Source organism: Spea bombifrons, chromosome 5 (genome assembly GCF_027358695.1).
Source record: "Spea bombifrons isolate aSpeBom1 chromosome 5, aSpeBom1.2.pri, whole genome shotgun sequence".
Taxonomy (NCBI): Eukaryota; Metazoa; Chordata; class Amphibia; order Anura; family Pelobatidae; genus Spea; species Spea bombifrons.
Window position 1 is genome coordinate 19016427 of NC_071091.1, and position 72089 is coordinate 19088515.

The 72089-nt window shown below is 37.0% G+C and overlaps 2 protein-coding genes across 2 annotated transcripts in view; one reads left to right on the top strand and one right to left on the bottom strand.

Annotated features, from left to right (window-relative positions):
* TMEM106B (transmembrane protein 106B) overlaps positions 1-3795 on the top strand; it is an 8651-nt gene extending 4856 nt beyond the window's left edge. The window contains exons 3-8 of the mRNA XM_053468184.1: positions 199-262; positions 479-638; positions 1217-1357; positions 1451-1500; positions 2160-2213; positions 3126-3795. Coding sequence (XP_053324159.1) covers positions 199-262; positions 479-638; positions 1217-1357; positions 1451-1500; positions 2160-2213; positions 3126-3258 — 602 coding nt within the window. The 3' untranslated portion in view covers positions 3259-3795. The remainder of the gene's footprint in view (positions 1-198; positions 263-478; positions 639-1216; positions 1358-1450; positions 1501-2159; positions 2214-3125) is intronic.
* A 7553-nt stretch (positions 3796-11348) lies between these two features.
* VWDE (von Willebrand factor D and EGF domains) lies at positions 11349-42723 on the bottom strand. The gene is made up of 28 exons (XM_053468182.1): positions 42661-42723; positions 42112-42174; positions 40753-41003; positions 39024-39113; positions 38490-38634; positions 37739-37953; positions 36130-36203; positions 35713-35986; positions 33570-33778; positions 31017-31951; positions 30779-30915; positions 28328-28483; positions 27688-27792; positions 26189-26303; positions 24924-25174; positions 23318-23537; positions 22445-22579; positions 21496-21651; positions 19499-20032; positions 18309-18404; positions 17000-17095; positions 16408-16503; positions 15616-15711; positions 14897-14992; positions 14656-14751; positions 14285-14380; positions 14063-14166; positions 11349-12643 (listed from the first exon to the last, which is right to left on the bottom strand). The coding sequence occupies exons 1-28, from the start codon at positions 42677-42679 to the stop codon at positions 12629-12631; spliced, it is 4875 nt and encodes a 1624-aa protein (XP_053324157.1). The 5' UTR covers positions 42680-42723; the 3' UTR covers positions 11349-12628.
* Between the last annotated feature and the right edge of the window lie 29366 nt (positions 42724-72089).

Below are 72089 nucleotides of genomic sequence, written 5' to 3' on the forward strand. Positions count from 1 at the left end.
ATAACCCGGGTAAACTCATATAACAGTGGAGCTTAAATATGACAATGGTAGTTTTTTTCTTTTAGTACCTTAGTCACTGTTGCTATGCAGAGGTAACAAAGAAAATATAAAAAAAACAAGACAAGATACATTGAGGGATTACGTTTATTTGTCAATTTTTTTTTTTGGCTAAAGTTACATCCCTCCCCAATTTTGTAGGTCGAGAAAACCAGCTGGTAGCATTGATTCCATACAGTGATCAGAGACTGCGCCCCAGACGGACGTAAGTAAATAACATTTTTGGAGCACAATTGTGCTTTTAAATGGCGATCAACTGTGTAGATCTGACTTTTTTTGTAACTAAATATTTATATATCTATATTAATTTAATTTTAATTTTTTTTTTTTTTTTTTTTACATTTTTGACGTTGCTTGGTTTCTGAAAAATGTATTGAAACTGAATATTTTCTGTTTGTGTTTTTTTTTTCTCTTCTCCTAGAAAACTCTATGTCATGGTTTCTGTCGTACTCTGTTTACTCCTCTCTGGCCTGGCTTTATTTTTTCTTTTTCCACGTTCTGTTGATATACAGTACATTGGAGTCAAGTCTGTTTATGTTGGCTACGATGAAAGTGGCTCTTCGGTATATTTGAACATCACTGTAAGTTTTGTCTACAAATCAACTATAATAAAATATATAAGTTCTTAGTTGAGTTGAGTTGGTTTATAGCTATTTAAATGTATGTATGTTTGTCTTGCTTCAATTGACTTTTTGCATGAGTCTTCCAGGAGTGATGGCTTTTATAAGTTAGAAAAATCTAAATAATTAAATTCAGCCAAGAATAGATACTATCTTTCATTTCATTGATCCACTGGGGTACATGAGAAGTAAAAGAATACATTTATCAGTCAAACATTTCTTGGTTTCCGGGTTTTTGACTTGCTTTTCATGTAGCAATAGCTGTTAATTGGATAAGCATGTTCCATATCTGCCCTCATTCTCAGGTAGCCACACTTTTGCACCTCAAGCTAACCAGAATAACCCAGGAATGTATTAGCTGGGTATTAAGTTAAAACAGGAATGAAAGAAAAAAGTTTCTACTTTTTTTTATTTTTTTATTTTTTGTATGAAAATACTCCATTTTTAAAACAACCTGTTAATGTCTTGGTCTTTTGTGAGCTGGATTTCTCAAATCCCTGCTGGCTGACGTCTTGATGTTTTTTTCTTTTTCCCCCCAGAGTACTCTTAATATAACAAACAACAATTTTTATTCTATTGAAGTGGATAATGTTACAGGACAAGTTCAGTACTTCAAAACGGTTATTGGAAAAGCAAAACTAAACAATGTTACCAGGATTGGACCTCTTGACATGAAACAGGTAAATAAAAGGCAGACCATTTTAAAGCAGATTTTTTTTTTCTTTTCTGTTGCTGTAACCCCTAAACATGTTTTTGTGTTCTTCTGTTGGCAGATTGACTATATGGTGCCTGCCAAAATAGGAAAAGATTTTGACTATATGTAGTAAGTAATGTATTGCAACATTCTCTGCTAATGCCATCAAACATTCCCTTACATAATTATTTATGGAACTGAGAAGGCCATCATATCTTCCCGATTATACTGACAATAATTTGAAATAGATCTTCTACTTTCCATATAGCATTCAGACAGCCTTGACTTTCATATCCAAGATTTAGCCTGTACTGACAACACTACCTCAAACATTTCTGATGGTAATTGTGCTGCAATCATCATAACCAATGTTGCTGCGGATTGCTCTGTTTTTGCACAAGGAATTCTTTTTATAGATTATCCTTGCAGTGCTGACTGAATCCAAGACTTATTCTATCGACTTTATGGCCCCCTATTTCAAGAGCTTCAATAATTAGATTTCTCAAAATTCACTTTCAGACTTTCTTCATAAGCCCAGTACCACAATATTGTGCACTTAAATAAGATTGGAGAGGCCTGTCTGGACACAAGTTTTCACTGTAGCACTGAACCTTGTGTGTTGAAATGCCTGATTTAGGCTTTCCATTACATCATTTTTTAAGTTGCACAAAACATGCAGTAGAACGATAAAAATATATACATTTATGCGTATGTCAGGTGATTTATTATGTGCTAAACAACATAAAAATTTCCAGAATGCTCACTTATTTTTCTCATTTTCTTAACAGCACCTACTGTACCCTTCCAAGTATAAAAGTTCATAACATTGTGGTAAACATGCAGTAAGTATTCTTGTTCAATATGCAAGTCTCCAGTCAGTATGCTATAGGTTGTGTAACTTCTGTATGACAATATTACCATCGTCTTGTCTAATATTACTCTTTTAGTGTATTTCTCCCTGACGCCTCCAATGCACTAGTGATATAGCTGTATCTCGTGTAACACATTATGTTTATACCGATAACAGGGATATACTGTTTTTGTAGTATGTAAGCACGGCAAACAAATTTATTTGGATTATTGAGCCATAAGTAAGAATGTGAGTAAATCCTAACTTGTTATGTGTGTTAAGCCAAAGAAAGGAAAAAAAATCATCATACCAAAATCAATGTTTGCATTAGGGTTTAAGAGGGTTAGACTGAAACATAATAATTATGTATAACCATACCCTATGCCCTGTGTTTAGTGCCAAATATAGGACTTTGTTTTAACACTGTTCGAGAAAGGCAAATATCCTGGCCAACCAGGGGCGTAACTAGAAACCTCAGGGCCCCGGTGCGAGAATCTGTTAAGGCATCCCCCCCCCCAACGCATCTATCCCTTTCTCACGATCTCCCCTCTCCCTCTCTACCTCCCCTTCTCACGATCTACCCTCTCCCTCCCTACCCCTCTTTGTAGGTCACTTACCGTCAACTCCTGTGTTGGGAACGTGAGGCATTTTTTTTTTAATTAAAACTATCCATAATGGGGAAATTAGTATTTACATTGTAAATGTTGTGTACAATACTGGCACATATAAATACTAAAAATACACATATGCACATTAACCATTAAACTGAATCGTTTTGGAGGTATAGCTATTAATTGGGAATGTTTATTTGTTCTACAACAGCTTTTAGAGGCACAGTGTGTAGAGGTTGATATGTGAATGAACATGCTTTCAGAATCTAATCTACAATTTATCTTTTTTTCAGAGTTACGGTGACTATTTCCTACCTAGGACACCCAGAGCAGTTATCCCAAGAAGTTTACCAGTATGTAGACTGCGGAGGAAACGTAACTCACAATCTTGTCCAATCAGGTCTTACTATTTTCAAACAGCCGTGAAATATCAAATGTTGAGGGAAAAAAACTGTTGGTTTTTGGCATGTTTAGGCCAAAATTTCAATGTGGCGTTTGCATTGAGGCTTGCTTTGTATACGGCTTAGGAGGCTGCCGCTGTAACCAGAGGTATTGATAGAGGTAGACTGCGTTATAATTCTGTATAAAAGATATTTAAGCTTTGAGTGCACAAACACAAGTGTGTGGGGCTTGTTACTTTAGTAATTACAGTATATGTAAATACACCTGTAAATAGGAAATGTTTCCATGTATGTTTAGGAATGCAGTTGATCTGTTCTCCGTAGGTTAGATAACTAATGATTAATATAACATGTTTTAAGTAGGATTTTGTTTGATTTTAATAAGTTGCTATTGTGTTCTTTGACTGTTTTATGTTAATCTTTTTAGGTATGTTTTTGCTCCCTTTACTAATAATTGTGCAATGCATAATTTTACAATTTAGCAAAATTGTCTTTTGTTTATTGCTAAAAAATTGTTAGAGAATACGTCACATTTACCGCTGTAAATAAACTGTAAAAGTAATTTAATTTGGCTTTAAATACTATTAGGCCTGGATTTCTGTGGGAAAATCCATACGTACCAAACGGTGAATTTTAAAGAAATTTGGAGGGTTTTTTTTCTTTGCACCCCATACCATCTATAGCGAGTTGAAAAGGTGTTAAGAAAATACAAATATACCAAAAGTGTGAATTTTTAAAAAAATATCATTATTTTGTTATTTATATTATATTTTGCACTTTCAATCACCGTATGTACAGGAAACATACCCTACAACACCCCCCTCCCCCCCCCTTCTACAGTAGGAGTATTTAATGCTACTGATCACTCTTACTGAAGCCACTAAAATGATGCTACTAGCTGGGGTTTTGTTTCCTTTCTAAAAAAAATATCAAGAAGTACAAAATATCTGTTTACTACCCTTTTTTAAATTAGTCATTGGTTATTGAGAGTTTGTCATAGATACCTATTTATTCTAGGTCTGTTCACTTTGAGTGACCATGTTCTCCACTTTGTATGTCTATCTCCCAGTAAGTTTGAGTCGCTTTCCCAGTACAGGCATTGCCCATAACGTCTCTTAATTGAATCCTCTCTGTCTGCTGGGAACCTCCCCAATTCAACTCCCAGTATGGGTACAGTAGTGTGAAGAAGTGCATCCTTTGTTACTAAACATTAGGAGTAATTTGTCTTCCTATAAGCAGACTTTTACAGCTCTTCTTTTACATCTGATGGAACCCAGATTTTTAGCCAGTCATTTATATACAGGCTAAGCAAACATGCTTTATGTGGAGTACTTACTGTAGATGTGATACTGCTAGACCGTGATCGGTGGAAACAGTGCATTCATTGTATGAATGATCAGGAGTCAGTAGTAGAAGGTATCGAATAAGTATGTTTTACACAAAATGTACAGGCAGATGTAAAACAGTAATGGTTTAATTTATAGTTTTCTTTGAGTGAAAAACCTTATGTATTTAACACATTATACAGTTCAAGTTTAAAACATTTTCAACCCCCGGTATCAAATGTTCTCATTTATACGGTGAAATGCATGGAAAAGGGCATTATGAACAGGACATAATTAAGTGTTATTGGGCATATTTAAATAAAAACAATGGAAAAGATTGCTTATTAGCACAAGCTGCTTCATTTGTTATATTCTATGTACGATATATCTACCGTTTTTTCCTTTTTCTATTGTTTAGTTTTATGATAGCTACCAGTTTAGTATTCTAGATCTTTTTGGTAGTGTAATTCTGGGACATTCTGGATTTTCTAACCCTCCCTGACATTTTGAGATTAATGAAAGATGAAGCACCCCCCTGCCACCCTTAAAATGCTGCCAAGACATGCACAATTAAGCACTTTTCAAATCTGGTCTCCTAGAGGAGCCTGGAGAAAGAATCCATAGACAGTCATTACATAAGACACACAAGGAATCGCTGAAGAATCACGAGACTCCTTCACTGCCACCTATGTATCTTAATTGCCAAATATATATCACTTAGATTAATTTTATAGCAAATCAAACGTGAAGAGCCCTTTGTTAAACATTCCTGTGTGAGATCCCCACAGACACTGCTGTGCAGAAAGCCCCCTTGTTACCGTGACAGAGCCCGGGACTGTCTCTACCGGGTAGAACTTGCCCATAATTGCTTCTGTATGAAACAAGCCCTCTCATACCTGGGTAGATAAGTGAGAGGGTGATAGGGCAGATAGGTCATTATCACCCTGCTTATCAGTCCCATATACTTACCCATCACTTTTCTTACCCTCTTTAGCACCATTAGGGTAATCTCACACCCCATCAACCATTTACATAATCTTCATAGTAATCTCCATCTCAAACCCCACCAAACCCATTAATATAGATTGATAGTATTCTGTAAAGAAACTTGAAACCATTTAGATTGAAATATGGTTTTTTTTTTCGATGCCTGTGCAATGAGAACTTGTGAGTTGGTTTATATTTTTGTTCTTGCATTAAAATATTGCACGATTACCATTAATCACTTCTGATTAACATTTTAGCTTTTTAAACTGATTTGCCTGTATTTTAAGGCAAGCTTGTGATGAAAGATCAGTAGACTAGCTCAAAATGAGCTAATTTATATTTAGTATTTTAGCTACAAATTGCCATACTCTGATGAAATTCAGGAAATTATTTGTGACAACTTATTTTTGCATAAAAGAAAACCACTTGGTTTGTACCCGAGTAACATAGCTGCTATTAATAACCTGTGCACTCTATAGGGTGTTTAGATAATGATTCCGATCTGTGTATATATGCTAAAATGTTTGATTTTTAGAAGAAATGTCATCCATCTAGGTTCAACTTTGATATGCAGCAAAGTGATGTTCCATCTATATTGTTCACAAACCATCATTGAGGATGTGTGCAATTAGGTACTATTTGATGGTTTATGCATTTCAAAATTGTTATGTACTTTGTGACATCTTGTTGAATCTAACACCAAAAGGCTTCTGTATTTGTGCAGTTACATGAAATTAACACCATTAAAGGTTTTTTTAAATCGATACCCTGGTTTTATTTTACATCTCGCTTGTATCGTGAAAAATGTTCATCGGTTGTGTATAGACTAATCATTTTGTATTTTTAAGTAGAAGTGGATGAGCAGGGCTTGAGCCAGACCAGTTTCACTTCCCATCAGTGGGCACAGGTAACCACACACCTCTGGAAGGAAGACCCCACTGCTGAAAGCGCCCTCCTTCCCAGACTCGCTTACCAGTCCTGAAATAATTCAGCCTAATACATCCCTCATTTTTTTTTGTTTTGTTAGGGATAGTACCTCTGTGACCTTAATCATCTGTAGCTCTTTTCTAGGGGAATACATATTTGGTGGGTATGAGTATTCTGCAGTTTTAAAGACCATAATAAATGTTAAACAGGAAATGCAATTTTAAACACTTTAAAAAAGATCTTAGTTATATAAATAGTTAATAGGTTAAAAGAAAAATCAGCCATTTGTACACCCCCCACAAAAAAAAACCTGTGTCCCCCTTTGGCCATTTTTTTTTTCTCACAATACTTGCCTATAAACAGTACTTTTTGATCATGCCCTTTGTAAGGGTTTCAAGTGAAAATTCACAAGCTGCACCTGATTGAATAACTATAAGCCCGTGTTGGGCTATGCAATGTAACAAATATATTCAACAAACTACTTATGTCTGCGGCAAAAAAAGCCTAGTTTTGTTTTTCTGAAATTTGTGTTTGGCGGATAAGGCCACAGGGTACTCCAAAATAAACAGTCAAATGCATTGCAGGGAATTATGCCATTTGTAAAACTCTTTTCCTAGAATATAATTAATATGAAGCAGCATGTCAAGGATCAACAATTCACGTTAGATAGTACATGATGTAATGCATTGTACATGATGACATTGGGAAGGTTGCTTTATAGTGTTTTTTAAGTCTTGCCATATAATTTAAAAATAGAATTGTTATCTCAAAGCACATTTTCTCTTGTAAACCTAGCTGGTATTTTAATACATTTAAACATTGATTTCAAGTTGTGTTTGCACCAATACCAAATCCTGGTTGTTATTAGCTTATGATTAAGTCGGGAAGTTAGTGGCAGTTAAAAGCAGTTGTGGGTAGTTTATGGCAATGATGATGGTTAAAGTGCAGTGCATTTTTTAAAATGTTTGTCAAGGTGTTGGGCTGAGAACTTATAATAGATGACTATACTGACTGACAGAAGTATGAGTTACATGTGGAAAGCAAGTGTTGTGAGATAGGGAAGTAATTTTAGATAAAAAGTTTGGTGAGGTCATAGATACTTAACTTACAAAGTCTGGTCCTGCCACATAAAAAGATATGAAGAGCGAAGCACTTTCTTCCACCTCAGGCCCATTGATTCCATTCTGGGTTTCCAAATCCAGCTCTCCTTTTTGTTCCGGGTTCCATGTTGTTTTGTCTTCCTCTTTGCCAAGCCTAAGCACTGTTTTGGGAATTTTCATGATCGCTGCACTTTTTTAAGACGTTTACTACTGGTTAGTTTCCTGTCTGCAGCCAATCTATGGCAGGAAAGTGATCCTAATGAAATCAATGGTGTACATTCGCACCCTCGTCGCAGCAAAATGCTTGAGCTGGATAGTGGCAAGCATATCACATGACTAAGGACGTGTTTGGTCGAACACATCTGCAGGCAAATAGCTGACAGGTGGGGCAAGTGTCAAATGCATATGGAGAGATTCTGCACTCTAGAGTGGGTTATGTTGCAAGAAGATTTCATTCATGTGGGCCTTTCAGTTCTCTTTCTGTTGAATACTCTCTTTATACTAGAAAGTCAGATGGTATCTTTTGTTATTCATCCAGATCGCAAGTAAAATTGAATTTTGATGCTGTTGAAAGCAAAATATCCTGTAAAGCTACAACACACACAGCTGCAGGAAATGAAACCTTCATGGTCTACTCTAATACGGGATATAAAATAATCAACATGTTTCTGCCTCTGATTATTTACTCATTGTGTGTCTGTATGCTGTTTGCTTAAAATATTGTGTATTAGATTTTGAAGCCAGAGTAATTGACAGAACCTGTGAAAGATACAGTTTTAATATAAATAAAATGGTATACTTCTCTGAAAGACATGCAATATCACTTGCATTATTATTATTATTTATTTCTAGAGCCCGATCAGATTCCATATCGCTATTAGTATGATTGGAGAAAACCAAGTTAACATTAGCATAAAAAATACACAATATTTGCAATAACATGAACAAACATAACACATACTAATAGAGAAAGCGAGGAGTAGTTTGCTTCTGCAAAGTTACAAACCTGTACAAACGTTACATGCAGGTCAAGTGCTCTAATGTTTCTTCCAGAGTACAGGCGTATTAGAATGATAGAATGCATTAGTCTCTGAACAGGAGAGACAGCTGGATTTGGCGAGTAACTGGATGTGATGGTAAGAAAGGACTACTAGAGACAATTTCATGGATATAACACAGACTCCTGCAGCTGGTGCAGGTGAGAGGGCCCAAAGCTTCTTGATTTGTCAATTGACCTTTTGATGCTATTTCCCATCTGTTGTAAATGTCATCGTGGTGAGTGCTAACAATTGTGTTTAGAATGTTCAGTAACATCTTCCAACTTTTATGAGAGGTCAGGAGCGATTGGAGCAGATGGTAAAGTAGAGGTTGAATAGATGCATTAGCGTAGTTGTTAGTACTCTGGAAAATGGGGTCAAGGGCGCCTTTTAATGCAGTGCAGAAGCTGACGACGAGAGGGCCGCTAGGGCCGCTGCTGTAGGTCTGCACGAAAGCTTAATACGTTGCTGTTTATATACTTACGTGACTTTGGAGGGTAAGAGCCAGCCCGAGTTAAATGAAACCCATCTCTCAATGCATTACAGCACATATATTCATAACTACACAAATTACCAGCCCCATTAACAGTTTTCAAATGTATTGAAATTACAAAACCACAGTTATTTAAAACAGATATTACTTTCACAGTAGGTAAAAAAACAGCGCAAATAAACTTGCTCTCCTAAAAAGCTAAAAATGTAAGAGGGAGGCTGAGGGAAGGGGACATGTGTGAGCTGCAGGAATTCTCAGAGGGGTAAATGTGTGTATGTATATATGTGTAAGTGTGCATTGTTAGAGTGGCTGTGTGTGTATATGTAAGTGTATGGTTTAGAGTGTGTATGCATGTATGTTTAAGTGTATGGTGTTAGTGTTTTTGCATGTGTATGTTTATATGTATTAGTGCATGGTGTTAAAGTGGCTATGTAAATATGTTTGTGTTCACATGTTGGATGTGCTGTGTGTGTGTATGTATATGTACGTGTATGGTGTTAGAGTGGCTGTTAGTTTTTTATGTATGTGTAAGAGTGTGTATATGCATGTATGTGTAAAGTGTTTTTGGGTATGTGTGTATATATGAATGTTTATGGTGTTAAGGTGGCTGTGTGTACGTATTTGTTAGTGTAAAGCTGTCCTGACTGTCATCATACCTCCCACATCTTATTTTAAAATACCGAACCACAATCATTTTCCCCCAGTTTATTCATACCTTCATTGTCATATTCCTCCCCACCATCATTTCCATCCCCTACCATTTTCACCCCATGTTGCACCACAATCATGCGCCAATAACTTCTCATCATCTCTATACGCATGCTTTGTTTTTGACTTCACAAGCAATATGTCCCACAGTGCCACCTTTGCGCCCAAAATAGCTTGTCAATGCCATCTTTGATCCCCGTTTGTGCCATCTTTGCCCCCAGATTGCCAGTTCGGTTAGTACCCCAAACATCATTGTCCCCAAACAGCCTGCCCTTGCCATCTTTGCCCTCCACTTACACATCTAAGCTAACACACAAACACTTACACATTCATGTTAACATACACACAATTATACATACAAAAACATTACTTTTTAAATGCTCAATTATTTGTTAATCAGAAAACAATCAGGTGCTCCCGTGAGTCTTGAGGACTGGTAGTTAGAAACAAGAAAATATTACTCCTTCACTAACGTCAATAGATAGTTGCTTAGGTGGCTGGCAGGTAATTCGCAGAAGGAACTATACACAGTTCAGTGTGTTTTATTTAAAAAAAAAAATACAGTCACTGCGTATTTAACAAAGAATTCTAATGAAAAAGTAGACCTCATAAAATGAAGTATAACATTTTCAAATGAAGTAAATTTCACATGGTAAGCACTTCAGGTATTCCGTGGAAACAATTACAATGAGAACTGTAAATATAACTCATGTAGCCAGAGTTATAATAGGCTTTTCCTATAAAACCCTATGCATAACAATAATATCAGGAATATTTGAAATATTTAATTATCCATAAGCATTAAAAAGAACATTTTGATATTCAGAAGAAGGAATTTCAGTAACTGGGGTTGAATTAACAAAGAGCAGATTACAGTAATCTCTGGAAGTCCACACCACGTTAAAGATCTGGTACAGGATTACATTTTGATCAAGTAGCAACCAGGGTCAAGGCATGAATATTAAAACTCCCTAAATATCCCGCTGTGATTCCAGGGCCACAAGGCTCGTTTCTGTAAAGATCCCAAGTGTTACACTTTACCCATCTGGATTGCAGAGTGAATTAAGGAGGAGGTATTCCAGAAGCTAGTCTGGACCAGTAAATCATTTCTTGAATAAGGAAAGTGGGAGCTAAGATTTTTTTTCTTTTATGATGTTTGTTGTTTTTTTTTGCGTTGTAAATAGATACACACATCGCCTTTCCTGCACCTTATTACACTAGATGGCAAGATCTAGACTATAAGTAGAACTGAGCGAAATATTTAAAATCCCATCCAGGGGATTTATAGTGAAAAGTTGCTTTTTTTTTCCATCCGCTTCCCATGGAAGCAATGATGAGTGAAATGCGAGTATAAACTTCACTCTTCCTTTTCCTTAAAAGTAACAAGACGGGAACACAATCCAAAAGTCCTATTAACAGGAACTAAATAGTAAATAAATACACAACATTTTAATTCATGATGACATTATATATCTGGTCCACTCATTCTGACCTAACTATACTTTTTTAATGGCAAAAGGTAAAATAAAAGGTTGAAATAAATGAAACACTATTATTAGTAATAGCAGATGGATAAAGTGGATAGCCAATGTATACCAAGCCACTACAATCTTCATGAAGTATAAGGAGGAAGTTAAATAAAGAACAACTGGGATACAAAGTTATAAAAGCGTAATAACCTCCCTGGCAACAAATGCTACGATGGCCCCACGTTGATCCAGAATTACCAGTCCACAGAATGGAAGGTATGGAGATATTATTCAGACATAAGAAGAGAGAAGATGCTGCAATAATCATTAACTGTAATAATATTATAATTATCTAAATATACAGTATTTGCTAAAATATACTGATCTCAGAATGGATATTCTTAGAATTGAAACTTATTATGTGACAATGAAAGCAGTGAAAACAATAATAACGTCTACATTTAAAGTATTTAATGAAGAAATGTCATGTTTACCGATAAGGCTCAGCCCCTCACATATTCTTGCCTCTGAAACATATTTACTTTCATATTTTCTTTAAAAAACTCTTTAGCTTCCTATAACATTTTATTTAAATAAAACATTTTTTTTCTTTTAATATACAAAATTAGCATACCAAAGGATAGTTAAACAATGTTAATTCATATATATTTAAATTGGTATGTTTATTAAGGAAAAATACAGCTATGTATACAAAAATTGCTATGTAAACCATTTTCTAAAAAAAAAAAAAAAATGTGTAAATGTGCAGAATTTGTTCTGTTAGAGAGATGGCAATCACCAAATATGTATATTCATAACAGATCATTTCATCCAATCACAATGACTTTGCAGCTCATTATACTTTACAAGATAAGTAGAATGCATATTTAAATTATACACATATTGACATAGACCGGTAATTGACATTCATATTTTCTAGATGGAAGTTAAAAAGCTCTACATTTTTTAGATAAGTGCAGGCCAGATAAATAATAAATAATGGTATTTGAAAATAGTTGGTGGAAATCAAATGTGCTAAAATAGTACAGACGATCAGTTGCTTATGTAGCAAACAGTACACAGTATAACTTTCATATCAAAACTACACAATCACAACAAGGAAAGAAGGGTAAATTAACAGCTTCCTATGTCATATAAAAAATCTCATGTTTAACAAAAAATGAGCAAAACATTGCTCCAGTGTTATATTTGCACATAATGCTTACTTTAAAAAAAAATCTGGCTTCCTAAATTTGTATTTGTTTTTCGATGTTCCATGTGAATGGCATCCTATGCCAGCATTGCTTGTTCCAACTATCAGTGTCCATTTCACACAATCAAGTTCATGCTCAACCACGCAGTACCTGTAAATTAAATGCAAACTATTGTAAGATGTTGTTAAAATGATAAAACCCTAAAACAATGATGTCAAACTTCAGTGTTATAAAGTAGGCTGGTGGGTCCAGAAATATTGTTCTGGGTCACGGCTTAGGATGACCACATCAACCATGTCTTCCAGGACACTTGCCGGCACACTTGAGATTATGCTCTGCAGTGTGAAATGTATAACTGTGTAACTGATTTTGTTCCATGACTCTATACATCAGACATACTGGAGTGCAACACTTTATGTATGTTGTGTGTGTCCAATGTGGTCACCTTGGTCATAGCAATTCAGAAGGCTCTCCTCTTGCTAGAAAGTAATCATATTAAATAATCATCATTTAAAAACACAAATCTGAAATAATAAATGTCTGCATATTGATGAAAAGTAATACTGTATATATATATATATATATATATATATATATATATATATATATATATATATATATATATACACACACACACATACATACACATAATATCTATATTAGGCCTGATTACCAGGGTTCTGGGGCAGTGTTTGGTCTCTGGGTTCTGTCCATCCAACCCCTTTTTCAAGTGTATTTGGAGACCTTGTTGCCAACAAGGACCCTGCCACCTCACATAAAGAGAGGGAGAACTCTTGGGGACCAGACTTTGGTAGTTCCCTGGTATGCCCATTACTTGTCTTCAGGGCCGACCTTAGGGGTGTGCGACCTGTGCGACCGCACAGGGCGCCATGGTAGCAGGGGCGCCTGCCCGGGACCTAAATTAAAACATTGTTTTGTGTTTTTTTTGTTTTTTTTTAAACTTTATTTAACATCATTCATGTTAAATAAAGTTTTTAAAAAAAAACTAAAAAAAAAAGGATGCTTTAATCTAACTCCCGGGCAGGGGCGCAGAGCGGTTGCTCGTGAAGTTCTCAGCAACCGCTCGACGCCCCTCATTCTCCGTGACTCTGTTGCGGTGCCGGCATCTCATGTTGAGCGTCAGACTATTCCGGTGCTCAACATGAAATGCCGGCACCGCGGCAGAGCGAGAAGACGGATGCCTCCCGCTCTCACCGCAGGACTCCGGCAACAAGGTAAGTGAGGGGGGGTGTAGTTTGAAGGGGCAGGCGCCAGAGGAGTAGTCCGCACAGGGCGCCACAACGCCTAAGGCCGGCTCTGCTTGTCTTCCATTTCCTGAATTCACATCCCTTTTACTGCATTATCTTTCAAAGCCTACCAGAAACAATTACGATCAACCCAAAGAAAACAGTAACTTAATTGGGAGCAATACAGTTAAAATAAGTTTGTAATTCATATGTATTATAACATAATATATACATTATTTAGTTTAAGGGCCATTTCTAGGTAGCAGGCATGAACATATGTATAGCATTAATTAATCACTGGCATTGTATTTATTTTTCTTACCTGTAATCTCTGGCTGCACGTAATTCCAGTGTACCCAGGACGGCAGGAGCATACATTTGGCGACGTACATCGTCCTCCATATAAACACTTGTAATTGCAAACAGCTGAAAGAATTAAGAATTAATTGAGCTGGAAAACGGAATAGCGTTCTCTGTTACTGTACAAATATGTATAAACAGCTCAATTAGCTGAAGAACTGCCAAGACAAAGCGTTTCACTTACGTGTTTGGCACTGACTCCCCTCCCATTCTGGCGGGCAGTGGCATGTGTTTGGACCTATACACTCACCACCATTCTTACACTTTTGAAGGCATACAGCTGTTGAGGTGAAAACAAATATATGAGAACTAAAACTAGAAATTTTGAACATAAATCACAAGACTGGATGGTGACTTGGTACTTTCCTCAGACCGAAATGTTTAAGTTCCATGAAACATTATGCAAAACCATGTAGGCTTTCTGTGAGTTATGGATAAAACCAGAGACTTTACTGTTGAGCATGTAAAGTGTATTTAAATGTTTTTTTAATAAACAATATATAGTATGTTGTTTAAAAACACTGTATTTGTGAGAGTTAAGTAACAAGCTCTTACGTGTGTTGCACCATTTCCCTTTCCATCCAGATGGGCAAGAACAAATATTAGGTCCCACACATTTGCCTCCATTCACACACATGGGGTCACAAACACCTAGATGAAAGAGATATTGTGTTTAGTTTCTTACATTTGGAAGACATGTACAAAATACTATATACATATACTATATACAAAATATATACTACATACTTACCCTGTTGTTTTTTAATCATACAAAATGTTGGACAATATCACTTACTTCTCTGGCACCTTTTTCCAGTGTAGCCTTCCAGACAGGCACACACATTATTTCTTATGCACTGACCACCATTCTTGCACGGAGGGCTGCAGACAGCTACAATAAAATTAAAAAAAATACAAATATACATGTAGCAGCAGTCAGTACGTATTGTTATTAAAAATCTAAAGACTTTCGGCCCACAATAAGCTGTACAACATTATTTAGCAGAATAGTATCAGTATATTTCACTCTACAGCAAGCCCAGACTGGCCATCCGGCACATTGAGCAAATCCCAGGTGGGCTGGTTTCCAACATTTCACTTATTTTTCCCTGCATCCATGCTTATTCAGGAGGTGGCTACACGCAAGTGGTATATTGGCCACTGGCCTTAAAGTACCAGGGCTGACATTATTGCTGCAGTCCGATACCGCTGCACAAACTATCTCAAGCTTTCCACCTGTGGTTACAGTTTCATACCATTAAACCATTATAAATTGCCACAAATTAAAATCGAATTTGAGTGTTCTCACAGCTTCTCCGGGATTTCTCAGACTATTAGCGCATGTTCTATATGTCTTCCCACTTCAAAGTAGAGACAGCATTTAAAAGTATTTTAGATCTCTTGACAAATCTCTTGCAAAGTGATAAAGGTGTAACAGCTGTGAAAACTATGTGCATTAAGAATGAATTAAGGTATTAAGAAAGAAAACTGTTTTAGAAGTAATAATCAACTTACCATTTTGGCACTGAGCACCAAAGAATCCATTTGGGCAAAGGCAAATATTTGACTTCATACAAGTACCACCGTTGAGGCAGACCGGGTGACAAGCAGCTAGCCGAAAAAGAAATACATGAAACAAAATGAATCTAACTTTGGAAATTACTTATAATTATGATAAATATAAATCTAAAATCCTGGGGTGTTATGAGATAAAAGTAGTAAATGCTTTTTGCACTTTGAGGTAAGTTTTGTAGGTACTATATATTACATTGTGTACATTGTGGCTCTTCATGGGACTGTAGTTCCTGGGACCTGTAGAGAAGTCCCAGGTCAGGTTTAGGCTGGCTATATGGCAAGTACAGCCAGGTAGTCTCTGAGCTACTCATCTAAGTTGTAGGTCAGAAGCAGCAAGAGCCTCAGGCTGACTACATCTGCTTTAACTAAATGTCAACTACAGATGTCCACCACCTAGCCATGGGAACAACAGGTGTTGTGGAGTTGTTTTCATGGAAATAGCAGATTGCTGGGGTTAGTTCTTCATAATGTAAATGAAAAAAGTATGTGACTTCAAATGTTCAGACCCCCTTTAAACTCAAAGTTTAATGAATACATCTCATTGTCTCTAGTTATTCTCCCTGGTATGCCAAAAAAGTGGTCCTCAAAGCATGAAACATTTAGTAATATTGGAAACAGAAAACCATGGGTCATAACGCAGCAATCGGGGGGGGGGGGTAAAAATATATGTTTGCAGTGTTCTAAAAAAACATGCTTTATATTGTATTCATTTTCGGAAAATGGAGCAGATACCTGTGCTACAGGTGGGTCCAGACCAACCAGGTTTGCACTTGCATTGATCTGGAGCAACGCATTCTCCACCGTTTTCACAATGCCGATTGCAAACCACTACACCAAGGATAGGAAAATAACATAAGCTTTTATATAATAACTACATATCAAATGCATGTCTAAATATGAACATGAATAGCAAAAATATACATGATGTAACCAAGGTACCAGTGAATAGACCCAGTATTTAATATATATTTTACCTGCATATAGATTCGTTTTTTTCTTTAGCTTTGATCTCTGTACAGCAAATTACTTTTTTGCCTTTTCAACACCTTAAAATAGGTCATTCATGAATTTCAAATACACAGAAAAATGCTTTCAAAATTCACTGTTCCCTGAAAAAACGTAAAACGATAACTGTAAGGGTAGAGAAACTAACCCTTTCAGTGCCACACACCTTGGGCTTTTTTAAAGGGTCAGCACAAATCCATTTAAGTATAAGAAGTAGATCCGTCAGTGGAAAATTATACGCATTAGCAATGTAACGTAATAAATCATTGTCTTGTGTGCATGGCAGTTTTATTTGTGTTAAGGTACACAGACGACTTACTTGTTTCACATCTTGGTCCAACGTAGCCAAATGGGCAAGTACAGACATTTCTAGCCTGGCAAAACCCACCATGTTCACAGGGAGGATCACAATAAGCTGCAAATAATTAAATACACTGTTGGAAGACACAGCTTACTCCTTGATTGCCAGTTACACTCTTAATATGCAGTATATGCCTAAAAACCTCTATTATTTGTGTGATTAGCTTATAGTTATTAATGGGACATTCCAGGCATCATGCATATGATACCGGAGTGTTCCCTTTAAACAATTGTTTCCCCTCCCTTGCAAGTGCATGAAGGCTTCATAAGAATTCCTCCTGTACAATTACATCCATTCACCAACCCTCAGCTCCTTGGCCTGCAGTAGATGTGTTTGGCCGGACACATCGATGGCTTGTGATTACGATTGCTATACTCATAGCTGGCTTACCAAGAGTTCCAAGAATGCTAGCCCTATTTCTGCCAGTGATTGGCTGCCTCAAATAGCCAAAACTGCCTTGAAATTGACAATGGAGGGGCAGTGAGCTTAGGGTGACCACATCGGCCATGTTTTCCAGGACACATATAATTTTTACATATTGCTGAACAGCCCTACTGAAGGGGTTAACGCTGCACTGTCCCTCTCATGGAGTGATCAGGCAGCAGGGGAATGTAGTGGCACTTGTGTGGGGACCCAAGCAACACACAACCCTCTTCTCTGAAGATTAAAACGCGATCACTGGTTCACCAGCGATTGCGTGTTGAGCCCTCAGAATCGCTCCCGTGGGAGTGATCAAAGGCTCGGGGGGCTGTGCTGGTCTGCTCAGACACCTGGGCAGACAGCAGCAGTGCCCCCGCGATTACCACAATTTTGTCGACGTGGGGGCATTTTTTTGGATAACATACCAGGTACGTCACAGAACTCATGAGCCCACTCGGGCATGGCGCACCTGGTACATCACGGGATGCAAAGGGGTTAATATTAAACCACAGGACATCATATGAAACATTATAAGTTTGAATGAACAAACTTAGAAGTGTTTCTCATTAAATCCATAACCCAGAGGCAGTGACATCACATGTTCCCAAGTATTATAAACGTTAATGTTGTGGAATGCATTATCATCATTAAAGTGCTATCACCTTCATTACAAGTGCTTCCACCATACCCTGGGGCGCATTCACAGACATTGGGTTTGACACACTTCCCACGATTCTTGCAATCTGGACGACAAACAGCTGGAGGGGATCAAATGTAATTATTAGGAAGTATGTTATTTTCAGCTGTAAACATTTACTCAGACAAATTACTATGCGGGAGAGCTTACCAGTCTGACAGTTATATCCAGAATAGCCAGGCTTACATCTACACACATTCGGCGCTGTACATTCCATGTTTCGTCCACATGGGTGCCGGCATATTGCTAAAGAAAAGGCAGATCATTAATGTGACATTTAAAGCTACAGTAAAAGCCAGCAGTACAGACGTGAACGCGGGTAATTAGCCCCTTAATGACAAAGCCCGTACATGAACAGGCTCAAAATGCATTGATTTCAATGGATTTAGGGACCGCCCATTGTCCTTAAGGGGTTAAGGAGGTAGCCTGGGTTTGGCATAGCGTAAAGACAGCACTGAATAAAGGAAGCTAGGACAAAATTTCATATTGTGAAACAAGAGGGGCAGAGATACATTTTAATGCCAGTATATATTGCTAAAGGAGTAGTCGATTACAGCCTCCCAGTAAGGTTAATTCAGGGATGTACTTAGGGTTAAATGCATAGGGTAGGCAAAAGGCTATTTTGGACATACAAGAAAGATAAGAACCTAATAAGGTTTGGGGTTTACAGGTAAGAGTAAGATTACTCCTTGAGGACCCCATGTTGGAAGTGGGGGGTGACAATGTGGGAACTCTCCCACCATTCCATTGGTTTCTATGGTGATAAAGCCACATTTTAAACATTCTAGCACATGACACAAAGATCAGCAGAACAATAACTTAATGGTGTTTTACACAAAATATCAACTGTATTTACTAGCATGTTAAGCAAATAGACCTTAGGAGACATGTTATTTATTCCTGCCTTTGAAGGTTTTTCACCTAAACACAATACAGAAACGTTTAAAATGTCCTTTTCAGTTTCCATGGCATTGCCGAATCAGTGTCTGCTTACGTGTCACATGACAATTGTTTCCAGAAAAAAATGACAAATGAGTGAACAATGTACAAAGAGATTTGAATTAAAACACGTGCTTCTTTGATTTTGTGTCATATTCTAACCCACCGACTCACTCTCTTTTCATCTCCCTTTTCTATCTGCCCCCCCCAAGCACTTCATCCACTTCATCTTATAATCTATATCCTTAAGATAATGACCAATCTCTGCCACACTTTCTTTAATGTTCATAATCTATAAGTGGCTAAACTTGGCATATATACAGAAGCTCCATATGGAATATTTGACAGTGGGCAAACATTAGTAGTGAAAAATCCCCAGTTTCACATCCACCATATCGTACCTTTGCATGTAACACCATCTCCATAGTAGCCAAAAGGACATCGCCCACACTTAAAGCCTCCATCTTGGCTTGGTTCACATGCGACACCAGCGAAGCAAGGAGAATCAGCGCAAGTTAATTTCACTGGGGCCACTGTATATGCACTCCTCAACTCTCCTCTGTGGTCTGTTCCATTTTTATGTGTTGCAAAAGTCTCATGGAATTTGAAATCATTAACTCTGTCTTGAACAATATTATCTTCAGTCTTTTTTGTTATAGCATCCTTTGTCCTCTCCATCAATGCTGTCCTGTACCGAGAGAGGCTGGCCCCACTCTTTGCACTGGGGTGTAAGTTTGTATTAGTTCCTGTGTAACTGGACCTTGATAAGTGACTTGTGAACCAAGCCGTACGAGGTTGATAAGCAGTTGTCTGACGAGCATCCGACAATAGTGACATAGAAGTGTTTACAGTAACACTTCCCGTACTTCTGCTATTAGCTGCTGGATTGGGGTCTACAGAGATTGTTGGCTGATTGATGGGCTTCGTTGAAGAACCTGAAATATGTGCAAATAAAACCCAGTTATTAAAGTTATTAATGTTGTGTAATTCAGTATGAAAATGATGTAGTAGATGCAAAATGTTTGGAAGTGCAATTGTGAAAGTTGTAAGTGTTTTAATGAAAGATCAAGGAGGTCACAATCAGATATATTACACATGGTAATTATATAGATTTATGGGAGACACAACAAGATGTGCTCTGTGTCGTGCACGTAAACCTTTATTATAAATCCTTTTTTACCCATGAAGTTTGGTAACTGATAAATATTACACTTTACACAAAATGTTGAAAGCTGGGGTGAATAGCAATGCGGTTTAAAACTATATAAACTAGGTAAGATGGGTGTATGGTATGTCTCGGCGCATAGGTTAGCCATCTTAGAACTTTAAGCATTCTACAATTCTAGGTGGTGAAAATGATGTTCAAGGACAAAACAGCACATGCAGACACACATAAATACACACACACATAAATACACACACACACATATAGTTACAAAGCAAGAGCTAAAGAGAAAGGGTCAGACATTTATGACCAATTAAATGGAAATATGAGATACAAGGATTTAAATAAAAGGAAGCAGTACACCACTGAGATCATGCAAATGCAATATGTATTCTTCATAGCATGTGCAGTAAAACAGCCAATTACTGAAACCCTGTGAGTCTCCTGCGTACGGCAAGCATTGTTATTACAATTTGTTCTGCTCCATCCAAGACAGCATGGAACTGTTTTACTTGACTTCAAAGAGATCGGTAAATGTCTTGTCCGAAACATACCGCCTGTGATAATCCTCTTTGAAGATTAGAAATATCTCAGATCAAGACAGGATTATGGCAAATGCTATCTCTGTATTGCTTACAGTTTGTTAACACAAAAGGCAAAAAAAAAATTATATATAAAAGTCACTATGCTTTCTTATTCCAAACTTTACAAAATGTATGTCATACTTAAAGACCGTGAACTATACTTTAATGAAATATCCTCTGTGGTTGCTGATTAAGCTTGTTTTCAGCAGATATCTGTATCACATTTAATATAACTGGACAGCAAACAGCTGTGAAATAACATTGTGTAATAAAAATGTTGGGTTGTGAAGAACATTACTTCCTGCCACATCCATTCGGTATCATAAGAAGTCCCATTGCCTTAGATATAAAGGATAGGAAGAATTCCTTAGGAAATGTCCTATAACAAAATGTTGAAGGCCAGTAGTATTCACATATTCATATATTCAACATAACATTTTGGAAAATCATTTATAGGTTGAGGGACAATGGAAAAAAATCTCCATAGAATAACCATTAGAACTCCAAAGAACCATTAGAACTTTAAAAAGCCATGCTTTCATGTAAAATTTTTACTATTCAACATTCCATAAATTGTGGTATATTTTACCATATCCAAACAATGTATTATTCAAATATTCTATTATTAAGAACTTTAAAGAATACTTACCAGACGTATTTGGTTTTAGAACGGTTTGAACAACCCCTTGGTTGTTGTATTTATCATGTCCAACATCAACCTTGTCATTGCCTTTATAATCATAATATTCTGTAAAGACTACAGGGAGTACAGTTGAAGGTATCTGAGTTGTCAAAACCATTTGGACTGTATAAAATAAAGAAATAAAGATGAAAAAGACTAGTTAGGAAACAAAAGAACTTGATTTGACAAATATATAGTTCTTTTCCACATTTGTAACCAATTGCACCATAAGAAACATTATTCCTGGTACTAAATACCCAAACCTTTCCTAGAAATAATTTTGTAAAAATGTACCTTGTTAATAATTTTCGCTAGGAGCACTTATAATGTTACCCAAAGGCTGGCACTAATTGGCTGTTGTAATAAAAATTGAAAAAGCTCCTGAAAAGCTTTTGTGATGGATTTATGTAATTAAACCTTAAGGTGAAAGAATAAAATGACAGATCTGCTAGGGATTTTTTTTTTTTTGCTGAACATACTAAAAAGTGCCATTAATATTCTGGAACATCGCCTAAAACTATTTTGTCTATCCTGTGGCAATTATTACGCTCATCATGGCCAAAAATTAATAAAAAAGTAAACAGAAAAAAATACCATTTTATCTCCCTTCTTTTACCTGTAAAACTGACTACATTGTTTCGGAGCAGTCATGTCGCAGTACATAACGCCAACAGCCACTCCTTTTACTCTTCAAAGGTTACAGAGTGAGACCGCTACAGCAGAACGTCATACATACACCATATATTCACTATTTATACTATGCATTCACGTTACATATCTTATAAACACGTATTTTCCATTGACATCCACTATCCACAACCTAGGACAACACATCCACAAACTGTAGATTATATGACATTTATTTTACCAAAGCTTTACAGTTTTCACTTAAAGAACATTAACAGCAAATAATTACCACACGTGGTTCCATCCCCTTCATATCCTTGTGGACACAGACCGCATGTATATGAACCCAATGTATTAGAACAAGGAACACTAGGAAAACAGGGATTAGATGAGCACTCATCAATATCCTCTTGGCAAGTTACTCCTACAAACAAACATCAACATATTAATAAATGAACAAGTAACAATGGGCAATATCAGTGTTTTATCTAAAGATTGTTTATAGATATGCATAGACTGTATGTAGATGGATAAATGTGTACCCCTTTTGTACTACGTACATGGATAAAAATCAATTTTTCATGAGGGGCTCTATTCATTAAACTAGGAGTTTACAGGAGAGATGAACATTTCAATCCTCTGACTCCCCTATGCAGCTTGAAAGAACACCCTCAGTGAGCTTGTCTTGCTAAGTAGGTCTAAAGCGGCCATGCACAATGCTTGAATATGAGCGCTGACGTTCAAGAAATCTCCCTGTATGATCTATACAGTATACAGGGCCAGCTCAGCCTTTTTTCCAATAGAAGCTTGCTGGGGTTGGCAAGTCGGCAAGTTTCGTTCAACTCACTACAAACTCCCGAGTGGGATGTAGACTAATGTTAATCACACCCAGCTTAACCCGCACATGTTCAGTCCATTGATGTAATATCTCCAAGGACTTTAGTATTAGGTTTCCTGGATTAAATCAGAGGAAGCCTATTGTAGCTTCCTTAGGGTGCCTAAAATGTAAACCCATTGTAGAAATAAGATTTTATCCCTTACAGATGTCATCTGGTTTTGCCTTGCACCTGCTTAACCAAGAATAATTATGTCAATGAGTTCATTTATTTTATAGAGACTATTAAAACATTAATAATAATAAGCTTTTGAGTTGGTTCCTTACCTTTAAGACCTAGAGGACATTCACAGTGGTAACTGTTTCTTTCATCCACACATTTTCCAGGACCACACGGATTAGACTGGCATTCATCTATATCCAATTGGCAATATTCACCATTGAAACCTTGAGAGCAAACACATAGGTATTCCCCTTTTCCTGGTGGAAAGTTAACATTTGCGACGCACGACCCACCGTTTAAGCAACCACAGGGTTTCACAACAACCTTCATGGAAAAGAAAACATAAAAACAGTAATGTAACACTGAAAGTACTATATTAATGTATTACTATATGTGTATGTACTTTAATATGAATATGAATTTAATAAAGATAATAAGACACTGGCCTGATATAGACGAGGCAGTCCTGCTCCAGCAGCTGCCCTCTTCCTCCATGGTCCAAGCAGGAAAGTTCTCCCATTGAATATGTCCCCAACCACAGTATACCCCTAGCTAGTGCTGGGGCTGAGTGGAGGTGAGTACATCATGTGCAGGGAGGTGCATTTGGCTAAACACGTCTCCTGCACACCTCCTGGGAGGTGGGGAGAGGGGAATAGCTTTTATATGCATTAAAGTGGATATCATCGCTGGGTGTCACCCACAGTACTGATAAGTTTGAATAAAATACATTTCCCTGTTACACACATGTCCAGTACTGGATGTTTTCATGCTGTTTCCATAACTGTGACATCTCTGGGTTTGGCCTACAGGGTATGAAATCACGGCTGATTTTCAGATCTACAGCTAAACTTGTGATATCTTGGTGAGGCCTGGTACCAAATCTGCCCGATCTCTACACTGTTGGGTCTTTCCCAGCCATGTCCCCATCACCAATAAAAAGAATAAAGGGGAGAGCTCCAAGGGACCTGTGAATTTCCTTAGTGGGGCTATCTCACTTTGCCTGATCTTGTCATGGCATTGCTATGCTATTTACAAGATGTCCAAACGAGAACCCATTCCCCATGCCTAAATAATATATGGGTAATTTTAGCAATATTTCAACAGAAGCAACATGAAACATGAACGTGCTCTACTCACTGTTCACATGCAAACACAAAACACTTGTATGTTGTCCACATTTTGAATGTGAGGTTTAAAAAATGGAGAGAGTAATAAGGGAAATTGCATATATTCATTAAAAAAACTGCAGCATGCTCAATACTTAGCTGCCATATTCCCATCATTGAACATGGACTCTAGATTAAAATCAGTACAGTGTTCATCTACCGGATTATTTTACTTTTGCCATTTGATAACATTTGTGCCACTTGGAAGCAATGCTGCATAAAAAATACGGCTTGTATAATTCTCTCCTCTTCTAAAGGATGTCGATAAGGATATATAACAATCTTGCCAATTACCAAGCACTTATCTGGAGTGTCTGGCCTTTAATGTTCAGGAAATGTCAAAAGAAATATAATGTAATGTCAGTGAATCTCCTTTTCAAAATGTTGCTCTCCTTTTGGACATTCTACTTTAGATGTCGGAAATAAATACGAGAGGACACATTCATACAATAAGGCTTTTAAGTAGCTAGCAAGCTAATAATATTCCCTCCAGGTAATAAACGTCATAATGTAATTATAAAAGCTTATTGAAATAAAAACTTACGTCTACTGTTGCGTTGGTCTTGGCATTGCAATCATCGGCTACGAAAAATACAAATGTCTGCGTACTCTGAGACATTACTTTCCATATTAGCAGCCCTGCTGGTGATAAACTGGCATCCTCCGGACCTGAGTCTAATGTAAAGAGGACGGCTGAGCCTTCCGGGTCGGAGCCCATGAACTGGTATACAAAGTTTTCACTGTAGAAGGTCTGTAGTGTAACAGGCAAGGAATGAACCACAGGAGGTTTGTTATCTGAAATAAGACATTATGAGACTGTGGTCAGGCATTTTCATATTCACAAAATCTATTTATTTCACATTAGTGTATAAAATGTTAAATAAGCTTTACTCGGGAACTGGGTATTTGAAGGCAAAACCCACCTTGAGGATTACGTTTTGTGGAAGGCAATAAGGTTAAACCGCAGAAAAAATAAATAGAAAGGGTAACCCACAAAAGTATAAAAGCCATACACATTCAGATTCCCGGGTTGCTGCCAGAATAATAATGACCAATAAGTACACAAAACAAAGCAAGAATTCAGCGCATACCCAGCAGATACCATTCAAAAAACACATATTGTGGATTCCATCACACTATAAGACCATAAATTGATAAGCTTGCCATTACGTCAAAAAGGGTTAAACTGCAGACCTGCCTAGCTGCACATATATTGATTACATTCTACGGATACTATGTTCACAATCCTCTGAAGACATCCATTTTTATTCTTTCTTATATGTAGAATGCCATTAGCTGTCAATTTGCCTCAAGTAGAGACAAACTAAACCCATTATGTAGCACTCAAAATGATTTCTGACAAAGCCTTTTGCTGTTATTTAATGTCAAATAAGACTAATAAAATGTTATATGATTCTTATAGGGTAATGTATTTTGTTGTATTTTTTTATTTAGCAGAGTATAGCTGGTAAGATTGTTTGAGCAGGGCCCTTACCTCTCAGTACGTGTTATGTCCTGTTTAACCATTGTACAGCACTACGGACTATGATGGCGCTTTATAAAACAATAATTAATAATAATATGGCACTCTATACTACAGTAATATAATATATTAAAAATCTAATTCATATATAAATTAGAGCGTAAGCCTGTATTGGTTTGCCATATTTTGTCATTTTTTCTAGTTGTAAATCATTGTCAATGTATATAAATAAAATATAATAATAATTAAAGAATTAGAAATAGTAAATATATTGTCTCAAAACTAAAAAAAAGAAATGCAGTCACGTTAGAAAAAAAAAATCTTACTTTCGGCAATTGACCATGTTAGTTTTGAGATGTCTGGCCTGCAGACTAAACATGGGCTGGTAGGATTGGGGTCCCCCTCGCCATAACAAAGTCCATCTATATTACATGTTTTCTCCTGAAAAAACAAATAAAAAGTCAAGGTGGATATTAAGAGGTTCATTGCAATGACAACAAATATATTCTTAATGAATATTTAGATGAATATATTATCCTCAGTCTAATGATTTCAAAGAAATGCACCTGAATGACTCTGTAGCTCAACAGAGACATTTGCATTATATATATATATATATATATATATATATATATATTTATATATACGTGTATTTTTTTCTATGTTCGACCATGTTGTGTGAGAATTGCTATGCCGTTCTTAGCCATTGCTCAGGGTAGGCAGTAATGGTAATAGCCACATTTAGAAGAAATGACTCTGCTGTTCCTGTATGGATACTCTGTCCACCCCTACTCCTGTTTTGTCCACATCCACACTATACTGTATCTCTATTGACAGACATGGTTAACTAACTAGACGAGGAACACAGTACGTCATCACGCTGTTTGCAAACGGCAGAGCTCAGTAACAGCCTTTCCAAGCTAAATTAACGGTAAATCACCTCTTCCCGAGTTTTGTCTAAAGGCTGTCCTGTACAGCAGGCAATTACATTCAAGGAATCCATGTATAAAGTGGATATAGAGGCAAAAGGTGATCATTGTTAACCTTATTTGCATGTTCCTACCCAGAATCCCTTGTGGTTGTGTCAGTACCATGAGATTTCTGAGGGAAAAACAAGCCTTTTGGCTTGTTTGGTGTTTGCTGTCTGTAGATGAGTTAATTTTAGTGGAAGGGTTTTCCATCACCTTTACCCACCATAATTTATGAAATGGTCCTTTCATTTTGAAACAGTACATTTAGGTTTTGCAATGAGCTTAAACAAAAGTCAGGGTCAGACTAAGTAAATCAGAAAAACAAATGATGCTTCTGATGAGACTGATATCGGAACTCAAATAAAAAATACTCCAGGTGGAAATATAAATATATTGGGGTGCAAAAGATAAAAGCAATCACAGCAATCGCTGCCATATGTGTTTCGCCTGTATGGCTTATTTATAACTATTAAAATGGGACAAAAAAACAGCTGCATTAAGTAGACGTTCTCTTCGTTTACATATAATCTACAAATGCAGATAATCAAAATGCCCACTACCTGAAAAGCAACCTTGGCCATTATATACATCCATTTTACATCAAATCTGTACTAAAAACAAATAATGTTAGCACAGTTTATACCCCAAATGTTGTTTACCAAGAGATTTTTGATGCGTAAGAATTATCATCCCATCCAATGTGTCCGCGTTACCGCGGGATTTATAATCCAGTATTGTTATACAGACTTACACGCTGTAACCAGATATGATTCTGACTGTGCAAAAAAACAATAAACCAGTGCAGAAAAATCTTTTTTGTCAACAAAGTAAAGACCATGTAATACACACCGTACCTTTAACGTACATAGTCCATCCGACCCTGGGTCACAGGTTTGGCATGCTCCATCATATAAAGTAATTGCTTTAACATTACTAAAGGTATAACCATCATTAGATACCTGTGGATTAATAAGTTTGGAATACACATTAGAACGTACCAGGAAAGACTAAGGGCTCATAATAGGGTATAGATTGGAGGAAAGGAGAGGAGATGTGATAGAAACATTTAAATATTAAAAGGATTTCACAAACTACAGGAGAGGAGTTTACAGGGGAGTACAAATATTACAACAAGATTTCAATCTTACACTAGAGGGTCAGAGGTTTAGATGATGTAATATAAGGAAGTTTTACTTTAGTGAGAAGGTGGTACATAGTCGTAGAGGCTAATACAGTGAGGGAATTTAAACATGCATGAGATAGACATATGGCTACCCTGAATCTAAGACAAGGCCAAGGACTGATTAAGATCTGAGTATTTATAGCTGGACAAATCATCAGACTATATACATATGGATGACGCACAATATTTTGCTAATTTCTTGCGAATAAAGCACACAATCACAAAATTATCAAGGTAAATGGGTATGTGTAATCATTTCTTTGTGTCACATTGTTTAGTTGGAGCATAATTACAAAACATAAGAGTAATACCTTTACTTGCCACTTGGCAATTGGCTTATCATCCACCAGGCCAATGCCCTCAGACTGATGGGCATCTACAGGAACCTGACAATCAATGGTTCTACTATTCCTGAAAGCAGCATCCATCAGGACTGGGTCAGTAAGGATCCATTTGCCACCACTATACTGGGAGAAAGGCAAGACAATACAAAGATATAACAACAGTTTAGTTGTAAAGAATAGTTGAATTGTAAACAGTGTGTAAAGCAACATTAAGACACACTTTCACATTTATTTTTATATAAATTCTCCAAATAATTATGTTTGGTTTACTAATTCTAATTATTAAGTTTAGGTGTTTCTGGCTGTCAAAGAAAACCACCTTTGCCACAAGTGAGTTTGTGAAAATTCCGCCCCGTTCCACTGTAAGCACAAGCCTTGTGAAGTGGAAGCGTCTAAAAACAGCATTAGCTCAGCCTCAAAGCAGTAGACCCAGGGGCGGGCTGGGCCGGGGGGCAGGGGGGCAATTGCCCCCCAGGCCGCCCTAAATCCGGGCCGGTGGGCCGGACGGACGACCAGCAGACAGACATTCAATGCGGCTGCGGCCGCAAAGTTAAAAACTAAGCGGCCGCGAGCAGGATTGAATACGGCCGTCATGCGTACCTGGCGGGGGAGGGACGGGGGCGGTCCGCCCCGGCTGCCGCTCATCTGAGGGGTGCCACCATGCCGGCACGCCTCCAGCATGGTGGCACTCCTCAGATGAGCGGCAGCCGGGGCGGACCGCCCCCTCCCGTTTCGGTGCGCGCGGCAACAACACTGAAGCCACGCCCAACATTTTCCGCGCTCAGTGCACCGGAAGGACAGGAAGAAGAAGAAGAAGTAGAAGAAGAAGAAGAGGAGGAAGAGGAAACGTGAGAATGAAAGAAGAAAAGGTAGGAGAGAGTGGATTAGTGTGTGAGAGTGATGGGTGTTATGCTGAATGTAAGTGTGTGAGAGTGATGGGTGTTATGCTGAATGTAAGTGTGTGAGAGTGATGGGTGTTATGCTAAATGTACGTGTGTGAGAGTGATGGGTGTTATGCTGAATGTAAGTGTGTGAGAGTGATGGGTGTTATGCTGAATGTAAGTGTGTGAGAGTGATGGGTGTTATGCTGAATGTTTGTAAATGAGGGTTTCAGATAGCATGGATGTGTAGGTGTTGGGGGATAGCTTGGCATAGGGAGTCCGTAATCACATTCCTTTCATGCCCAGATTCCAGCATGTAGTGGCTGCCTAGGCATGATAGGAGTGTGATTGCTGTTATAAATTATTTTTTGGTCCAACTTCGGTGTGTTAACACTTTTATTGGACAGAATAATTCAATGACAGTATTAATATATATATATATTGATATATATAATTGCAAACAGCAATCACACTCCTATCATGCTAAGTCAGCCAGCACATGCTAGAACCTGGGCATGATAGGATTGTGATTGTTATTATATATATGTGTATATATATATATATATATATATATGTGTGATAATATTATTGTTGATTTTTTTGTCTAATTTTGGTGTTACTTTTAATAAAGTATTTTAAAGTTTTTTTTTTTTGTTTTTTCTGTTTTGGCCAAGTGAATGCTGAATTTTCAGTTTCAGTCCAGAATTTTCATTTCGGTGCATCCCTACTATATACTATGCCAGTCACTAAAGTGGTAAGCCTACACCACATCAATGTTTGGCTTAGTATATAGTGATAGGGGTTGTCAGTGTCTGGCCCAATGTATAGGCACACATTGACGGTGGTACCGTGTAATCCCTAAGCATGTAATGTAACAAATATGCTGTACCCCTGTCAATGTTTGCCTAACCATAGAAACTATGCAGTTTTAAAGTGTGTGTGTGTGGGGGGGTGCCACATACAGGGTCTGCCACAGGTGCCAAATACTCTAGGTACGCCCCTGCATCATGCGGCTGTCAGACCCAATGGCCATGCCTCAGCTCCTCTTCCCACGTCTTAAAAGGGGTGTGATGAAGAGCTGAGGCATGCGGTGTTTGCACGCCGGCCACTTTAATTTCATTAGGCACTGGTGGAGTGACTGCCGCACGACGGCCGCTTTCAATGTCGCTCGCAGCCGCTTTGATGGTGCAATGGGCCAGTTGACTAGACTTGCCCCCCAGGCCTTAGGCTGCCAGCCCTCCCCTGAGTAGACCACACTTACAAGTGGGGCTCCTGAGTGCCGAAGCACACAAAAAAAATCAACCTCCTATGTAGCCTCACACACTACAGTTCCAAACTGGAGAAACATCAGTGCATCAGAAGCGTTATGAAATGGGTTTCCACATATGTTTGGTCATATAGTATAGCTTAGCTGATTAATCCAATTAAGACGTCATATGGATAGAAAAAGGTCTGAATAACATTCTCAGTATGATTATGGACATAGAGAAAAATAATATAGCATAACGTTTTCAACTGAACTTGTACAATCACATACCTGCATCTTGGTAAATTCACACTTGAGATTAAGCACCTCTTTAAACCCTTGTCCAAACACCCTCACAGAAGTACAGTCGTATGTCCGAACATCACAGAGTCCAGAATTTTCCAGCTCCAAAATCTCAGGCACCTGGTCTTCAAAAGAGTTAAAGCACAGTCAGTACAACGAAGCCATAACCAATGACAGAAAACATTTCATTTGATTGTATTTATATTCCTATAATTTAAGTACTTACCAATCAAAATGCTACAATCATAGGACCCATAACCTTGAAAACAGGAACATCCCCAATCCATACACTGCCCATTGCCACTACAGTGATTCGGACATTTTAAGGCCAGAAGAATGTGGTCCACCATTTGTTCCATGTATCCTGTACTGTGACTTCCTAATTCTAAGAGTTTTCTTTCACATTCATTTTCCAATAGGGCCACACCAGCTTCTGCCCAGCTTAGGTCATCCTTCAATAATACATCTGTGATACACATATCGACTACTTCTTTAGGACGTGTTCCAAGGAAATCAACACACAGTTTCCCTATGCTGGAGTTCAAAACAGAGTGCTGGCAAAATTCTAAAACATATGAATGTCTTAGGCCTGATGGGGTAGGCCAGGAAGGCAAAAAGTCCTGGTGGGTATATGTAGAGTGGTCTTCAGGGAAGAAGTAGCTGAATCCTTCCAAGTCAGTTTGGCTTAGGCTTTGATATTGGAATGTAGAAAGATATTCATAATAATTCTGACGTTTCATTCTGTTTCTAACAACTTTCTCTGTAGAAATATGGCTGTGTTGAGTGTTCTTTTTTACATATGTTATTTTTGTTTTCCCTATGGTGTGTTCCTTTGTTTTACGTATTTGTCCAGTAGAATTCTCCACATCATTAAATGTTGTTGTCTTAAGAGAACGATCTACAACAGAACGCTTATTAAGGTTCCGGAGAGTATCTGGTGTGTTGACGTACTCAGTGGTAATGTCCAGACCGGGTATCAGTATTGGAAACAGAACATTATCATTGTCTTTACAAAGACTGGCCTCAGTGTGAGAAGTTGTATAGAGTGTGTTAGGAGGTTGATACATCTGATTCCTCTCTTTGCATCTACAATACTTCACATTGTTTGAGGACTGTGAAAAAGATGGCACTTTATCAAAAAAACTTTCTCCAGCAGAAATCCTGTAATGACAAAATAGTAACAGCGATGGTTAACATGGTAATATCTCGCATATTGCATAATTTAAAACATGTTTGGATAATTATGTGCTGAAGTGAAATGAAAAACATGTGAGCTCCAGAGGGTTATCTTGCTAAGTTTTGAAGTTACTAATGACCCTGTAGTTTTTCTGACTTTGATAACCATAAAAAGAACTGACAAGATCATTTGATTGGTTGGATCCTGTTGAGTTGAACGCAAAAACCTAAAGGGATCCAACGCTCAGTAGACAACAATCCTGGACTCTGAATGTCTCTGAAAAAGATTTTCTCTTTCCAGATAGATCCTGATAGATAGCGTTTCAAATTATTTGATCAAACTGCATTTATTAAGTTCGGTCCACTAAAGGCAATTTGATTTTCTAGTTTGTCTAATTATTGGTGAAAATATCCTTGGCTAAACTAAACTTTTTGAAACAGATATATAATGAAAACAAATTGTTTAAACAAATCAAACACTGATTTTATGTTTTTTCAAAATTATTATTCAGTTTTTTTTAATACAGTTGTATACTATGTTGTATAATACATACCTATAACAGTATTCCAATAGACAGGAGCTTTATTTGTGTTGAAGTTACTTTAAATTTTTTCGGCATACATCTATTAATCCATCTATTTTCTACTCTATGATTTAGTAACTTTCCAAATTTTATAATTTATAAGAATACAGTCCTTCGTTAAATGACTAAATTGGTTAAACACTTTTATCATATCTATAGTAAGTTTAATTTAGATTGAGCTGAATTTTCAGACCGTTTCCATCCATCATTAAATGATATCTTGTTTTCTGCAATCAGTGTTAAATTCTCTTTCCTTTGAACTATATTGAATGCCATATAGTCTTATCTGATATGGAGATAACATAACTGCTTTTGAAACTCTTTGATAGAAGGATTTCACTTTGTTCTGTTTGAATTGGTGATTTTTTTTCTCATGTGACCAAAAAACATCAGTATATCTTATATCAGTAAATCAAAATATACTTTTATTATGTTTACATACGAATGACTGTTGGAAGATTGCTCTGGTGAGATAACTCTCAATTTAAATTTTTTTTTTCTTAAGACATGTAAAACATGTTTAAACTGCTAGACAACCAGGGCTGGATTAGGGATTTAAACCGGACGTGGCACTTTAAGGCCAGTAGTCAATGAACTATGTACATACCGGTATATCCGCTGGCTGGATAAACGCGGCCGCACATTTTGCTCTTACACTCATGAGGCCTCATTTATCCAGTTGGCGACCACACACTAAGTGAGTATTTAGTGGACACAATTTATTGTTTAAACGTACTATTTAGTATCTCAATTCATTCTCAAAGGGAGAAAATATAAAAAAGCTATTATTACACAATAATGTATTCATAATAATTATTAATTATGAAATTATTGTATGAACTACATTTCATTGCTTGTAGTTGATAAGGAATTGGATACAACTCTCTCTCATACTATGTAGGATTCAGGTAAAGTAATGATTGTACATATCTGGAAGAGTAGAAAAAGGTGGGAAATCACATTTTTGTTCTGCTAAATCCATTTTTTATACCAAAAACTTCTGGAAGCAGAAAACTTACTTCCATTGACTGATGAAATGAAGGTGGCTGAGTGAAGTGTCTTCAAGTTCAATTCCTTTTCGGTTATGAAAATCATTTTCTGCGTTCCCATCAAAGGTACCACAAAGACCAAGGGTATTGTTAAAATCTGAGCCAGGAGCCCGGAGAGTCAAACTCATCCCCCATTCACTCACATCTGCTCGGATAAAGGCTCCAGATGAGAAAGCGATCTAGAAAAAGATAGTGAGATAATATTTACTCATAAACCCATATCCAGGCATATGTAATTTCCTTTTCAGTGCCAAAATATTTTATCAGCCCAGCTGGTACTACTAGATGGTTATAGCTGGAAACGTACTGAGACATAAAGGAGATGGTTATACTGCCTATGCCTATACTCAAACTGCTTTAAATGCCTTAATATTATATTATATTGTTTATATCTGTTTTGGTGCCAATGCTCAGAAAGCAAATATGCAACATTTCCCAGAATACCTTATAGCATTTATGGGGAAAATAATTCATTCTTTGAGTACAATATATATATATATATATATATATATATATATATATATATATATATATACGATCATATTTAGCAGACATTCTGAAATAATATCAGGGCAGCTATCTAGTGATTTATATTCAGACGATGTCTTAGACTTATTATGCAATAAAAACTGGAAAGCAACAATTTGAATGAGTCTCTTATTAGTTCTTTGTGATAGAAAAGCCATTTGCTGAAACATATATTTGCTGATTTAATATAACAATGCACTCTCTTGACCAGCTTCCAGGAAGGCTCTCCTCTAGGACACGCTGAAAAAACATCTGTTTTCTGGCATATAGATTAATACTTTCCCACAGGCCATTAAATTAACCCCTTAATAGGTGGAAGTCATGAATCATATTAGAGAGAGTTATAGAGCCCTCCAGCACCATATTGCAGTAATAAATCACTTGCCGATACTCATATTATGACTTCCTTTTTGACAGTTTCCACTTATCCTTGCAGTGGTTTAGAAATTAATTTAGAATTGAGTGATTAATAGTTTATGTATTCAACACAAGATTTCCAATAAGTCTGATTCCGAACATATAACAGTAGGTTTTGTTGTTATCTCCTGCTATTTTAACATTTTAGTTTATTGATGGCCTGATCAGAGAGAACATTTTTGTTTCTTTTATAAATACTTGATGGGGCCTGAATATGTACAAAACTTCAGCTGTTTCCCCTTCCCCCCAAAAATCACTTTTTAAAAAAATTTAACAGCATTTAATGACTACCAGTTACATCACTTGTAACAAAGTAAAACATGGCAGAAAGTTCTAAGAATTCTAACCTAGCATTGAATATTAAATTCTACCAGTATTAAAAGCACACTACAGCCATCATATGCACTTTAATGCATGTGATTCCTGAGAGATCCCTTTAAACTTACATGATACCCCCCCTTGCAAATGGGAGGATTCTGAAGAATCACCACATATGCATTTGCCCCCTTTTGCCACCCCCAGCTAAGAAAATGTATTTTTTGAAAATATTCTACTACCTATATCAGAGAAGACCTGTATTGGATGTCAGGGACATTTTTAAAACAATTGTGCTGTTTTTTTATTTTTAAACAATTCTAGTTTTCGGAATAGAATAATATTCATAAAATACTGATTTTAGTCAACGGCATATTTCCAAGCTGTATGTGTTCTAACTCTGTTATGTTAACCCAATCTACTAGTTGAGTGAAATAACAAAGAAATCTGTTAATCTTCCAGAGGAAGCTTCTGACTCAGGATAGGCCATGAAAAAAAAGACTTAATTAGCATCCACGGGACTTCATGAGCAGACACCTTCTGGCCCACTCAATCCCACCTGACACATCACAGATCACATCTCATACATCTCTTACCTTGGCTCGTGCTGTTTCTTATAGCATCCAATTAGTTTGAATTATTTTGGACTGGCTCAGGGGGCAATTCCCTCCTGCCACCCAGCCCCTGTTTTAGAATGCCCATAAAAAATTAACAAGGAAAGTCACCCAAAATATTACATGACTTTCTACTGGTCGGCAGATAAAGGACATTTATTGAAACAATATAAAATAAAACCCACTTTTCCTCAACTGTAATATGCAAATATTTCCCAATAATAAAGTGAAATACATACTGTGATCTTTCTTCCGAGATAATGTTCAGTGATTCTGAAATTAGTTGTTGAGGAATCCTGACTCTTCACTGACAGATGTGGCTGGGATTCATGGAGCTGTCCGCTGCACATATCAAATGTAATAATGTCTCCGTCTTCTTTAGCAACAAAGCCACAGTTGCACGAGGCTGGGTGGTGAACACTTCCGCAATCCCACTGTCGGACATGTACCTCAAAATCGCGGGACACGCTCTTGTACAACACAAAGGTCCCAGTGTTGAAATTATCATAAACCCTGAATCCACACAATAACAATAAATACAATGAAATTATTTATTTACTTTGTGAGAAATCATATTGCACAGGTGCAATTTCAGGTGGGATAAGGTGTAATCATAGCCTTTGAAACAAAAAAGAAACGTATATTTTTACTATTACCTTCCATCAAATGTGATGACATGAGGATCCGTAAATGAATAGCAGTAGGCAGTGGGGAGGTCCTTTACTGTAATCTAAGCAAAAATAACTTAAAATACAGAAACATTTCCCTTTAAATCGCACTTGTGTTGAAATATGAAAATTACTTTTGTAGATAAGTATTAAGTATTAAGCCAGTATCACAACCTGAAATTGCACGAAACAGCTGTCCATGAGTGGTGATCTGGCTATTGTACCTCTTCCTGAGTTTTGTATAAAGGCTGTCTTGTACAGCGGGCAATTACTTTCAAGGGATCCATGTATAAATTGGATATAGAGGCAAAAGGTGACCTTATTTGCATGCGCCTACCCAGAATGCCTTGTGGTTGTGGCAGCACCATGAGATTTCTGAGGAAAGCCTTCTGGCTTATCTGGTGTCTGTAGATGAGTGTTTCATAATACTTCTACTACCCCCTTAATTTTAGTGGAAGGGTTTTCCATCACCTTTACCCACCATAACTTATGTAATGTTATTTCTTGGCTACTCCAAGCCCCAAGCCTCAAGTATTAAGCCAGTATCCCAACCTCATGCTGACAAGTCCCATTAAGAATGAAACAGCTGCCCATGAGTAATAATAATAATAATAATAATAATAATAATAATAATACTTCTTCTACTGCTACTACCCCCTTATATAGATATAGATATACACACAGTATATTTATCTATACATATATATGTATGATGAAGTGGTGGTGGTAATAAAGTAAGTCTGTTCTAGGGATGGGGGTTAAGGTAATATATGGGCAGTACAGACCCCATCTTTGCCTATTACTGAATCAGTGGTTTAGTTTAATTTATTTAAATAATTTCTTTATTTATTTATTTTTTACAGAGTGATTTATGAAAACATATTTTGCAAGGGATGTGTATTTTTCATTTGCATGAACTCACAAACTCACATTATCAGTGAATAAGCAAGTTGTTTTGGAAGAGTATGTATACTCCATTGAGTCTGAGAGGGTGAAACAGCCCCCAGCAGAAGTGGTAAAGGCTAATACATTATGGGGGTTTAAACATGGGGTAGGCATATGGCTATCCTGAATCAAAGAAGAGACCAAGGACAGATGAACTGAGTATTCACATACTACGGACGGAGTCTGATAAGTCAAGTATACTCTTAACTTGACTGACCACTCAACTTCTTAATGAATACTAAAGCCTCATTTATAATCTATTCTCAAGAGCACACAGAAATGTGCTTTCATAGTTATAATACTTATTGTATATATTCTGTATATATAATATGCCTTTATTAAAATCTCATATTGCCTTTTTAATACTTTACATTCTCACTGATATATTTCTTTGCATTCCCACACACATGCAGGCCAACACGGCTATCTCCCAGACATTACAGTCCTAGGAGCTTGTACTATTTCAACACTAGGGTCATTAATATATGTCTTGGACTCTGACCAGCTTGTACTATTTCAACAGTAAGGTCATTAATAAATGTCTTGGACTCTGACCAGTCTACAGAAAATTGTAAGTGTGTAGAGTTGTATCTGATTAGCGCTGGTTTTGTAATAAGTATACACAATGAATAGGGATTATGGATTGTTTTACCTGTGTGCTTAATGGAGAATAACCATTCCATAGAAAGCTTGAGCTAATTATGGCGTCAACCACAATGTTTGCAACTTTGTCTCCATCAGCTACAAAGTCCGTCACTGCAGTGTAATGAAGAACTGCTTGACTGCACTTTCCACTCTGGCAGGCGGACTGCGGGAGGTCGACTTGGCAGGAAGAAAGTGCCAAATCAGAGTCATGTTTTTCTTCATCTGTTAAAGCCAAAACAGAAACATAAGGCTTACAACATAGTTCACGACTACAAGATAACTTTTGTTACACAGGGTAATCCAAATAAAATAAAATATGTTTTTCTTGCACAAAAAGTTGATTTTATTATACGGCATATATTTGTTTGAGCCTGGTTAAATCTGAAAATTCAATAACATGATTTGGAAAATATATTTTTGTCAATGATTGTAAACAATGTCCCATAGTTTGGAGGCATGTGTTTGCTGGTAAAGAGACAACTCAAGATCACTAAAGCCCATATTTAGCTGTTTAATTAGAGAATCAAACTATTTTAATTAAAGGCAATGAAAAAAACATCAGATATGAAGGTCAGTGTAGTTTATAATGGCACACCATATCCCATGAATCACTCTACTCCACACATCATTATGAAGGCCCAACACCAGTAACGTTCTCCCTGTATGGAGGTCTTAGCTGGCCCTGTAAAATGTGCTAACTCATTAGAAAGACCCCTAAATGCAGAACATATGTGACAGAATGCTGCACATTCTCATACCTTCATTTGCAGTATGGAGTTTCAGGGTTATTTTACATTCATTCTGCAATTCAGTTGTCCCAGAGCATGAAATTGGTACTGTACTTTCTACAGTCAAACGATATCTTCTTCCATCTTCTGATATGGTGAGGGCTTCTGGGTGGATCTAGGACAGACGAAATATGGAAATATTTAAATCTTATTTCAAAAACACATTCACACTCATTTTGTAACCTTGTGCAACGTGCAACATTTTCCCATTTTCCTAAGATGATATGTGCATAGTGTGTTCCCAAAATTTCAAATTCTAGAAGGATGCAGCATTTTTGTGCATACGTAATACAAACCCACAATTCGAGCCTTCTTAGAATGAGTGACATATTGTGAGTGCTATACATAAGTACTTAAACAGAATTTGAAGGACCATTAATTAAGCTCTGTAGATGTAGGGGAATCAGGAATGCAACCTTGGCTATGTCATTATTCAAGTACAAAGGCTGTATTCAGAAGGGTGTACTTCAGTAATAATAGACAGTAAAAGTGTATACAATATACCTGAATGCCAGCGAAAAATTCCTTGCTTTCTTGGATGGCGCTGTGAACATCTGGTTGTTCTAGTAAAAAGCTGGAAACACTGCAATATATCTGTTGGTGTAAAATAATAAATGCAGTTGGGACGTAATTAGTAAAAATAATAATCATCTATGTGCTTCTCGAACAGCCTAAGGTAATATAAACATTCCTAACAAATATTTTGATGTTTTCTTTCTATTAAAAAGGTGTTCTTGTAGATTCGGTCAAGTTCCGAGAACTGATTTAAAGGTATTGTCCCACTTACTAACTCTTGTAACGTCATTAGAAGCACCTTTCCTGGTACTGTTGAATGCCCCAGCGAGAAAAAATTATTTAATCATGTAAACTTTTATTTCTTTAGTATTGTTTTCCTCAGGACACTAAATTGTCATGTGACACCAAAGCTGGTTTCTGGTTTCTGCTATTTAAAGGTTCTGTATTATTTTTATGTGGCCAAAACTTACAAAATGACAGATCTTCTAAGGTGTATGTGCTTTGTATGCTTAACAGTGCAATTCATGTTTTGTCTAAGTGGAACAGGAGCTTTAAGGTACAGTCCTCACAATTTACAGTCCATACATTATGTTGTTTAATATAAAATAAAATGTTAAAATACAACTACACCCTTCCCTGCAGATGATGTTGGAGAAACATGTTAAAACACACCTAAGCCCCTCTCTACTACTTGCGTAGGCACCCTCTTCTCTCTACCAGGGGTTCGCATTCTGCAAACCTCAACAAAGCCTCTAGTGGAAATCCACTTGGATTAATGAGCAAAATAATGCCTTCCATTATTTTTGGTCTCTCAGGAATCTATCTTCCAGGATGTGCTTGCTTGTCCATTTGCTCCTTATATGGAAAGTATATGGACAAAATTTATATTTAAAGAACCATTTTGGTGTAAAGTTTGAAAAGTGACCTTATTGTCACAGCAAACAATGTAATCTTACTGCTGATGGGATCATTAGCTACTAAACTTGCACCAGAAGTGTCCTTAAAAGTTTTTTTTTTTCTTAAATAAACATTAATTCCCCCTAAATAAAAATGATTAATTTCTAAACCCTACAATAAACCACCTTTATCCATTTATCTGTTTAAATGTTTAAATCAATGTAATATAAAAAGGACACAATATATTTAATCACAATAAAGTTTTAAATAAGGGCAAATTAGCTTTAGGCAAATGTCACAGTCCATTTGACCAGTTACAGCGATTTAGTTGATAATGGAGGTCCAGTCAATTAGCACCAGTCTTTAGAAAGTGTAAAGGATGGTAAGGTGCTAATCAAGATTACATGTGAATCATTACATGCAGGTCACTTAATCAAGTAGAAATACCCCTATCTACTTTTGAAGGAAAAAAACAAAACTATATAAAGTTAAAGCAGCGCAAACAAATAAAATAATAAAACGGTGGGGATTTTTCAAAATAGAAAAAATTATATAACTTGACTTGTTCATAATTGCTTGAAAATCTCATATATTACGTAGCTGTATGGAAAACAAACTAAACAACAGTGATCTCAGACCACTTTTTTTTGTTGTTCATCAATTTTTCAGGTTAAAAAACTCTAAACTGAATTCCATTAATAGCAAGCAGTTTTAAGGCCTGTATAATTGGGAACTGTTCCCACTTGTGATTTACTCGTTGTTCACGCCGTGCGAGATTGGAAGCCATCTAAGTATTAGGACTACTTCAGGTTGTTCTTACCCTGTCTCCGAGTCTCACACTTATCCCATCAAGTTCTACAGTAGAAACTGTCTGGATAACAGCCTCCTGCCTCAGTTCTAGCTTTACTCCTTCAGTCGAGAGTCTAGACCACTTTATTAAAAATCCCATGGAGAGGTTGGTATCAGGGGCATCAAAGGAACACTTGAGGTAAACATTGTTGCCAACCAATTCAGCTGCAATTTCTGGATTCCTTGGGGGGTCTGGAAATACAGTTTCTTTGTTCACTATATCTAAACAAAGAAAGAAATACTGTTTAGAAGGCACTCTGGTAAAACGAAACCACAACAACACTGTAATGTACAATCAGGGCCACCATCAGGGAGGTACAACTGGTACTGGTGTAGTAGACTCAGCCACCCTGCTTTCTCACCTGTGAGTAAGTGTATAGATATGTTGCTTTATGTGTGTATGTGTGTGTAAGTAAGAATGTTAGTCAGTATAAGTATGTTACTGTATGTATCACAATGCCAGCTCCAGAATCACACACCACAAGAGTTATCCAGCCTGGATAACCTACCAAAGGGTTGAGTACTAAGGGAGGAAACCATGATCCCAACAGTGTGGAGGCTCAGGGAAAGGCAAATACTACAGAAACTGAACGTAAAACACTTGCTGGAGTGCCGAATACATGTGGATAAGTGATGCCACAAGTAGTTGCTCGGGACAGGTAGCCAGCCAAAGCCAGTTCAGGTACACAGGCAGGTAATCAGCCAATGCTTGGTGTGGTACACAAAATGAGTAGTCAGACAGAGCCAAGGTCGGTACACAGAGCAGGTAGTCAGGACAGTCAGGTACGGTACACAGATCAGGTCAGCAGTTTCAGGTTTTTAAATCCAGTGCTGAGCTTGTCCTGCCCCTCATGGTGTGTCACAGACATTCAAGCAGCCCGGAGGGACAGCGCTGAAGACCCAGCTGCCGTCTGACAGTATCCCTAGACTGCAGTACCACCTGCCAGTCTCCCGAGACTCCACTTCCATCTGCCGGTATCCTGAGTCTGTCTGCTGCCAGTTTCCCAAGCTGTGTCGGTCCTGTTCCTGTAGATGGCGCCAAGGAAGAAGTCTAGAGCTGAAGCAGAAAGTAGTCTGCATCCATGTGCATCTACACCTGCCTGCCCCACACAGGGCACCCCAGCCTGTCCTTGCACAGAGACTCCTACCCAACCAGTATGTCACTATGTGTGTGCGTGTGTAAGTATGCTAGTTCATGTGTGTCATAGTGTGTGGAAGTATGTTAGTGTGTGTGAAAATGCTACTGCAATATTTCTGATAGCGGTCCTGCGCATAATCTCTTATATAAAAATGTAATTAAATATGTAACCTATTAGAATGTGTTACTTACTTATGCACACACCGTCAACTTCAGTTTCCCCCTCATTGCATTTTGATTTGGTGTCAGGGACAGCTGAAAAAAAAGAGACAAAGTATGGTAAGGGTTAGGTATAGGTCAAAATATAAAAATATATATTTACAATTTACAATTCTGTATGTTTTATGATCACTTGTGACCATTATATGGGGCCTGCATTAGTCACACTAAATGAAAAATAATATTGTCTCACTAGAGACGTCAGTACATCATTAAAATTGTATTAAGAATATACAGTCCCTCGTGTGTAGTTTACAATTTAACATTTTGTATTATTTTTATCACTGTAACTCTTTGGTCATACACAAAATAAAAGTAGGAATCCCTTACCGGCGTCACCCACCGGCAATAGCGGTTTCCCACAGATTCCATTACACAAAAGTAGTACCTTTCTACTAATACAAACATTCACAAAACAATTACACTGACTAAAAGCTGCGTTAGTCAAAGGAAATACAGTCTTCCAGATACTCAGTAGAAACACGTGCATCTAAACTGTACACGAAAGTAATGGTTACTAACCCTCCGCACAGTAACCCATACACCCTTGTGTAGGCTGTAACAGATACACAAAGAAATCCCCACAATTTCGGACTGTCACTGGGATGCGGAAAAGGCAACAGTCCTTGGTGCTACTGAAGAAAAACTGCCATGTTGCGCAGGCCGTGAGTTGTCTGATTTCCCCAGGTGGAGGGAGAGATTCTGAGTCGCGTAAAGACAACCAAACAGGAGCTTGGGTACCACAATGATTCATCTGTTGGGAAATAATATTATTATTATTAATATATATATATAAGGTGCAGCTTACTTCCCCCACATATCTATATATCGTGCTAAAGTTTTATTGTTACATTCTGTTATGCTTATGTTCACTGAAAAGGTTTTGTTAAAGTGCTTATATAGATTCCTTAAACTGTCTTTCTATTATCATTGCCTTTTATTTCTTATATTTAACTGAGACTCAGTTGCATTATTACATCAATAAAAGGCATTAAAGGAAGAACATGTGTTGTAATTGTGTATACTTTAATTCAGAGATATTGCCACTTGTGTTCTTGTGATGTTCTTGTGTGTTTAATATATTATTTGCGGTTTTGGATGTTTTAAATTTGGGGTTTAGTGGCAGTAGCTGGCAGCATAACCCGGCTATACGGTTCCACTAAGCAAATGGATTCACTCGCCAATTAGTAGGTGACAATGTGGAATATTAGTTGTCATTTAGCCGTAACAGCAGCAACACGTCACATTCCTAGGTCATTTTCTAGTTCACATCGAGAGGCAGCATTGATATAATTTCAAGTTATGTATAAAAAGTGTCTTTTGTGTAGTATTTGTTCTATACATCATAGCAACTGAGCTATATTACACCAAAAAACCTCTTTTTTTATACATAGCCTCCAATGTTAATGCTTGTTCTTGACCAATGTGAACTAGAAAATTATCTCTAACTAGTACATTTATTCAACTATTATTTTAATTATATTTAAGTACAAAATAGCAATTAGCAACATTATTCATTGATATTGATAGAAAAGCACTATACTCTTTGTCCAGGTACCCATTGTAAATGTAATTTAATCTATTTGAAGAACTGTTTGTATAATGTATAATGTATTATTATTTAATTAAAATATAACAGTATTTCTACATTTAGGTCACTCATTGCTGAAGGCTTCTATCATCCAAAAGTATTTTCCACTAGATTTTTTTCCCCCAAGGCGAAACACCAATATACTAGACAGCCCAAGGCAACCCAACTCCACAAGTTATTCCATTGTCACTTGAATTCAAAACAGTATCTTTAGAATTATTCTGTCTTGTCCCATTCTATAAGACATAGCCCAACTTATCTCATGGACATCTTACGGACATAATGTTTTTGCCATTATCTAATATTTGTTAATACATAGTCAAGACTAATTGCACCAATACCTCCACGCACTTGGTTGGCATCTCAGCTGGTTTATCAAAGATCATGAAGCGGTACCATCCTGGAGCCAATGAGTGATCACAAATTAAGTCATGAATAGCAGATTGCTGGAGCTTCATCGAGTCAAAATCTAGACTTCGGTAGGGATTCTGTAGGATCTGGTGTCCACTAGAAGAGCATTCTGGAGCTGCCAAGACACAAATAATAATTAGTAATTTCTGAAATATGACACACTTGAATAATAAACGAGTTGACATCCATAGAACTAGGTGGATAATGACTATAATTCACCACCTGTTTTTAAAGGTGAAATTGCTATCATGTAAAATACTAAGCATTCCTGGGAAGTTTCTGGCTTACCTCTGGAGCAAGAGCCTCAGGTGATGTGGAGTGTAATTCCACTCATTTATTTATGTGTTACCCAATATTTTTAAATGTATTCTCCACCCTTTTAGAGTGGCTTCACACTTATTACCACTGTACATGACAATTTGTAGACAATTTTGTTCCTAACCAATGTCTCTGGGGGTCCAATCTGCGTGCAGAAGAAAACGTTCTCTTTGTTTTACAGTAGGTAATTAGGAAACGCTGATTAGTTTGAGAGCGTATTATATGCATTTTAGAATCTTGAAATGTAGCAGTGAAATGCTTTAATATTGCATCATCGTTTTTGATGATAACATTTAAAAAAACGGATGCCATTACAGAAAATGTGTGTTAAGTGACAATCAGTGCATGGGCATTCATTTCAAATCTGCGCCTGTTTCGTTTTATGCTTTTAGCAACATTTTATAGATAGATCAGTTAACTGATGGGAAACGCAGAAAAGGAAAAATAAATGCAAAACTTATTCTAAAGGAAAAATCTAGCCACAATCCAACTAATATGTTTTCATGTATTCTGCTTCGTTTCACGGCAGGCATAATATTCATCAAAATCAAAGGTTTACTTCCCATTCTGCGTTTTGAACAAATAATCGGGCCTAATTTCCAGTACTGGAGTTTCCAACACAACCCTTCTTATAACTTAATTTAATAACAATAGGAGGATGAAATCTGTTTTTAATAAACCAAAGAAGAAACTGGAACCAGAGTGTGTGACTAATTCCCGTGCATCACTTTTTCCTCTTATAAATGTTATTTTTTTGAAGGCAAGTTTACAAAAGTCATTGTTATAGCACAGGACACCAAATTTCACTTTCACTAGTTTGATGTCTACAGGTTTTTGTATTATGTGCTAACATCTGCTTTTGGAAAACCAACTTTATACTAGACCACCTGTGTTCTTTGGGACACATATGTCTCTCCCTCTTTTAGAATGCAAGGTGTTTGGTGGGTATAAGTGTTCTAGAAGCCTAAAAGTGACAATAATAATATACAAACAACAACAATTGTGTTTGTAATGTGAATTGTGCAAATATAAGGCATTCTTTTCTCTGAACATGCAAATCCACATCTGTTTCTTTGCAGCAATGATTTTTAGCAGTATTTGTAAATTGACTGGTTATTTTACAATATGTGCGCCTTCTAATTGATTTTATCGCACTCCTGTTAAGTTATCATAACTGTGTTCTGGCAAAAACGGTCATGTGTATGGAAACATTTGGGGTGTTAAGTAGGTCGCTGAAGCCCTGTAGTGCAGTTCCACACACCAATTTTTGGGCACTATGCAGCTGATCCAGAGAATATGGTTGGTTGGGGAGACCCTCTAATGTTCTCTGACTGGGCCACGGAGCTGTACAATCAGTGGAGGTCTCTGCTGTTGCTGCTCAAACCTCCATAGAAGCTGCCACGTGGCCTCCTCTCAACATTCTAAGCATGAGCGCTGCAATGTCCCCATTTAAGTAAGGTAGGGGGTATTCAGTTTTAGATGCCCCAATTTTTAGGTTTTTACCACAGGTTTTAGAGGCCCCAAATGTTTCTTGATGGTGCCTAGCAAAGACATGAGCTTCAGGTAGACAGAAGCAGTAAAAGTGTATTTTATTAGCAGGAATGCTCAGGGTGTACCATAGCGGAGGTGCATACAGATACTGATTTTACACATGCACATGAATACCGATTTTACACATGCACAGTGCCATGTTATCAGACACAACAAAAGAGGTACATAAATGGAGAGAGAGGCCCACCTCTGTTATTTGGTATATCCTGCCCACCAAATGTGCTTCAGGCTCCTATGTTTCTGGGATCCTTGTTTACCATAAACGTTTCCAGCCTACCAAGGTCATGAACTAAAATCATTAAGCTCTATTTGTGGGTATTCTTCTGAAAGGCAGATTTCTCTTACGGCGTAAATGATTCTTTCAGTGCCCCTTGTATATCAAAGGTGGTTATTCTCTGAAGAATCCCCCCATATGCATTTCTCCTTAACTCACTCCCCCAGCTATTTTCCATGGAGGAGCTGTGTCCGACTGAGACTTTGCAGACCTCCATGGGATTGGATCTTTATAATGAATAGTGAAGTCAAGGAGTTGAACCCCCACTTTTCCTACAAAGCCTGCCGCCAACTTTACTTGTCTGAGGTCAGAGGACCTCTGGAAGTGTTACCCTTTGGTGTGGGGTTACACATGGAACATATTAAACAAGCAGTATTACCAGAGACAATGACCTGACTCCTCCAACCCAGACAAGGGTAACAGTTCTTGTTAACAACATTTTTAGAAAAAAAAATCTAATACAAATCATATTAATTCATCACACAAGTTAATTGACTAATTGGAAATTGGTGTCAGAAGAGCACTGCAGAAATGGATCAGGTTATGTTTGAGCTTGATCAGGGCTGGACTCAGCACTAGGCATCCTTGGTAAAGCAGAAGCTATGCATATAGATTATATAAACACACAATAATTGTCTAAAACATAACGCTATTGGTCTTACCTTCTATACAGGTTTGACAAAGTATATGCACAACAAATATCACAGCTGAAATGACCACTTACACATCGAAACTGAAGAAGGATGATCATATTATTCAGTATAATGTGCAAAAAATATTATCCCTCATAAAGAATGACACTTGGGAGGTATTTAATGATGAACAATGAAATGTAAGAGCCCAAATGGAAACACACAGGACACATACGGACAAAACACGGGACAGTAGACACAAAAATGTAAACTAACGGCAGATAGTTTACAGCTCTAGCAAACTATTTACAAATGATGGGCTCTAAGGCCAGGTCTCAAAGATAAATTGACTTGGGCAAAGGTCACACATTGGAAGCGTCTGGATCTTTTATCGTCTTAAAAAAAATATTTTTTGTGAATATAAAATTAACTATAAAACCTTGTTATGTGAATTCCTGTAATCCTTAATAACGACAAAATAGAAAGTATAAAGACACTGCATGTAAAGGAATATATTGTGCACCCTAGATAACAATTCAAGTAACAATTTTTATGACAAATCACAAGAATAAAGATCATCTATTTTAAATACACCCAGGCACATGTTGGATGTACTGGAGCTTTATATGTTCAATAATTGTCCTCAGGGCAATCCTTTTATTTTACTTATCTATCATTTTTAATAGGTTGTGTCTTGCTCAAAATAAGGCCATTGATAGCATGGAATTAGGGCCTAGGATTGGTATAGTGGTATTTTGCAAGAAACAAAGGGATTAGCTTTCTGCACAGTAAAGCAGAGCAAAGGACCATAAGGGAGCAGATCATATTAAACTCCATGTCTCTACATATGTGTCTAGAGAAAGTGGGAAAACAGTTCAGGTAAAAATAGATGATCATCTTAACTTAAGAAGAGGGGTAAGTTTACAGGAGCAGTAGAAGACAGGTCCTAAAGTATTACAGAGTGCAGAAAGAGATTCAAGAATTAGAAAGTACAGAGAAGATAAAACAGTTGAGGCTATGAGGGAATTATTACTTCAAGGGTCTAAGGATATAAGGTTAGAAAGAAAAGTCATCATGACAATGAGGAGCGTCCTGCAACAACTGGCCAGTCGGAAGATCAGGGGATCGCCCCAATCAGCCCATGAGCCCCATTGCCTGCAAAGCAGGCCGGTGGGCAGCTTAACAGGACTGCGAGATGGTGTCCAAAAATCCTGACTGTACTGTGGAAAACGGGATGGTTGAGAGATTTGCAGTACCTGGTCATCAAAAGGCTTCCTTTATAGACTGTGTCAAGAAAGTGTTAGTGAAGCTGCTTTACAGACGGTGCCAATAACTGTATTACAGCATGGTCACCCAAACTGAACTAAAGTAATTGTAATTCTGGCGAGCTAATATAAATATTTTTTTGAACCGTAACCAGAAAGATGATTGCAAGATAATACAAGATAATACTTTGTCTTCCTACTCCTTTTAGGGCCACTTTGATCCTGCCAAAGTATTGTCCAGACTAATCCAGCTGTGTTATAATACTGGCAAGATGTAACGTTTTCAGACCTTTTTCTCTTATGAAGAAGACCCAGCTGTTTATTATTGAACAGATCGGAGCTAACCATACAGCATTTGCCAATTCTTTGACTTTTTCATACTTTTAATACTCTTGCCTGCATGTTTTATCTACATTACTACCAATAGCTTGCATGTGTTGTTTTTCTAAATGATAGCGGATGAGATATATTATATATATTATATATTATATATAATCTTTTGTAAATTGTTACATTAGTTTTGATTGTTTAGCGTTTTTTAATTGTTATATTTTTAATACTCTCACATAAATAGTCAGATTTACAGTTCAAAAGTTAAAGCAGTCTAAGACCGCTTTCAATCTATACTTGCAGGTAAGTTATGAGGAAATTGTTTTCATTCAGGGTTTATCAGCTACGACATATCTTTTTTGCAAGGCAGGTAAAAACAATGTTAAGTTACTTTCCAGACCCTTTTATCACTGCTTGAATAAATAAGTCTGCAATGTGACAATTTTATCTGTATTTGCTTATCTAAGAAGTTAACCAGACATCATCTGATCTCTAAGAGGTTCTTTAAAATGTTCTTTAAAAAACACATCAAACCAAATTTTTCCTATTACAATTTCAACAGCCCTTAACTATTTTCTTACCAAGATTATTTAGTGCCATACATGCTGTACGTTTTACCATATGTGGGTTTAATCAAGATTCTCCTTTTCCGTGTTTGATGTATCCACACAAATTCCTTTTGTGCAAGAAAAATAGGGCTTTCATTTGAAACCATAGATACAAAAAAATAATAAATATCAGTGCTATTTGTCTTTACCAAAATAAAACTTTTTTTTTTGCAATTTTGCTTAAAATTTCTACTACATAGTACATGCCACTGATGAATAATGACCCAATTTATGTCCAGCAACATCCCATGATTACAGACATACTCACATACTTATTTTTGATGTTCTAGAGGTACACATACATCCCTTACATTTATCATTATCTTTTGCACTCAAAAGTTATCAACTCAATACACATCTTATAAATGCCACTAATGTCACAATGATATCACTGAATTCACTATATTTTTATTTATTTCTCATAAATGTCCTTCGCATGGGTGTCAGCAGTGATGCATATCAGAAGGGAATGCCTGATCTCATGATCGGGCATTACGTATATAGTGTTGAACCGGTGCTAACACATGATCGGTCAGCAGGAAGCCAGCAAGTCCGAACTGTCAATGGACAGCCTCTCCTGTGCAGAGGCAGGGCAAAAAGTGCCTCATTGAACCTCTTTCATGGAATTAGCAATGTTTCACTCAGTTACACCACTTGTTCACTTTCACCAGCAGCTGCTACCAACTTTCTGGCGGGTAGCTTCACCTGATGTACTTGTAAAGTGGTTTGGATGTGAATATAAACATTCCCTTTGTTTCCACAGGGATCAGGGAAGGGTATGCCACACCAATATCCTTCTGTCAGCGAAATGAGTAGTCACTTGAAGGTGCTGGTCTTCTTACACAAAACATCAGTTGTTATCATCAACATGTTAACTCCTAAGCATTATCACATATATCATTTTATCTTATTATTATTGATTTATACAGCACCATCATATTATGAAGAGTTGCACAATGGGTAAACATGATAAAAGCAAGGAGTCAGTGTATGACAAACAGGTGCCAGTCATATGTCAAGTCAGGCTATAGAATGTGTTTTTCTTTTTATTGGGTTAAAATAAACTAAACTGTTGGTTTGGGAAACAGATTATATTGCTGTGTCCAAAACAAGATATCAAAAAAATCATAAGCATAACTGGAAACTCTCCAGGTTTGACACAGCGTCTCCAGGTAATACTCTGCTTCCCAGAGCCTTCAGTTCAGTTTGGCTATCCCCCTACCCAGTTTCCCACCACTAAATCCTGGGGCTAATCTGCTCCTACACATGGCTAGCTCCACACCTATACAAAGCCATTCCCCAAAAAGAGAAAAAACTGTTAGTCCTTAGTAATTGATTAGTTCTGTATTTCTGTAATTTTATTATTATAATTATTTCTGAGAGATTAATAGTTAGCAGGCAATGCAATAAAGCGCTCTCATAAAGAGAGAGAAGTAAAGAAGTTTAACTTTATTCAGTTGGTAGATAAATGGAACAGCCTCCCATAAGAAGTTCCAGAGGCTAATACAGTGAGGAAATGTAAACATGCATGGTATAGGCATAAAGTTATCCCCAATCTAAGACAAGAACAAGGACTTAATAAAGACTTTCCATCAGGAAAAATGAGCAGAATAGATGGGCCTTATCTGCCATCAAATTCTATGTTAGCCCAACCCGGAAAGTTTCCAGGTAGGATCATAAGTGCTCTTGACAAACGGTTTGAGTTTAATAGCCACTCTGTGGTGTCCTTACTATTTCAAAGTAAAGTATGTAGGTACTTCTTTGAAAAGGCAATCAAATTATCTTTGGACATGTAAAGTCTGGTTCACCTGCAAAGCAATGACTATATACCCAGGCAATGTTGCATTTGCACATATTAAACAAATGCGATAAAAATTGTATTTTTATTTTTGATGCATGTTTTGCTTGGACCCCAATGCATTTACTGCATGCAAATTGGAGAACGTATTCTTTAGTTATTGGTGTTAGAGAATCATAGCTCCGTTCAGGCCTGGCCTGAGGAAGATGAGGTGGCCCTGGCACTTTAAGGCCAGTGGCTGCCAAATGACATAAGTGTGGCTGCACGTTCCATTTTCATACACACACAGGGTGCAGCTGGGCTACACACTTCAGCAGCCAATCAGTCGCAGGAATTCACTCTTATTGAAATCAATTTAATGATTATAGGTTTATAAGGTTACTAACATAGCAATGTCAGATACAAGACTATAAGAAATAGAATTGTTCATTTGAGGTAGAAACATATTGTAATCCCAGTCTATGGAGTGGAGATATATATAACATACGTTAAAGTTTTATTCGACGTTTTTTTACTCCCCCAGAACCCTTTGTGGATCTCTTTCATTTATATGTTTGTTTGTTTTTTTTGGGGTCAAATGAGTAAACAATTTATTAAAAGCTGTGTGTTGGCCTATATAACTAGCATAGCATGGGCAGAAATGTCCATACATTCAATATTCACTATTTTCTAAATTACACAGACACCCTAGGTAAACAGTCTCTCATTTTCTGGGGGGATTTATCTTATCAGGTATGTTCTGTAAATATGTGATCTATGAACAGAGCAGCAGGAGGTGTAAGGTGAGTGATGCACACGCCTTAAGCACAGCTGTGAGGGGGAGCAGAAAGCAGGTCCTGAAAACGGTGGAGCCTCTCCAATTGGAGGTACAGGGGAATAGGAAGTCCACGTGGGACGCAAAAGTGTGAAGCCATGGTGTGCACCACGTGAATACCTCTCCCTTGTTCCTCCAATCGGGAGACAGGGTTGCTTTGAAGCTCTGCCCTTTTGAAACAAAATACAGAAGAAGAGTCGTGTTAGTGTCTGACTCACTATAAAATTATGGGAGTTTTGCTGTATCACAGTCTGGATCTTACTTACTATATAATTAAAGTTGTGGTCTACCACCGTCAGGCTCAGTATATAATGACACCTTCGGTGTCCTGCTTACTATATAATAATGGGAGTTATGCTGTACCTTTGTCAGTGTCTGGCTCAATATATAGTAATGGGATTTATGCTGCATAACATATGCCAGGCTCACAATGTGCTTATGCTCACTATACGCTGCACTGTATCATATCTATGTCTGGCTAACTGTATGCTTATGAGGATAATACAAACACCTGCATATACATAATGGGGATTATAGTACACAGCCTCTAGAGTGTAAAAAGATACTATAGCATCCAAATGTCCTTAATATCCCAAGACCAGCATAAAATGAGAATAAATCACTAGGTTTGGGGAAATGTGTCTATTTTTTAAATTAACTGCAGTTCTAATATCAATTATATCTTTGTATTTATCTACCTTCCTCAATATAACCTCTGTAAAAATATAGTGGGGGGGGCACATTTTTCTGTTCTTGTCTTGGGTGCAAATAGAGCTAGCTATGGCTTTGTATACTCCTGTGTATCATATCTAGTAACACACTATTGTATGAAACTATCTTGGTTTGTTGCCTACTCAACTCTATAAAAAATTGTTTATGTAAAACCAAGTGTCTTATTTTTACATGATGCACTATTACAAAGCAATACATTCCTCACTCAATTATCTATTATGCACTCTAGGGTTGTGACTAGGGGTCTGCACACAAGCTTTGTTGGCCACCCAGTGTGTTATGTGATAATAAAGCTGCCTCACTACCACTTGTGACATGGCAGAGGTAGCCATCTAGACTACTGTAGTTAGGAGATTGGAGCGTGGTGGGCACCTCAATGGGAGTAACAAATAGTAGCAGGTTACCTGATTTTTGGTCACTTCATTTTCACTCAGCATTAGGCTAGGATCTGGCTCCCTGCTTGATAACATGGTTATATTTCCCAATGTCACCCTTTTCCTGCTGGTTCCTAAAGAAACCCTTCACATCATGTTCTCTGTCACTTTAAGGATTAATAAATAATAATCCATACTGTTTATTTTTTTCAAAATATTTTGATAATGAATAGGAACTTGTCAACCAGTATGTTTATACCTGCAAAATGTCACTGAAAAATATTGATTCTTAAGTGTGTGGTTCCAAGAGCAATATAGATCTCTTATCACAGTAGTAAAAACAGATGTTTCACCTAAATCTGTAACAAGTCAAAACATCCCAGATGACTTCAAAGTGTTAGATAAATGCTGAGATAAGAGAGCACACACCACCATTATGTTTAAAGAGCAATAAACATCCACTCTACTCCAGTACATGCAAACTAATTTGAGCAATACTCACTCCCATTATCATTAAATGACTACCCTACTAAATCACTTTATCAGGTATCCTGTCCATATTTATCATTGATACACTGTTGTTGATATAAACAATAATAACAGTAATCAGATCTATGGGTCACAATCATTTATCATATAAGGCGAAAGAATAACCCAATTGCAACATAATTATATTAAAAATCACATCTTTCAAATATTGTTAATATCACCACCTTAAGTGGTTACATTATAACAGCTGAATGGGCTTATTTGGTTATAAAAAACTAGTTTGCAGAGTAAAAAGAAACTTTCTATTACAAGTTTGAAAATGATATTCTAAACCATCTAAAATCGTGTTATTCTTACCTTGCTGACTGTGGGTTAGTTGCAGAATGATTAACAGTATCCAGGCTATGGGGCATGGCTGCAGTGAAGTCATTGCTGAGCCCCCTCCAGGGTATTAAAAATGCAGTAAAAAAAAAATCCTTGATCTGCAATAAGCAGCCTGTAGAGCAGAAAGAAACTCCTGTTTGTTAGCTGATGATAGGGATCCTCCTTCACTTTTGAGAAGAGCTGGATCAGATACTCACACTCCTGCGAGTAAGGACTCTCCAAGTACTGACCAAGGCTAGTGAAGTCAGAATGTAGGGACTGTGTGTCCAGGGCTGTAATATTAGCCAGACACGCCTCCAGAAACATGTCACACCAACCTTTACAAGGCTTTTGGAAGATCTGAGATGGATTTCATCTGTATTGAAACGCCCCAAGCTGAGTTGGTGAATTACTATCCTGGAAAGAAAATGTGTTTAGAAATTGGAAACCTCCAGCACACTTGGCTGCATGAGAATACAACTCCTATCATACTCAGATCTAAAATAGAAATTCAGAGCCCCTAGTAACTGTGATACCAAAAATTCAGCAGTACTACCCCAGAATAGCAGTTTTCACTACATTTATCTGAGTGTGATTGAGCATGATGGGAGTGGGAGTCATCAACAACTGGTATGAAAGAGGTTAAATAGTCAATGTTTGCCCTCTCCCTTTAACCATTTTACTTTTTAAAGCAAATGCAGTGTACACAAAAAGTATGGGTTAGCTAAGCATGATGGGGATTTGTTAATGTTATTGTCAATTTTAAATTGTTAAATATTTTCACTATTCCTTATTGTAACATGTTATAGAATCTGCAGGCACTATGCAAAGAAATGTAATGCAGCTGAAATATATAGTTCGGAATGAAAAGGTTTTATACTAAATCTTGCCAGTAGCTGATAAAAAGATAATAGAGTGCCAAGCACAGGAGGTTTTTTTTTTAAAACATGTTTTCTTTGCAATATGAACGAGAGGTGGAGAAGAAAAGGCAGGTTGTCTGACTGACCTGTCTTTGTCTAAACCTAAAAATGACACAGGGGTGTATTTAGAGTATTTACCCCCCCCCCAGCTAACTCACATATGCACTGACACATTTTTACACACACTCTCATATTTACACAGGCTTACACACTTATGCCACACACATGCATACACACATACTCACTAACATACACTTGAACCCTCAAACAAACACATACACACATTCATGCTCACACATACATTTCCACATACATAATCAGACACACTTACACATACACATCCATGCTCACATAGCTTCGTGTTTAACTGCATGGTCACGTAACCTGACATTATGTGACCCTGCTGCCTTCCTGCTTCACTGGGCTGGTCCAAAATTGTTCACAAAATGGTCTGACTTGGACTGACTTCATATAATTCAATTAAAAAAACTGAAATTATAAAATATGCATTGGTGAAGAGCAGGACACCATATGTTCCATTCCTCTGGATGTATAATTGTTAATTCATCAATAAGAGAGAGAGAGAGAGAATCATAAACACATTGTGTTGAAACTCCACAAATTGACTATAAGAAGGCCCTCTTGTTTGTTTACAAGCTGTATATAATGTCCTCGTCAATGTGACCACTGAAGAGTCTTCTCAGATTGTATTCTGAAAATAAATTACTCTGAAGCCGTCTGTATGAAGTTAGAAATGATTGGAAACACCTTCCACACTGGTCTCTGTTTTAGACTCTTCAGTAAGGTGTATGCAAGTTATTGGTTTTCCAATGACTAGGTAGATTTCTCCTATGGTTTTTACCCCACCCCCCAAAAAAATATTGCAAAGTTTACAGGCTTAGTTTAAAACCTTGAGATTTTCATTTAATATACTATAGATTCTTAGCTTGCGAGCAGGGCCCTTTCCACCTAATGTATCGGATTGTCTTAGTCTGTCAATTTTCATTTTGTCATATCCCTTGAATATATGTAAATTGCGTAAATTGCGTAAATTGTTGGCGCTATAAAGATAAAAGCTACTACTAATAATAATTATTGCATAGTCATGATCTTATATTTTTAAATACTCCTTCTCCAGGTTAGAGGATTTCTTCAATACATCTTCACTTGATGTAAGGTTCTTCTTACTGGCATTTACATTACCGCAAAGACATTATAAGATTGTTAAAATACAAAAGGAAATCTGTTATCTATAAACTTTTCTGAAAATGTATTTCTCTTTTTTCCTAACCAATGCAGTGTGATCTAACACTTGATCCTAATATTTATTTTTCAGGGATAAACTACTTTGTTAATACCTCTAACCTCTGCAGGTAGTTGTTTGATATAGGTAGGGTCATAGTTAAGTGTTTTGGGAGACAACTTTTAACAGTAATCTGCAATAATCTATCAATATTTTATCAATGTACATTCACGTGACTCCACTGGGTTCCTGTGTCGCTGCGACGGATCAAGAGACTCTGCTTAACAACACAGAGGTAAGCAGCAGGTACCACCACTGTATAAGACGCACCCAATTTTTAGACCGCAAATTTTTCTAAAAAAGGTGCGTCTTATACATGGGGAAATACGGTAAATACAGGATTAAGTGTCAGTCCCAACACATCCGGTTTTTTTTATATTTATTATAAGTGTCCTGCATAATGGCAGTGGATTCTTCATACTCACACTACGAATAATACTCAGATCTTCTAGAGTTTTGTATTAATGTCTATGACCATACATTTGATTGTAGACTTTATGATGGCAAAGTTGACAAATTGGTGTTTTTTTTATAACAAACAGTACAAGGTCACTTAATTATGCAATGTTGCTGACACACAGCAGTAGTTAATGTAGGTTATTGGATAGGACAAAACATCTCAGTGTCCTGCAATTTACTACAAGTTACACAGAAGCACAATCGTGGGAATAAAATGTGTTTATACATCAGGTTAACTGTGCTTATAGACACATGTAGTCTTTTTTAGGGCTGTTGACAATGAATCATAGATATTTCTAAAAACTGCACTTTTCCAAGAGGTTCTTTATTATTTGTTGGCTTCATTGGGTCGACCCTTCTGAGCACGTTATCATTTGTAGTCAACATGATTGTTAAAAATATAACTTGTCTAGTGGATAAGCTCTAAGGTGATCCTATAGACTTTTTTTTAGTCTAATGCAGCATCTTTTCCTAACATTAGATTTTTTAATAATGAAATCCAAGGTTGGCTTTCATAAGATGGATTTCCCTTGCATGTAGTTAATGTAACTGGCAATGTTATTCCTGAACACCTGCTGTGGAACCACTGTTTTTTCTTAGACTGAGTGATCTCTTGTTAAAGAATTGGCCATGCATTCCTTGAATGTAATTGGCAAGCAGTTGCTAGAGTTAATCAACTCTGAGAAGTCATGGCATGTTGTAATTTACTTACTTTGCCTTTTTTGCTTTCTTAGTAAATAATACTGCCCTTGAGAATAAATAAATATTGCATTTAATACAAAGTATTAATTATTTCCTGATTTTGTAAATTCTAAAAAGTATAAAAACGTGTTAGTCCATAAAATAGAGCCTTACTCTGGTTTATGTTTACTATCTATTTTATTATTTTTATTTCATTCAATAGACATATACAGTGTAGATGTAAACTACGTACCTTTGCAATTTTTTTCCTTAAATACTCTTTATTGATTGTGATGCATTTACAAAGATTTTACTTTAAGTAAATTTAAAAAAAAAACTAAGAAAATAGTGCAGTATCAATGATGAGACAGAATATTTGTAACCAAGTCTAAATGTTGTATTTGCTTTACTGTTAAAAGTGATCTCCCATAACACTCAACTATGACCCTGCCTATATCAAGCAACTACCTGCAGACGTTAGAGGTATAAACAAAGTAGCTTATCCCTGAAAAATAAATATTAGGATCAAGTGTTATATCACAGACATGCATTGTTTAGGAACAAAGAGAAATACATTTTCCGAAAAGCTTATAGATAACAGATTTCCTTGAGTCTTTTAACAATCTTCATGATCTCAATGGGTCTCTGAAGAAGAAGCCCATTCTATAAAATGCATTATGAGGAATTCAAGTCCAAGTTGGGATGGCCTGCTAGGGTGACATTCAATGTTGGAGCTTTGGAATGTGGCTGACCCAGCTGACTTTACCGAACAGCATGTGGGAGCTAGGTGATTATTATTATTATTATTACATTTTATTTATATAGGCCCAGAATATTCTGTAGCCCATGGATGGGGAAATAGGCCTTACTCTTGTGAGAACAAAGATATGGTTAATGTCACACTGAGATCTCACAGAGTTCTGAACTTTTTATAGTTTAAATTTTCTGGAAAAAACAAAGGGACCCGGAGGGGAAAATGAAAAAAAAAAAAAGACAAACTGAACATTATCAGCAAGGAATATTTCACTGTTCCAGAGTAAAGCAAAATAAGTCATTATCACATCGCTGGAATTTACAACAGTTTAACTCTGGATAATTTTATGCCTTTGTGAGAGGTCAAAGTTGCTTCAGTTTATTGTACTGTCTAGAACAAGACTGTGTTTTGTGTCACTGATGTATGTTTTAGTAAAACGTTTTATTATAGAGTCGCATAGCAGACTTCAGTGTTATTAAGAGGCATTTCTGTGTGACGTGGAAAATATTTTCATGAACCTAGAATCCTTCATTTCTAGAAGGATGTTAAGCTTTGCTTTATTTCACTTTTGACTGCATTGTCTGTTTCACGTTCGCAGAAAAAGTTCACGATAAATGTAATCATCTGTTTGAAGTTTTTTAGGTAGAAACTGTAAATCGAAAGGCCTTTTGACGAGATGTCAGCCAACTTGTTAGTAAAGTATGTGTGTTAATCTTTTTAAAGGTTCTTGAATGTTTTACTCTCGATATGAAGATGTAAGTGTGGGCATAGTTATTGGTCCATGTCTCTGCCCTTAATGCACTCTGCTGAAAGAATTCTCTGGTATAAGGAGAAGCTTTCTTGTTTCTTTTGATATCATGTGGACTCTTTGCACTTGGTGTCTATGAAAATATGAAAGAGAAGCTTCTCAGAATAAAATTTTCTTCAGAAAGATTTTTTCACTGGAGAGACCCGTCCTGCCTTTGAACATTTGGTCAGTAAAAGGTTAACGGTCTATTCACCAAAGATAGAGTTAACATTTTAACTCTCTCATATAACAATGTATACTGCAGGGTAAGCCTCACCGAGCTTCTGAAACAAAACTCCATGTGACTATGAAATACAGAATTTGATTCAGTTACGAAGCACATTTTCTTTACTACTACAAAAACCCTCCGGCTGACTGTACTTTTTAGCCCTACAACAACTTTCTTACATGAAAACAAATCTTTATGAATATGATTAGATGTGATGAAAACTGTCTGTGCACTCTTTGTGACCCCTATTGTTATAACACTTTTTTAAGAGTGTCAAGTTACAAATAAAAAAAAAATTTAAAAAAATTTTTACTTACTGAATATTTTTGGATGGTAGAATCTGGTTGTGACAAAATCTGGTACCCCCTGGAACTTAAGGTTAACCTCTAATATTTTAGGAACGTCTATATCATTATTCATTTGTGTTGAAATCCAGGTATGTCAAACATGATGCCCTAGGGCCACATTTGAACCTCTGACTCCTGAACAAAGGCTCGCTGTCTCTAATTACACTGTACCTTTGAAAAATATAGTTAACCATTTCAATAAAATTCAAGACATTAAGCCAAGAGAGAAACAATATATTTGTTTGTCACAGTGTGGTCCCAAATAAAGGTGGGGTTGATCTGCTTTACTAGGACTCTATTGGGTCGTTTGACATCACTAATGCACAATAACACTCCATGGACCTGTTGGGTCTCCACAATTTTCCTCTGCGCTCTCTGCACAAAGAAAAAAGAACTGCATGCTCCTTGGTCCGGTTAAGGGCAGCGACCTCCATAAATACATTACTATTTCTTGTGATGTGCACTTATAGAGTAAATTTTGCAAAGTGGAAGTATACTCCAATACAATGATTAATTCATAGTGGCCATTAATCCGTGCTTCTGTAAAAGGTTTGCAGCAGTATACACCTGAATGGCCATTCTTTCACAAATCTAGCCACTTCCTGCACTGTACCTTGTTACCTGGCCTCTAGGGGCGCCTTTAATGTGCGAATGGTGGTGTTCTTCCTACTCAAGGTCTGAGTCTTCATGCTCCCTGTCTATTCAACAAATTGATCCCTTATGTACAACAAGCTTCTCCTCATAGACTGATCTATGGAGATGGAGAACTCTGGGTCAGCATACTTGGAAAATGTATTGCTAGGTCAAATTTACTGACCTTGGTTTGCCTTTGACCTGTCATACATTCTCTTATTTTACATAGAAACATTTGATGGCAGGTAAGAATTACTTGGCCCCCTATACTTTGTGAAATCCCGTTAAGTATGTAAATGTTTCTATCATATATCCCCTGTCTCTTCTTTCCTCCAAGCTATACATAATAAGAGTCTTTAGTCTTTCTTGATATTGTTTTCCTGTAAACCATTTACCATTTTAGTAGCCCTCCTATGAACTTCCTCCAAAATGTTAATATTTTTCTGAAAAAAAAGAAACATAGAAACAAAGAATGTGATGGCAGATAAAAACCATTTGGCCCATCTAGTCTGCCCATTTTTCCTGATGTTAGGTATTCAATCCCCTATACGTCCTTCATCTGGTCCCATAGTGAGGAGAGTTTTTATGTCTACCCCCTTCCTGTTTTAATTGCCTCACTATATAACCCACTTCTGCTGGGACACTGTTTCATATATCTACTTCCCTGAGTAAAGTAGAACTTCCTTACATTACCTCTGAGCCTCTGACCCTCTAGACTATGACCTCTTGTTCTAACATTGCTCCTCCTTTCAAATAAGCTTGCCTACTTTACTTTGTTAAATCCCTTTAAGTATTTAAATGTTTATATTGCATTGCCCCTTTCTCTTCTTTCTTCATATTGAGTCTTTTATGATAATCTTGCAAGCCACTTAGCGTCCTCTGAACTCTCTTCAATATGTCAATATTGTTCTGGAGATGAGGTCTCCAGAACTGTACACAATACTCTAGGTCTGACCAGGGATCTGTAAAGTGGCAGAACCACCCCCCTCTTCCTGCCACTAATACCTCTCACAAACAACCTAGCACCCTGCTTACTTTTTTAGATGTTTATTGCATTGTCTGCTTACCTTTAAGTAATCAGAAATAACTACTCCTAAATCACTTTCTTCCATTGTCACTGACAAAACAGCATCCCCAACGCTATATTCTGCCTTGGGATTTTTATGATCCAAGTTCATTATATTATATTTATCAACATTAAGCTGCAGCAGCCACACTCACCACCATTCTTCTAATTTACTTTTGCCATTTGATTTGCTCCACCCGGAAGGGCTACCCTGTTACATCTGCAAAAAGTAAGGGTCCAAATACTGATCCCTGAGGTACCCCACTGGTAACACATCCGTGGACTGAATATACACCATAAGCTATAACCTTCTGCCTCCTATCACTCAACCATTGCCTTATTCATTCAACTATTTTGACATACAAACACAAAAACTGCAATTTATTTGTCTTCTATGGGGACAGTGTTGAATGGCTTGCTGAAATCTAGAGAAACAGTCCCTCCCTGGTCTATTATCTTAGTTAGCCCTGTAGTAAACACATGCTGTTTCTGATCATACAAACCCTTTATTTTCAGGTATTTAACAATTCTATAATTTTGCATGGCTTCCATTAATTAGCCAACTATTGACCTAAGATTAATTGGTCTGTAGTTGGCCGAGTCTTCCCTGCTAGAGAAGGGGTGTTCAGAAGACATGGGGTCTCAAGAACTGTACACAATACTCAAGGTGAGGTCTGACCAAAGATTTGTAATGTGGCAGAACCACCTCTCTCCTTCTGCTGCTAATATCTCTAGAACTGCTTCCCAAGAAGATTAAAAACTAGGTATTCTTAAATTTACTTTCATACCTCAGTCTTCTAAATGTATTCAGTCACAGCTTAAACATAAGATGCATGTTATAAATGTTATCTTCTTTCTTACGTTTAATTCAGCAGAGGGCTGGCACCTTCTGGCCCGGGGGCAAGTAAAGACAATGGGACTTCCAGCTAAAATAAACACATACAAAAACACCAGTGCCACATTCTAATGCCATCACTTAACTTGCAAGGAGCCTGTATTCAGAACAGCTTGTAGTGTGTGCAATCTATTGCACTACTTACATGGGGTCATGTGTCACAGATCCCATCTTCCATGAGCCGGTCAGCCCATTTGGAATGGCCTTTGAAAAATATAGACTGATTCAAGGAGCAACTGCCCCCAAGACCAGCTTATCCCTGGTCCAATTATATTTACAGTGGATTTATCAGTTTTCTAAATTCAGCATTTTACAGCTCTATCACTAATTAAGCTCAATAATGGTGTCTGCAGTTTTAAAAACTGTTTTTGAAAAATATATAAAAAAAAAAACTTCTTTTCACATTGTTTACAGCCAACACATTTAAAAGTTGTGAGCTGAATAATAATACCTTATTTTTGGATGTTATCCTGAACAACCATATCTCATTTCCCTTTAGACCTTTAAAGAGCCAAATTGCATGCATTTTATAGCTCTAATTTTGTTGTGTCTTTTGTTTTAGTTAAGAAACTGTCTTTTAAGCTCACATGCATTTGATAAAAAAACTCTAATGGTTAATTTGTGTAATTTAGAGCATTTATCTGCTAAACTGCCCTTTATTATGGAATTTAAACATGCATGAGATAGACATATGTTTATCCTGAATCTACAACGAGCCCAATTACTGACTAAGGTTTTCCAGCAAGAAAAAAAGACTTGGTGGGCTGAATGGTTCTTCTCTGTCATCAAATTCTATGTTTCTGGTAAAATTAATAGTCTATAGTGCATGGGGAAAAGCTGGTTAGGTAACAAAAGAGAGGGAATGATTTTTTCAGAGAACTCATAGGCAGACAATGAAACAAACAGGGTGCTGGATTGTAAGACTAGAGGCATTAGTAGCAGAAAGAGGCCACTTTCCAGATCCCCAGTCAGACCTCATCTATAACTATGTGCAGCTTTGGAGAGCCCATTATCTAGAAGTATATAGAAACCCCAAAGATTGACGGAATGTTTATATAATTCAACAACTTGTTGAAGTTTTCTTTGGGTTAGATGTACTCAAATGTCTTTTTCAAAGACAAAATATTTCATTCCCACCATAGTCTTAAAATGGATCACTATGTGAAGAACCACTTAGCAACATAGTGTAATGGAAGGTACAGCCAACTTTCTTTCAAGGCTGGACAGTAACATGGTGTGAATCATCTACTTGTTCACTCTGTGAGAATGTCTGATATCATACCATGTGTTTTAACACCACATCAGCCTCTTCTGTTTAGATAACTTTTTATTAAAATCTAGATTTTCAAAGTGGATTTCCAAAACACAAAAATGTTAATCATTTTGGACAGTACCTTAAAAGATCAGTTCATCTTTGTGAAATTTGACTTCCATCAGCAAACAACAAACATAATATATTGTCTAAGAGCTACAGCCCATCAACATCTGTGGCTAAACCAACTCAAAAATATTGTTTTTCATTAGACTGAATTCACAAACACAATCATAAATTTGAGATTAAATGCTAATATGTCTTAATTCATAAAATTACATTTTCAATCCATACATGTAGTGGTATATATGGGACATGTATAATTGTTTACTAAATCAACACTACTGGGCCCTGTACAGTCTATGGTTGTGCGCACTACATGCAAGACTGGGAAATCTGGAACTAAGAGTCCCCAGAGCCACTGCCCCCTTCACAGCAACATTAACTCACCAGTGCTTAGCAGCTATTCTAGTATTAATAGAATAGGCTTCATAATCTTACCCTATTGACAAATAATCTAAGGTAATATAATACTGTAAAAGAAACATGGACATGTTGCAGTAACAAAGCAGTCTTTGGGCAAATCAATTGTTTATTGTTAAGGTATATTCCATTCTTACATTATTTTCCTTCCGACTAATGATAATGATTCGTTTAAGGTTCACTAAAAATCACCCTATTCAAAGAAGCATACAATGTAGCCCCCTGACATCCTCAAATCTTCATCCTAAATTTCTCCAAATCACTTCTGTTACCTTGCCCAAGTAGTTCCTTTAAAACGGTTTTAAACACCCCCCCAAACTACCTAATAGGTTTTAAGCTTGCAAGACCATAGTTCTCTTCTGTACCGATATGTCTTAAAGTACGTTAATGCTATTACTACAGAGTCTGCCAGCACCATATAAATAAATCATAAAGCACTCACCACTGTCCGCCTCATTCTTGTGTACTCAATAAACAGTTAAATACATAATTGGCAACCCCGCAGTTCAGGCAGATCAAGGCAGCATGTTTCAGATTATCTCTCCTTTGTGAGAAAATTAATGACCCTAACTCATATAGATGAGAAGGCACTAATGATATATTTACTTCCTTAGCTTTGGTGCCTCTGTGATGTGATAACATCTGATAGTCTTTGAATAGCTGTTGGTGGCTTAGACAGCTACTTAAACAACCAAAATGTATCCCTTGTCTCTGATAATTAGTGGTAACAGCATTTTTTGTGCTGGGAAGGGCATAAAAGTCAAGACTTACTTCCTCTTTAGAAATTTGGAATTATTGCCTCTCTAAAGCATTGGCGAGAACATGTTATCCAATATTTCAACTAAATAAATATCCTTACAAACACAAATTATACTCCTTAAGAATAGAGGATGAGTAAAAATAGAGAACAGAACAAAATGTATTTGTTTTCATATTTTTTAAGCCTTGACTTAACGAATCTAAACACGGTGTTCCAGTTAATGAAAATAACCATATGGCAATGAAATTCCATGATTTGCCAACAAACTCAACCTCAACCTTTTCTTCATTTTATAAAATAAAATATTTCACATTTAAAAAACTCATAAAAATAAAACCTTCCACTCAAAGGGAATCTAATTAGACATATTGACATTGCTTCTTTTATAACTGGGTTAGGAGACTCCATAGGGAGACCCCTGTAGCCAACTGGCAGCCAGCCCATTTAACAGTATTGTTGGCTCGCAAAAGAGTTGCAGGAGCCCTTTATTTATTTACAAAGGACTTTAACATACATTTCTTCATTGGTTAGACTGCATGGGAAGCACTAGACTACCAGTTTACTCGCCAGCTAATATGTAGTTGTATTTGCTTTGGTAAGACTGGTACTGGAATAAATAATTGTCAGCGTTGTTCTCAGAAAATGTGGACAAATGTGTCCGAAAACAGAGTTGTCCACAGTATCTTGGTGTGAAAACGATATAGGCCGTACAGTAGGGGAGGGCTGGCAGCCTAAGGCCTGGGGGGCAAGTCAAGTGAAGTGGCTCCGCCCCCTCGCAGTCACCTTTCACCCCTCACGCTGCTCCCATCACTATGCGGCCATCAGACTGCTGGAAAACTTATCTAAACGGCCGCTGGGTGCTGATGCCACCGGCCAGAGCTACTTTAATCCTTTTTTTTATTTATTTAATATGCCAGATCGGCTTGCCATATTAAAAATAAATAAATAAAGTATTAAAGTAGTGCTGGCCGGCAGCATCAGCACCCAGCGGCCGTTTAGATTCGATTTCCAACAATCTGATGGCCGCATAGTGATGGGAGCAGCGTGAGGGGTGAAAGGTGAGTGCGAGGGGGCGGAGCTTTCACCCCTCACGCTGCTCCCATCACTTGGCGGCCATCGCATACGGCCGCTGGGTGCTGATGCCGCCGGCCGGCGCTGCTTTAATACTATTTTTTTTTTCATGTAATAGCCGATCCGGCTTGCCATACTAAATTTAAAAAAAAAGTATTGAAGTAGTGCCGGCCGGCGGTATCAGCACCCAGCGGCCCAGCCCGCCCCTGCCGTATAGGCTAATGCCTGTTCCAGGTTCCCGCAGCTGCTGCACCAAACAGATTAAAATCGTACAAGCACGGCAGACAATTTTCCCCATTTCATGCACGCGGGATTGTGTATAAACAAATACAGCTAACAGATGAAGAAGGACGCAGCCAGGGTAAACACTTCTATTCCACGGACAAATTTAAGAATCAGATGCATAAAATGAAATTTCATACCTATTAGTTTTAAAAAAGCAGCAAAAAAAAAAGAAAACTCATCTGTAACTGCATTTTTTATATATTCAAACCCAACTTTATGATCAGTAGCTCTACCATTTAAATTTAAAGTTCACACAGTAAAAGCATTCCATATTACGGAAATAGCAAAAATTAGTATATAAATTAGAGGCAGTTTATTTAATATGCAAGGGCCTATAGAGGTTTGTGGAAAAAAGGCCTCAAATAAAATGCTTCATTCTTGGCTTCAAAGCTTCTTGAACATTTACAGTGCTGATTACCATTTGTTAGTCATACGTAAACATCTGTTTTTAAACAGTACAAGCCAGTCACACATTCCAAACACCATCTGGAAGCATGCCATGATTTTTAGAATGCTCGTCAGAAAATACATGTTACAGGATTTTTTTGGCCAGGATAATGTAGATATACTGATATGGTAAGATGTAGACTTACCATAGTATTATTACCGTTAATATTATTAAAAACAACTCATAAGACAAATATACGTAAAATGAGTTAAATTAAAACCTGGCAGTTCACATTTTTGTTATGTTAGTTGTTAATTAGCGTTGTTAATATTTGTTGTCCCACTTGTCCCTCTTTATGAAGATTGGTCTCTTTTTGGAGATAAATCCTACTGTCCCTCTTCCCTTACCGAACATCCCTCTTTTCTTGGAGCTCAGTATGCTTGGTGCACATGGATCCATCATGGTGTCCCACAGTTCTAAATCTCACAATAATATATATTAAATTACCACCAGTAAGTAGCAAGTGCACATAAACAGTATTGATAAAGCCTGGTCCCCTAGCATCCCCCCAAACAAATGCATCCCTCTTTCGCCATTTGTAATTTTGTAAGGTATGTAGTATTGGACACTCGTCCAACACACCTCCACGTTCATGTTTTCTTCACCAGTCTTAAAATGTTAAAGATACAAGAGACCAGCCAATCATGAAATATTAACTAAAGCCTGGTTTATGCTGGTAAATATTATTATATTATATACCAGCATATTATAATATTATAATATTATTATTATTTGAAAGCAAAAACTGAAATGATAATAAGAAATGTGAAACCAGATACCAAGGGTCACTCAAGTGTGAGCTCAGTTTTCTATAATGACATTCACTAAGGTTCTAGTTTTCCCACCAAACTTGTCATCATCAGTAGAGCAAAGTATTCTCAAGTTTCAGTGAGTTCAAAATCATCAAGTTGCACCAATGGTCAAGCCACTAAGAAACTTGAATCGAACTAGGGATACAACCCTTTGAATTTCAACTCCCAGTGATCTAAGTTAAGATGCAGCATGGGTTATGGAATGAGGCAGCTGTACAATACTGCTGGTAGTATCATAATAATAATAATAATAATAATAATAATAATAAAGATAAAGGCTTTTTTGCTTCAAACTGTGTCACCTGCTTTGTAAGGCAAACACAAATAGTCACAATGAAGCTTATTTTAAATTGTGGGTAAGAATGCATTTATTAGATCTGTCTTTTTTATTACTACATTAAGTGGCTATAAAGTGGCTGTATCCCTAGGGGACAAAAGATGGTGTATCCCTAGAAGGACAAAATAGTAAAATGTAACAGGTCAGGGAACATGCAAAAATGACAGTGGTGCTTTAGTGAATCTTCCAGATGCAATGCTTTGAAACAAATACTTTGTTATATAACAATATATTTATATATATATATATATTTGCTAAATAATAAAAAAACAAAGCTAATAAGTCGACCTAAAAGGTAATTATAACAACATGTTTTATAGAACTAGAGTATATGTTATCTTTTGCAATAAGACGTTGAAAAAGAATATGAAATTTACAGGAAAACTGGAACAACTACGAGAATTTAACTTATACAGCTAGAAAAGGTCCACTCTGACTTAACAGAGGAAAAAGCTTTCTGGTAGTTAAGAATAAGTTACTGGGTATGATGATTGAAGGTGCGTTGCTGTTTCTTCAAATAACTCAGCAATTGTCTGGTTGTTAAATCAGTTTATGTGTGGTATACATCTGTGATCATGAGTTTTCTTTATATGTTATTGTTCAGATTATGGGTTCAAGCTCAAAATGTAATTACGTGTGCTGCAGGAATAAAACATGCCTTGTCTTGAAGAGGATGCAGATTGACAACAATAATGGGGGATCTCAAACGGTAATGAAAGCTTAAGAAATTGATGAAAAGCTCAAAATGTTGCTGCAGGATTTGTGGTTTCCTGATCATACTTTGCCCACCATTGTAAAATATCATAGATAGATAGATAGATAGATAGATAGATAGATAGATAGATAGATAGATAGATAGATAGTGTGACGGAAGCCTCCATCACTGGGGCCATTGGAGAAGCCTGACTGCCAGCCTCCTCCCTATTGACTATGGGCCCTGGGTTTGTAGAGACTTCTGTGGCTACCCCCAGCAGTATCATCTCCTCACTAGCTGAGGGGATTATCTCCAGCAGACAGCCAGGGTCTGCCACCAGGGAGTGACCGCCATTGTTTTAGTCTAATGTATAAATCAGTCTCCCCCACCTATTGTATTGTTAATCCCGTTACTGCCCCTGTTGTCTCTGGGAGGCAGATTAAGGGGGTTGTTTGTGTCCCAATATCTTGTTTTATGTAAATGTGTGTTTTGCTGGATATATCCAGCTCTGTGTGTGTGAAATAAATCAGTCTTCGTTTGGTTTTACCCTACACTGAGTCTCGGCGAGTGACTGGGGAACCGGGGAAAGTGTGTTGTCCCAGGCTAAGGGAGCACAAGACAGCGGAGGCAGTCGGTCGGACTAGCCAGCTCCGTGACAGATAGATAGATAGATAAATATTTGAATTTCTCTGTATTCTGTGATTGTTGTATACTTCTTGATTACAAGCAATGATCCCATGCTGTCTAAAGACTTTGCTCATTTCCTCCGGCATGAAGACCTACCTACTTTCAATAAGTTACCCTTACTACGGGATTTCAGTGGAACATGGATCAAGATGGTGTTATGGCAGCATGTTGGATTAGTATGAACTGCTAGATATATTAGTATATATTTTACTTATATACTGTCAACGGATCCAATGTTGAAGAATGATATAGTCAGTCTCAATATAGTCAACTGCAAATTGACACATAATGTTAGAAAGTTTAGCATTAAAGCTCACAAAGGATGTTTCCCAATTAGTAAGTGAATTTACATTTAAATTAAATAGAGATTAAATATACATGCTTTATCTCAGAAATGCCATAAACAACCCTGGAATGAACAAGTCCAAAACAAAGTTTGATTTATTTCTTATTTTACAAAAATGTGGTTATGTTCCTTTCATAATAACATTTTGTTTCACTGTGTTCATGCACACACTGACCAACAATGGTTTGTGTGGAGCTGGTCATACAATATATGTGAGCAGCCAGAACCAAAGTGGGTAAGGTAAGGGGAGAGAGAGGGTGTGTGTGTGTATGCTAAAGTGTATGTGTGTTAGCATGAATGTGCAAGTGTGTGTTAGCCAGAGTATGTTAGCATGAGTGTATAAATGTGTGTCAGCTTGAGTGTATAAGCTTGTGTAAGTGTGATAGCATGTGTTTACATGTGTGCCATTGTGTATATGAGTTACCTGGGGCTGATGGGGCTGTCTGGCTTTATGTCCCCTTTAGGTCAGAAGGTACCAGCCCTCCTCTGGCAAGACATAACAATGAATGTATAACATAACAATATTTACTTACAAAAACAAAAAGGGTCTGCTCAAACAAGCTTAACATCTAAAAGTGGTACTCCCCCTAAGTGTAGCCCAGTGCACACATTAGTTCAATAAATAGTTGCTGGATATAAATCTATTTCTATTGCAGAAGAGAGAACGATGAGCTAGAGGTGGTTGGAGGAAGGGAGTTAGTTTAGGGATCCTAAGAGGTGGATCTTCAGGGATTTCTTTAAAGGACTGAAGGCAAGAAGATAGTCGGATAAGCCGAGGAATCCAAAAGCAAGACAAAGTGTGGTTTACAATTATACAGATGTTTTCATTCCTGCCAGAACAGAATCCCACTCGGAATTTATGGTAAATAACAGAAATAAGAGAAAACATCTGCTACAGATCATTTTAAAGCTCTTCATTTCTAGATAGTAAACATGTAGGGCCATGGAGCAGGACTTAAGAATGTCAATTACTACGGCCATGCTTAGTTGTCCTTGCACATATCACCCAACATTTGAAATGTCTATGAAGGAGAATTTTATTTTAGGCAGTGTGGCTAGCGGTGGGGCTTTACCAAGACATTTTATGTGACTTTGCATCAAATTGAACTAAGTAAGGCAGTTTTGTTTATAGATATTTTTACTGTTTATATTGACAGTATTATTGTGGCCTTTTTGGTGTAGAACATTGTGGGAGAGTAGGATATTAGGGGCAGAGTAATTTGTGTTTAAGATCCATCAACCCTACTTAGTGCAGCCCACATTACTTAAAAATGTAATCTATTTCTTTCTGTAGCCTACATTATATTGAACAATGTGACACGGCGGCCTCATTTTCCATTTACCTGTAGATTAGCCTGTCTTGTCATTGACACATTTGGGGCACCACTGTGCTGGAGAAGAATGAGTTGGCAGCCTCACTATTCTTGGTTTGTTCATAATTTTAAATGAGAGCATGTTTAATGTCGAACAATTGCCTGAAGAGAACAAAAACCTGTAAATTGGGAGGTTTTTCTTTTTTTTTTTTTATAGCTAAAAGAGGGCTACCATTTCTTTATTTACAGCTATTTTCTTTTTAGTGGATGATTTAATGCAAGGCTCCAAGCAGCACTAAAAGTCAAAAACGTTGACTCACAAAGCCCCACAATTTTTACATAATTATTTAAAACCTCTCTAAGCTTGCAAGTCTAAACAAAAAGTATTTATGCTACAAATAAACCTAAGTTAAATAAAAAAAAAAAAAAAGAGCAAGCAGGATTAGAAAATACATGAAAGTAAGATAAATAAGGTACAGACAGCAAGTCTTCAGTAAATGACAGGATCTTTGATGGTTCTAGGTAAAAAGGAACTGGGAAAGGAAATGGTTCTTCACCACAAATCCTATCTTTCATGATTAAGTAACAAAGAGATACATTTAATGAGTTGCAGGCCGTTAACATTAGCAACACATAATTACATTTCAGGCCCAAAAAAACAACAGGTTTGCGCATACATAATTTAAGTAAAGTATATTGGTTAAAATGAGAGTCATAAGCTATTATGTAACAGTAATATATTATGTCAGTATGAAATGGTAATACACTGTGCTTAGATTTAAAAAGAAAATCTTTTATATAAAGCAGCGAGAATGTAATTTTATTGAAATTATATGAGAATAATGCTTTTAACTTAAACAATGAATATGCAGATATACAAACAACAGATAATAACGGGATTTATTCAATCCGACTGATTTAAGTAACCCGGTTTAACCACCTTTCAGCTTTTGAAAAACTGCCAGCAGGTAAGGGTCAGACTGAGTATCTATATACTTTTATTTTAATGTTCATCTTTTGATACAATAAAACATTTTTCAAACAATATAGAATATAGAGTTTCTGTTCTTTCTTCACCCAGCTCCATGGAGACAAACTAACAACAAGAGCATTTAGAGGTCAGATGCAGAAATCTAAGGTGTGTAAAAGTGGTGTTAAAAGGAAGTGAAAGCTACTTTAAGAATCACCTTTGTGATTCTCATAACAGCCCCCAAGACCATTTGATAGACATCTCCAATAGAAGACAAAAAGACTCTCTAATACAAGTTTGTGAGCTTCCTGTCTAGGCCATCTAAAGCAGATACTGTTCTTCTTTACATTATGAACCTAGAAGTAGTATAAATAAAATTGTATTATCTGGAAATTAACTTGACCCATGCACCTGCCTAATACCACCTGTCACAAGGTCTTCCTTAACTCGGTGGGGCAGGACACTAACTGTCCTGCTACACCACCCCATCTCCTATTGGGCAAGATTCTAACCTCTAACACATCTCACCACCATCAAGCCCATATGGCCATATGGTCTCTGCCTACCTAGTCAAATATTCACTTGAAACCGTAACCTTTACAAGTGGGACCTCTTGGCCAAAAAACAAAACATTCAGTCCTTCAAAGAAAAAGGAGGGGGGCAGGAATCTTCTGATTTCAGGTCATGAAAAATACCCAATTGTGTATATTTCTTTCCTTTTCCAACCAAGTTCAAAACTTCTCCTACTACCATGCTAAAAAAAAAAAAAAGATATGATTAATAATGTACTATTATTAATAATAATCATT

What these genes read in the sequence shown, in the direction of transcription:
- VWDE (XM_053468182.1), bottom strand. An exon ending in AGACCAACGCAACAGTAGAC is followed by an intron (nt 23,538 to 24,923) that starts GTAAGTTTTTAT and finishes TTTTCCATGAAG; the next exon opens with GTTGTTGTGAAACCCTGTGG. An exon ending in TGGACCCACCTGTAGCACAG is followed by an intron (nt 15,712 to 16,407) that starts GTATCTGCTCCA and finishes TTTTTCGGCTAG; the next exon opens with CTGCTTGTCACCCGGTCTGC.